This window comes from Cervus elaphus, chromosome 1 (genome assembly GCF_910594005.1).
Source record: "Cervus elaphus chromosome 1, mCerEla1.1, whole genome shotgun sequence".
NCBI lineage: Eukaryota > Metazoa > Chordata > Mammalia > Artiodactyla > Cervidae > Cervus > Cervus elaphus.
Window position 1 is genome coordinate 92,006,504 of NC_057815.1, and position 72,089 is coordinate 92,078,592.

A 72,089-nucleotide genomic window follows, 5' to 3' on the forward strand; every position below is an offset into this window, starting at 1 on the left:
TTAAACTTTTATGAATTAGTGGTGGCTGGGTTGGTCTGCAGAAATGCTGGTGGAGCAGGTTGCCATCAGTGAGCTTTGGAACATGGTCATCTATGGTAAAATATGGTTCAGGTTTCAACATGGGATCTTCAAGGACCATGGGCCCTTCACTTCTAAAAGTATTCTGGCATTCAAGTTCCAGCCATGCCCTGATCCTTTGGTTTCCTGGGGGTTGTGGTGGGACCTTTGGTTCTAGGCGTTATTTGAGGTCAATGATTCTCTCTTCTGCACTCACCTTGGCTGCCTGGCTTGCATTTGGTTCTCTTGTCTTTGAAAAAGTGTCAGAGACTTGTTAGAAACAGAACCAGTTAGGGGTGGTTCTGTGGTTCCAGGATTGCAGGTAAGTGGCAACTAACCAGGTGAGGAGTGAGGGCAGGGCTGGTGACAGAGCAGTTCAGACACTGGATTCAGAAGCTGAGACCCTTCAGCAGAAGAGTGTGTGAGCCTGGAGGGAAACCACCTGGGCTGAAGAAGAGGCAAGTAGTATAAGGTGGGGCAGGGCCCATGGGGGAGGACCGATATGTATAGTCTGTTGGCAGTCACCAGGTTTTCATCTTCATTTCAAGAGCCATGGGAGTCTGTTGAAGAACTGCAGGTAGGGCTGTAACATAACTTTCATGAACCACTTGGTATACAGGCATGTCAACACAAGTTCCTGTACCTGATGCCTAGTGAGGCCAAGGAAACTCAAATGGAGTTTGGAGCAGAGAAAAGTTCATTGCACGGCTGTGCCAGGAGAGGAGGTAGCTCAGGCCCTGAAAAGTCTAGACTTCCCAGAAGGATTTTGGCAAAGCAGCTTGTAAGGGCATGTGAGGGGGAGGTCCTGGGATTTGGGATCAGCCTGTGTACAGTTCTCTGACTGGTTGATGGTGAGGCACAGAGGTTCCCATCCTCAGTTCTTGGTCAAAAAGTAGTTCCTCCTTTTGGGGGGGAGGGGGGATAGGTTCCTATATGCAAAACAATTCAGGAAATTTGCAACTATTTTCTGGCCCCTCAGAGAGGAGCTAAAGCAGAGGATGTGCCATGATCACCTTTTGAGGGGAGCTGTTCCCAGGAGGCCCCATAGGGTCCTGCTTGGTTATGGAGACAGAAAGAAGTCTGGCCAATCAAACCATCTTTATTCCTGTGGCCAAAGAGCAGAGGGTGGAAATGATCTGCAGGATGGATAATCTGAATTCTAACCCAGTGCTCAGTGATCTGGGGAGTCATGAAATTTGCAGGCCTTGGGTCTCCTCCTCTGGGGAGATTATTGAACAAGCTGTTAGAAAACAAAAATTCAACTGAGTAAATTTGATGACTTAATTGGCTTTATTCAGTGACATGAATAAAGTTAATCAAATGGGGCTTTGAGAGGCTGGGCAAATGGAAGGCTTTTATTGGAAGAAGGGAGGGGCAAGGAAGCTCTCAGCAAAGCATATTTAGGGCAGACACCTTTTTTGGTGGTGGGGAGAGGATGACAAGGGTTTTATCCTCTTCTTCTTCTGGGCTGGGGGCAAGGATGGAGAAGGGACAAAACACAACAGATTACCTCCTAGATAGCTGATCAAAAAAAAAAATTACAGATGGTTGATCAGAAAATTACAGACAGTTGATTAAAATTACACTTTGGGGAAGGTTGAAACTGCAAGTAAGTCAGGCGTTATAGAGGTTTGGTATCATGACCTTTAGCACAAGTGACACTTTGGGGCCTGAGGCTTCCTCTTTAACACAGACTCACGCACATCCACATCATGTTTCTGGATGCTTGTAGTAAGCATCCATCCAGAGGGCTGCGGACTTCTTTAGGGCCCTGCGAGAGGAGCAGACAAAATTGTGAGTAGGTGAGACTCAGGTCAAAGGGGCTACTTCATGGAACATTTGCTTTTTTACTTAATTTAGGGCAACATCGTCATTTTCAGCTGTATCTGAAAAATGTCTTTTTATTTTGCCAGTAGAGTGAGTCAAATACACTGACTTATGTATTAGAATGTGAGTCCACCTTTTCTGGCTTCCCAGGTGGCTCATTGGTAAGAATCTGCCTGCCAATTCAGGAGATAAAAGATATGCAGTTTCTATCCCTAGGTTGGGAAGATCCCCTGGACAAGGAAATGTCAGCCCATTCCAATATTCTTGCCTAGGAAATCCCTTGGACAGAGGAGCCTGGCAGTCTACAGTCCATCACCATTTCTATATGGAAGAGATTGAATTTTTCTTTCAATTATTTTTCTTCTGTACTCCAAAACATCACTTATCCTTTTCTCCATATTAAAAGAAAAATCTCTACTGAGTCTCTACAAGATAAACCATATATGTATACCAACCTATCCTGTATCCACCTACCTCTCCTACTTTATAAAGTTAAAGACTTTTCTAGGCTCTGGTGATACAGCTGTGAGTAGGAGTGGTGAGAGTCTTTCCACCTGGAGCTCTGGTCTACATTGAGAGATACATATTACATAATTTATTACCCAATATGTTATTAAATCATGATTGTAACAAGGATCAGAAATGAAAAGAAACAGGGGCTGTAAGAGCATGTGACAGGTTTAGTCTTGGGGGCAAGGGAGAACCAAGATGGAGAAAAGACCTTTTAGGTGAGCTTTGGAGGGTGAATGGAATTTGAGAAGATGACAGGAGGCAGGTGGCAAGTTGGGGAATTATTCTAGGTAGGAGAAAAGATGACCAAGGATGTGTCATGGCCAGGGGCAGGGAGTTATGTAGCAGCTGAAGGGAGGTCAGGTATTGGGAGGGCAGGAAAGGAGGAGGGCAGTGGTAGAAAGTGAAGATGGGTCACTGTTCAGGGATCAGATCTGACCAGGTCTAGCCTTGCTGGCTTACTTATTCATTTTAAAAAGATACTCTTGCTTTTCTTTTTCCTAATTTTAGGATAAATTATACAACCAAAGTTTTGGCTGTTAATTTGACGAGCACAGGATTCTCTAGGGAACTATGAATGCTTCAGGATGAGTATGGATTCTCAGTTCCTATAGGAAGAGTCACCCCTGCCTGTCCCACTGAAAGGTTGTTGTTGAACGATAAGATGCCGGGATTCTTGGCCTCCGGAGGAGACTAATTCAATCTGGGGCCAGAGATGAGGCTGGATCACTCAGAGCTTTTGTGTAATAAAGTTTTATTAAAGTATAAAGGAGAGAGAGAAAGCTTCTGACATAGGCATCAGAATGGGGCAGAGAGCACTCCCTGCTAGTCTTCAGCTGGATGTTATATAGTCACTAGCAGTCTGTTAATGAAAAGAAAGGAATGTCTTAAAACTCAAAATGGCACCAGATAATTCATCCCAGGCCATAAAACGATTGACTTGAATCTTGTAGAAGGGCAGATTACCATACAAATAGTTTCATTTACATAGATTAGGGGAACAATATCTGACTATAACATACTGGTCTGTCAAGTAGGTTGAGCCACTTGGCAAACCAACTTGAAGACAGAGTCTGGGGTACATTAACAGAGCTTAAGACAAACGTTTCCATAAGAAAAATGTATTGGTTAACTCAAGGTTTGAGAATAGTTAGCTTCAGGTGAAACCAGGTGTCATGGCAACACAGCATTTTAAGAGAAACCTCCTTTTAAATTTGTAGAGAAGGAAAAAAATATCGATAGTTTGTTTCCTCCTGCCACTTAAGACAGATAAAAATGTCTGGCACTTGCAGCCTATTTCCTCCATTTGGAGACCCCTGGCCTTCCTGCCTGTTACCTTCTCACCACCAGACCCTGCAAGCATCTTAGTCTGCAACCCTGGACCAGATAATTTGAGAGTCCCTCCCATTGGTTAAGTTCTAAAGCATATCAAGGCTCTGTGGGTGATACAAAGGCAAATAATACAGAACCCTGATTTATAAGAAGCTTGAAATTCAGTAGGCCATCAAGGCATTTTCACTAAGAAGTACCCAGAAGGCAGCAGGTAAATGGTAGGAATTACTGTTATCATTTCTGTGTTAGTGTTGCTCCTTATAGAGCCTCATGTCCATGCTGGGCACATGGATGTTCCTTAATAAATAGCCATTGGCTGAATGATTCATAAAGCAGTGAAGAGTCTGGGGACAAGCAGTGAAGGGAAATGAGAGCTGTGGGTTGGAGGGACTGTTATTACCTGGCAATATCTCCAAATGCCTTCAACATGGGCTTATTCACATATGGCAGTCCATGCTTGGCACACAGTGACTTCACCAGAGGTGCCACCTTGTGATAATTATGGCGTGGCATTGTGGGAAACAGACTAGGGAAACACAGAAAGGAGATATAAAACTTCTCAGACCTAAGGAGAAAACCAAAGTTTGCATTCCCCCTTTACAAAATAAAATGATATCAGCCACGCAGACCCAACCTTGACCTTGCACAATACTTTTGTCCTGGAAAGTTAAAAAACTTGCTGGCAGACTCATCTTATCTTTTAACCCACTACAAGCCTTTTGGGTGGCAGATGTTTAAGAAGAACTAAGAGAATACATTTTAGCTCCTTCAGCTGTTTATTTTTGGCCTGATCAAATGAAAGTATACCATTTAGAACTTTCTACCATTTAGAACTACCCAGAGAACTGGAGATACTGAACTGCCCACCCCTCCCCTACTGATCTCTGTCTTAGTCTCTGTCTTTCTAACTTCCTTAGCAAGAATAGATGAATGCATATTAAGTCATGGTAAATAGCTAAAAGTCCTAGCAAAGGAATAGAAGTGAGGAGAGGTAGATTTTTAATTCCAAGTTTTCATTAGTCAACCAGATGACCATCTTGGATGTAAACTTCTCCTTTAATAAAACTGTGAGTAATAATCTTTTTTGTTTTTGTTTTGCTGAAATTTTCAAGCCCTAATATGAGAAATAGAATGAAAAAAATTCCTTGAACAAATAAAAGTCTTGTTCCTTCTTTGACTATCATAGACTCACATGGTTTAGACAAAGAGAATGTGGAAAGCCTCGTCCCTGATACTCTGGAGAAATTGCCTCTTAATGTTTTAACTTGCATCAAGGCGTGAACTATCCGTTTCCTCTCTGTAACTGACCCATTGGTAAAGTATTTACGGATACCATTTAGAAATTGCAGCAGGGACTCCACTTCATTTATTTTGTAAACTTGGCTCTAAAGACACAGATAAGTAAATATTTGAAGTATAGCATAGTTAAGTTTGAACACAAGTTGGTTACCCAAGTGTCCTGATTTTTCTTAGGTTTTGCCAACAAAGCAAATGCAAAGAAATCACCAATTCCTAAGCCCATAGGAATCTGGAAACTGAGTCACTGATACTTTTCCAAGATTTCACTCCATTTACTCACAATTGTGACACTTCCTTCATTTCTTTCTTCCTTTCTTTATCATTGTTGTTAATCCTTTAGAGAGCCCTGGTTCATTTTTTTCCCTTAAGATGGTGAGTCTACTGCTCCTCCCTGGACTATATGGAGGGCAGTTATTAGTGACAGCCCTTGCCCTTTATCGTGAACTATTTCTCGTACTCACTGGTGCTCAATTTGGAAGTTCAAGTGCCCAGTGAACCAGTCATTGAAAAAGGACTGTTCAACATTACAGGTGGCCAAGACCTGCAAAGAAAAAGCTTACGTTAGATGTAAATGAACTCATGTCAAACAAGAGATTTAGTTACTCTTTTAGTTATTCATCATTCAACAAGTGCTGATTGAGTATGCATTTTGTGTAACAAACCATGATGAATAGAAATTAGTCCCAGGTCTCAGGGACCTTATAATTATAAGGGAAATAAGGCATTTTGCTAAGAAGTATAGATAAGGCAATAGATATGAAGAAGTAAATAGGATCTGAGAGGACTAAGTCACTATTTGCCCTCAAATTCAGAAGACTAAGGTATCACGAGTAAGGACTTTGGCAGATGGAAGTGGGATTGTAGGACTCTGGTAGAAATTATAGGAGTTTGAATATAATTACCACAGGATAGACTTAAAGGACTTCTAAATGGGGAATAAAGCATACAAGGGCTTTAATCAAGGGTTTTGTGCATATAAATGCATTTATTAATATATACAAGTAGCTTCCTTTTTAATCTAATGTATTTTATTTTATACAAAGACAGACTGAGAAGAAGTTCATGGGATTCTCCAGACTACTTGGAACACTTATGAATGTGACTTTTATTCAGTGCCTTTCTAAGATTTAATTCTTGTTTGGGTTGTTGCCATTTTGAATGTTATTTTTGCAGATGCTCTATGTCAGGGTTCCTCGAAGTGTACGTTAGAGCACCTTGGGATTCCCTAGAACACTTTCAGGGGATCTTCAAGGTCAAAATGATCCCCATAATACTTCTGAGACAGTATTTGCCTTTTTCATTCTCATTCATGCATGCTTATAGCATGGGTTTTACCAGAGGCTATTAAACATAGGATGATGTCATCACTCTGATGTTAACCTTTATTGGCTTTAAATTAATTAATAGATACTTTAAAACTCTGTTTCAATTTCAAATACAGTAAGTATCAGTGGATATATCCTCCACAAATGAAAGCTCTTTGATGTTCTCAGTAACTTTTAAGAGTGGTTTCTTGACCAAAATGATTGAGAACCACTGCTGTGTGGAGTGTCCACTGAATCTGGAAATGGGCATGAAGAAGGAAGCAGTATGATGCCTGGATTCTCCAGTTTACACAACACAGCCAGTGTCAGGCTTAGGGGGCAGTGGTATTCTGCATGGGTCACAAGTCTTTTAATTGTTAACAGCATGCTTGCAGAGAATGCAGAGGCTGTTCTCTGGGCCCCACTATCTATACAATGAAATGAGGAGGATTCCAGGGTTCTCCCTTCTGTTATTCTAGGAGTGTGAGATTTGTTGAAAGGCTGTATCATGTTGAGGCAGGTTTAGTAAACCTTGCCTGTAAAGTGCCACACAGTAAACGTTTTAATTCTGCATCACAGCTACACAGTTCTGCTGTTTTAGAATGAAAGCTATCATAGAGAATATGTAATGTATGAGTGTGGCTGTGTTCCAATAAAACTACAAAAACACAGACTGGACTAGATTGGCCCTGTGACTGTAGGTTATTAAGCCTTGGTTAAGAGCAAAGTTTCTGAAATCAAACTGCTGAAGTTTAAAACCTGCTTCTAGGGAACTCCCACTGGTCCACTGGTTAAGACTGTGTGCTTAACACAAGTTTGATCCCTGGTAGGATAACTAAGACCTTGCATGCCACACAGTGTGGCCAAATAAATACATAAAACCTGCTTCTAGAAAAAAAAAAAAAAAAACCTGCTTCTACCACTTATCAGCTGTATGATCTTACACAAGTTATGCAACTTCTTCATGCCTCAATTTTCTCATTTGTAAAGTGGGAATACTCTGAGCATGTAGCTACATGTAGCTACATCTAATGTAACTACATGCAAAACAGTTGACGTGCCTGGCAAGCCTCCAATAAATATTATATGAGGTAAGCAGGTGGTAATCAGGATGCTTTGGTGGATACTTTCCCAAGAACAGCATTATTACCTGAGTGCTGAACCAGTCCTTGTTCTCCTCTTTGCTCATTTTCATTCATATGTGGCTCATCTGGGTAACATATGCAATCCAGGGACTCTCAAGAAAGCTTTAAGAGAATAAAAGGAAATTTAGATCATTCCTTGTGGAGTTTCAGTTCCGGTCACTGGGCTTGCATACCCACTGGCAGATCTGGCCAAGCATTAGAGGGAATGGTAGTGACTCAAAGGTTCCAATAAAGTGGTGGTTATTTGATTTTCATCTTTGCAGACCTTTTATATCTGAATATTACACACTAGGTATCAGTCACACTCCCTGTCTTGCAGCCTACTGTACCAGAGCAGCGTCCCCAGTATTTTCTGTAGGCATTGGTGCAAGGCTCAGAAGATCCTAGATAACTGAAGGTCAGGCTTCCCTGGTGGCTCAGTGGTCAAGATTCCATCTGCCAGTGCAGGAGATCTGGGTTTGATTCCTGGGTCAGGAAGATCCCCTGGACAAAGAAATGGCAACCGACTCCAGTATTCTTGCCTGTGAAACCCCCAGAGCAGAGGAGCCTGGCAGGCTACAGTCCATAGGGTCGCAAAAGAGTCAGACATGACTTAGCGACTAAAGCAACAACAACTTAAGGATATATGCAATGTGATTAAGAGCTTGGCTGTTGTCATCAGATAGAACTGGGTATTGTTCTATTTGTTCTATAATTGTGATTTGGCACTGCCACTGGCCCTTATTTGCTCTTGAATAAGTGATTTAATTTCTCTGAACTTTAGTTCTCTTACCAGAAAAATGAAATTGATACTATCTACATTGCCTGGTTATGTATTTTTGATTACATCAAATAAGATAATGCATGTAAAGCCTTTAGCAAATTGCCTGATGCATAGTAGCTACTGTTATAGTTATGAATAGTAATGCAAATGAATGAGGAAGGAATATATTGGGAAGTTGAAGAGGGTTATTAAGTTTAAAGTCATTCTGATTTGGGGAAAATCTCTAGTCATAAAATAACTTTTTAAAAGACTGGCCTCCTATTATCTTTGGTAAGTATTATGATGTCCAGCTGGATTACAGTTTGAAGGATTTGGTGATCAGGCAGAATGCAATTGTCCTTTGAGAAACATGTAGGTCCACTTAAATGTGGATATTTTTAAGTAAACACATATGCTACTACAAGATTAGTGGTTGCCTGAATTCACAGTTGTGGAACCACATATATGGATAGATGACTATGGAGCTTGAATATCTTTGGATTTCGGTAATTTAGGTGGGTCCAGGGATTAATCTTCTTCAGATGCTGAGGGATTACTATACTGCAATTGGGAATTGATCACGTGGGAAAAAAGGCAAGATTGGGCAAATTCAGTTTCCAAGAAACTCATTCAACTATTTCATCTGTTTTATCCTACATTTTCTTGGAAATGTCTCAGCTACAAGAAGGAGGTCTGGTGTCATAATCTGCTAATCATTGCTAATCATAAATATCAGAAAAAGGTGAGAGGACCATCCGGGTAATAAGAGTAGGATAATATTATTGTTTTCTTACTTGATTAAGTATATGAGCCCCATGGTTCCGAAGATTCCATAGAAAGGACCAAATGTGATGAAATAGCGGATATAAAAGCTGCTGACCCAGGCAATGTCCTGCGGAAAGAAGTGCTTGAAAGTTAAGCTAGTGGAAATAAAACTGGCTAAATCTTATATCCTGGTACTCAAGGAAGCTACATCTGGAAAGGACCAAGCATTTACATTTTTCCCTTTTCTACCAGCCTGATCTAGCTTTAGAGAAGGAATCGAGTTACTCACCTTCCAGTCCCTTCCGTGGTACATCTCTAGAATGGATTTCAGGTTGAGATATACTGGTATGAGAAGGGGGGCCCCAACTGAAAACAAAAACAAAAACAAAACAAGAAGATGGTGAACAAATGAGCAGATATGATTCTTATGCAAGCTAGTGGGAGTTGATCTCCTTAACATGCTACCCCTGGAATATTGCCCCTGAGAAGGGATGCAAGGTGGAGATCCATAACCACACTCTGGATGCTGCTGGGCTTTTAGAGTCTCTGAGGCTCAACCAGGACTTTGGTTCAAGCTCCCTTAAGGAGACTAGGGAAGCTTTGAAGATCCGAGTCATTCTTGATGAAGGTATCCTGGAAGGGATTCTGCTCTGAGCCTTTAAGTTTTCTCAGGGTCCCTGGAATCCTTCAATCCTTCACGATCCTTCATGTTGGACCCTGTCACAACATGTCAAGGTGGCAGATACAGAGCGGGCATACTGTGTCTGGCCAAATAGTTATTTGCCTGCATCTCTCCCAGGACCAGTGAAGTTGCTTGGAGCACATAGGAGTCATATGGACAACCTTCAGATTTTGACAACTCTCTCCTTGAGCAAACTTGAGTTGGATGCTCTGGACCCCCTTCCTGACTAAGCTTCACATTTGACCTGTAAACTTTCAAAGCCTGTGAACTGTCAGCACAGATGATTTTGTCCACCCTACACACTAAGAGACTTGCACAAATGTTAGAAATTGTTTCTAAGAACAGTTCAGGGCCATGCTCCTGGGATGACTCCAGCCCCCTTAAAATTCTTGAGAAAGTTCAAGACTGTCCAAAGAACTTACTACTTGTTCAGTATGCTTCTGACCTTCTTTTTATTCAATCATTTGTTAGAAAACTTACAATTATAAAATTCATACTGTGTCCCTCTGGAATGGATTGTCCCTAATCCAGAAATGTCTTTCTCAAGGACATGGGAGTCATCTCTTTGAAGTACAATCTTGGAGGATCGGGCTGTGTCCTGAGGCCTTTGGGAGGGTAAGGAGTTTGACTTTGATAAGCACCAGTGAGAAGACACACATGGCTTAACCACATGACCAGCTTTCCCTCCCTTTATCCTCTTTCCCTAATTTCCTTTAGCATGTCCCAGTGTTTTAAAAGTCTCCCCCCTTTCATTTCTGAGAGTTGAGCTCAGCTTATACTGAAGTACCTTTCCCTACTACAGGAATCTGCATGAAAGCTGTCTCGCCACCTTTAGGAAATGTCAAGCTTCATCTCTCTTTGACAGGTTGAGTAGGACTCATTTGTACCTGTCATACTAAGTTAAAGACATTTGAAAGAAAATGACAAAATGAAACAGCTCCTGAGGATGATGTGGTTTGTAAGCTGGGCATGCTGCAGTGAAGCTACAATATTCATCCATTCCTCGTAAGCTAAGGCTGTATTGTTTTACTACACACAGGAGGAGAGTTCAGACAAGAGACCCCAACAGTTTTTTCTTATGTGAATACACATCTGTCTGGGCTGGAATAGTTACCTTTCAAACTGGGGCACCAATGTCCTCCATATCCTTTTTGATCATGAAAGAGAATAACCGCATTAGGATAAGTCCTCAGAATTCTAGCACTGGAAGAGGCTGCAGTGGTGGTTGAGCCTCGTGTCTCAGAAAATGGACTCACAGGCCACCCCGGTCAGGCAGGAGACAGATGACCACTGGTGGCCAGTGTTTGGGCGAGCCAGACCATCTGCAACCGCTTCTCAATCTTAACACTGCTGGCATCTTAGGGTCAGATAATTCTTTATTGTTCAGAGCTGTTCTGTGTCCTGTAAGGCATTTCACAACATCCCTGGCTTCTGCCCCATGGATGTCAGTACGATTCCCCCCACCTTTGTTGCAATAATTAAAAAAGTATCTATACGGTGTCAAATGTCCCAATGGGGGCAACTATGTTCTTAGGTGAGGACCACTGATCTACAGGAAATGTTTGGAATCTTCCCTAATTTGGGTTTCTTTTACAAATGAGTAAGCATGTTTTAGATGAGCATATTTTGGGGTCCTAAACTTTTCTTTGTGAGCTATCATGAGTTTGACTTGGTTAAGAGCAGAACAGTTTTGCTTCTAATATTTTCATTGGTATTAGCATTATTCAGCTACCCTATTTTCTCTCAAGCCTAGAATATATCCAGATCTATCTTATATATGTGTGTGTGTGCATGTGTGTGTGTGTGTATCTGTCCACTAAAATACCTTCTCCAGCTGTATGTAAGCTGTGGGAACAGTCAACTTTCTTCCACACAGAAGCTCTGCAGGTGATTTTTATTCATGAGACTCTACCTATAGTCAGTGCTTGAGCATTCTTTTCCTACTTTTCCTCCCTATCCATATACCACTATCCTTTTCTTCTTCATAAGTATTGTATTTATCCAGGACGAGAATCACAGATACCAGACCCCTTGATTGGCATCCTGCCTCCCATCCTTCTTGGAACATCTCCTTCCCTGTACAGTAGCCAGAGTGATGAGATGCCCATTAAGAATGCCTAATCACTCTTCTATTTTCCTTTTCATATTTCACCCAGGTAAGTCTGAAATAAAGCATGCTGCTTTTTTGAGGCACAACTAGACATGGGATCATCTCTCTGTGGGAGATTTCAGTCATGCCTTCTGGTTTGACAACAGTTTGCTTCAAGGAAATGGGAAGATAAGGATTGTGGCCCCATGTGTGACTCACCCATGTAGAAGTACAGGTGCTGCTTCTCGTAGTTGATGTATTTGATTTTACTGTTGCCATACTGAATGGAGAGAAAATAAAACTAAAGTAAGAACAATATAGACTTCTGTTATTATACTCAAGGTCGTGTGTGTGTGTGCGCCCATGCGTGTGTGTGTGTGTGTAGAATACCTATAGAAAGAGCCATCTGGTCAGAGTTCATTTACTGTCAAACTGAAGCCACTGAAGAACCAGAATTGAAGGGGAAGGAAATACTGTGGTGCCTTTTTCTTTATTTAAATGTGGGCAATTCTTGCAGGGGTGGCTTATTCCATTTGACTTCAGGGATTGTAATCGTTTATTATTATATCCATGGGAGCCATTTTGAAATTTTTGTCCTGGTGTGGAATGGAACAGTGATGGAGGAGAAATATTTCTGATAAGTTTTCAAGGTCTTTTTCAACCTATGTGCTTAGAATTCTGCTTGAAGCTCAGGCTACTTGTATCCATTCATCCATTTAACAGATATTTGTTGAATGGTTGTGTTATAAAACACATAGTCATAACCTCTAGTATCTACTTCATCTTTCCTCCTTTAAGTCCATTGTGGATCTCATCCTGTGATTTACTCATTTTTAAGGCATGATAATATATAATCTTACCACTGGAAATTTGAGTCATTTTCCAGGGGTCTTCTTAGTTAACTTAGTCTGTACCCAAATGCACAAGGGCAACAAATATCTTGAGAGGAGGCATAGAAGTAATGGTTTATCTCTATTACCTAAGAGACACTTAATAAACGTCTAGCTGAAGTAATTAATGAATGAATGATAATTCAAATCTCTATAATTTTACCATATGTTTAGTCAGTTAAAACACTGTGAGCCAAAAACAACAACAACAACAACAACAACACTGTGAGCCATGTTTGATTTTTGCCTTTCCTCTTCTTTTAATGCTTTCCCTTCTACATATTTCTTCTGTTATTTGGATATTAGACTTGACCTTTCTTTCTCTTACTATCATGAATAAAAATAAATGTCATGGTGATAAAATAATGATAGTTATTTACAGTTACTCCCATCTGGATTTAAGTGGTAGGAAACTACAAACAAAGCTAGTTGAGGTGATGGAATTCCAGTTGAGCTATTTCAAATCCTAAAAGATGATGCTGTGAAAGTTCTGCACTCAATATGTCAGCAAATTTGGAAAACTCAGCAGTGGTCACAGGACTGGAAAAGGTCAGTTTTCATTCCAATCCCAAAGAAAGGAAATCCCAAAGAATGCTCAAACTACCACACAATTGCACTCATCTCACACACTAGTAAAGTGATGCTCAAATTCTCCAAGCCAGGCTTCAGCAATACGTGAAATGTGAACTTCCAGATGTTCAAGTTGGTTTTAGAAAAGGCAGAGGAACCAGAGATCAAATTGCCAATATCTGCTGGATCATCAAAAAAGCAAGAGAATTCCAGAAAATCATCTATTTCTGCTTTATTGACTATGCCAAAGCCCTTGACTATGTGGATCACAATAAACTGTGGAAAATTCTGAAAGAGATGGGAATACCAGACTACCTGACCTGCCTCTTGAAAAACCTGTATGCAGCAGGTCAGGAAGCAACAGTTAGAACTGGACATGGAAAGACAGACTGGTTCCAAATAGGAAAAGGAGTACGTTAAGGCTGTATATTGTCACCCTGCTTATTTAATTTGTATGCAGAGTACATCATGAGAAATGCTGGGCTGGAGGGAGCACAAGCTGGAATCAAGATTGCCAGGAGAAATATCAATAACCTCAGATATGCAGATGACACCACCCTTATGGCAGAAAGTGAAGAGGAACTAAAGGGCCTCTTGATGAAAGTGAAAGAGGAGAGTGAAAAAGTTGGCTTAAAGCTCTACATTCAGAAAACTAAGATCATGGCATCCTGTCCCATCCCTCCATGGCAAATAGATTGGGGAACAGTAGAAACAGTGGCTGACTTTATTTTTTTGGGCTCCAAAATCACTGCAGATGGTGATTGCAGTTATGAAATTAAAAGACGCTTACTCCTTGTAAGGAAAGTTATGACCAACCTAGACAGTATATTAAAAAGCAGAGACATCAATTTGTCAACAAAGCTTCATCTAGTCAAGGCTATGGTTTTTCCAGTGGTTATGTATGGATGTGAGAGTTGGACTATACAGAAAGCTGAGCACCAAAGAACTGATGCTTTTGAACTGTGGTGTTGGAGAAGACTCTTGAGAGTCCCTTGAACTGCAAGGAGATCCAACCAGTCCATCCTCAAGGAAACCAGTGCTGGGTGTTCATTGGAAGGACTGATGTTGAAGCTGAAACTCCAATACTTTGGCTATCTCATGCGAAGAGCTGACTCATTTGGAAAGACCCTGTTGCTGGGAAAGATTGAGGGAAGGAGAAGGGGACGACAGAGGATGAGATGGTTGGATGGGATCACCGACTCAATGGACATGGATTTGGGTGGACTCTGGGAGTTGGTGATGGACAGTGATGCCTGGCATGCTGCGGTTCACGTGGTCACAAAGAGTCGGCTGCTACTGAGCAACTGAACTGAACTGAAACTTGAAAGAGGGAGTTGGTGGGAAATTTTGGAGGGTTGGCTAATATAGGTGAAGGGTTGATTTTTGAGTATTGTTCCAAAGGAGAAGTCTAACTTTTCCAGAGTATGAACACAGGACCTGGCCCCTACAGGATTTAATTAATACTTGTTGAAGGAATGAATATTTGAAGAACGTGGTACAAACTGACAGTAAAATGGGAAGAACAGAAATGTTTAGGGCTTATCCTTATTAGTTTTGTTGTGAAACAATTGGATTTTAGAGATTAAATGATTTTAAGTAATGTGTTGTGCAGTTGCTTTGAAGTTAAAGTATACAGAAACCTAAGGCTTGAGGAATATGTCTCTAGAATGGTGGAGAAGTGATGATGTCTCCATCCTCTGTGAAGAGGCAGCATGTGATCTGGATACAGTTCTATGAAAGACACTTCTGGGGGGAGTCAGGCTGCCTCATGAACTCCAGTGAGACAAATCTCCATTGCTTTGAGGGAATGAGGAGAGAAGTCAAAATGTCATAAGTTTAGTGATCAGCCGAGGAGTTCACAGGGATTCCCTGGTGGCTCAGACTGTAGAGCGTCTGCCTGCAATGTGAGAGACCCTGGTCTGATCCCTGGAGAAGGAAATGACAACCCACTCCAGTATGATTGCCTGGAAAATCCCATGGGTGGAGGAGCCTGGTGGGCTACAGTCCATAGGGCCTCAAAGAGTCAGACATGACTGAGCGACTTCACTGCAGGAGTTCGCAAACTTTAGAGAGCTCTGACTTGTTTGTGGAGTCATGGTGAAGAACAACTGAGTGAAGACTACAAGGTTTCTTTCTTTCTTTATATCTCGGCAGGAGACTTTTTCTCCTAATTGAAAGAAGGTTGTCTTCCCAAACTGGGAAAACCTATTTTCAGAAAGTTGCACAATTCTGGTTACCACAAAGTCCACACAGCAACTGACCAAGCTACACTTCTTTGTTGTTAGAAAGCACCTAAATTCTTCCAGAAGGAGATAGAGCCTCTGCCTAAGCACTTAATTCTCAGGATTTATCATTTCCTCTCAAGGAAGGATAACTTTCTGGGTTATCCTTATACCTTCTATGTTGAAAGCAGACTCTAAAAATCTTGGTAATAATCCTTACATGCTGGTTTTTAAGCTGAGGTTTAAGAAAGTCAACAGCTGAGACATTCTGGAGTTTGTCTTCCTTTTTCTGTTGCTTAAGAGGTCTGAATTAGAGGTGAGGTCCTAAGTGTATTATGAGGCATTTGAGCTGAGTTTCATGTGTAAATGAACCAAAATGAACATAGAAATAAAAATAACAACTTAGTTTCTTCCAACAGCTATAATTAGTTGACATATGTAGACGTTTTGTGATTTAGCACTTGTTGAGTGTTCTGCCATGCCTTCTATGAGTGATTTAGCCTGAAAGACTTTTAAGATCATTTAGTCATTGATTCCACATTTTATTCTTTCTTTCAAAACCAGATTCACTTATTTAAAATCTATATCCTGGACTTAAAAGAAGAAGAGATGCTCTGAAATCATGCTTGAAGTCAGAATCTCCAGCCTGATCTCCTCAAGACAAAGGTGTAGACCTTTTCAAGAACGACTTCCTGAAACATTTCTCTAGTGCTTAGGATTTCTAAACATACCTTGACAGGTTGTAAATCTCCAATAACAAAAAGTGGGCCTACATCAATATCTGGGTCTTTGGGGTAGATGTTTGTTTTGACATGATGTTGGAAGTGCCGGTTATTCCACCATTTTGCAGATAGGCCCTGAGGAGAAGAGAACATTCATTAGCTGCAAGATTTCTCTCCTGAAATATCTTTCATTATCAGAGTTTTCCAAAACTAAAGAAAACCAACCCTGAATATTCATTGGAAAGACTGATGCTGAAGCTGAAGCTCCAAAATACTGGCCACCTGATGTGAAGAGCCAACTCAATGGAAAAGTCCCTGATGCTGGGAAAGATTGAAGGCAGGAGGAAAAGGGGATGACAGAACATGAGATAGTTGGATGGCATCACTGACTCAATGGACATGAGTCTGAGCAAACTTTATGAACTGATGAAGGACAGGGAAGCCTGGTGTGCTGCATTCATGGGGTCAGAATGAGTTGGACATGACTAGCGCATGAATAGTAATAATCAGAGTTTTCTGCCTACATCTCCAAAGTTTAATTAAGATATGGATTCCTGGAACATGCTGTCCCTCATGCCTGGGTCACAGCATGATTCTCTGGCTAGAGGTTTTAAAAGCCTACCAGCAAATAATTATCTTATCCAGGAACACACATTCCAGCGTAAAACAACTCCTGATAATGAAGAAGAATAAAAACCATTGAAATGTCTTTCCATCTTTCTTTTTATTGTCCTCCTTTTAAAAAGAAATATGAAATAGGTAGAGCAGAGAGTACACTTCTTATTTTATAAATAAAGAATCTTCAGCCCTAAAACTAATTAGTTCTGGGAAGGAAATGGCCCCAGGGTTCCTACTTCAATGAATATTTTAAAGAGTCATGGATCTGAAGTCATCTCCTATGGGGGCTTGCCTCTGATCATCACATGTTCAAGCTTCAATGATCTCATTAAATATAAGTGACAATAAAAGCATTTTAGTTGATGCTGAGCTCATATCACCTCTGATTAAGTTGTTTGGGATTTTCTATCTTTCAGTGAATATCTGAACGTTTTAACAGAGAAAAGGATTTGGAAGCACATCAACTTAGTTGCATCCACTGGGTGTATAAATGCTTCTGTGTGGTTTGGGAAAATTATCTACCCTTTGATGTTCAACTTCATCTTCAGTAAATATAGTATAATATAATGACATTTACCTGTATGGGTTGTGTGAGGAAACATGAGATGCTGTAAGTAGAATGCTGGCATATTGAGATATTCAATTTCTCTTCTCTTCCTCTATTATGTTAATCATTTATAGAAAAATACGCAATAGTCATAGTTTTTATTGCATATTTGACATCTCTCAAAAATTGATTAACACGTATTTTAGATCTGCAGTGCTCAGTAGAGTAGCCATTATCTATGTGTGGCCACTGAGCATCTGACCACTCAAATTGAGGCAGGCCGTGTAAGTATATAATACGTACTAGATCCAAAGCCTCAGAATGAAAAAAGAAATGTAAAATATATTAATAATTTTTATATTTCTTTCATGTTAAAGTGAAAATATTTGGAATATATACAGGAGTAATAATGTTGGAAGAGGGTGTTTGCTGTGACAGGCCAGTGTGTTCTCTTGGCAAAATTCTTTTGGCCTTTGCCCTGCTTCATTCTGTACTCCAAGGCCAAAGTTGCCTGTTATCCCAGGTGTCTCTTGATATCCTACTTTTGCATTCCAGTCTGCTATAATGAAAAGGGCATCTTTTTTGGGTGTTAGTTCTAGAAGGTCTTATAGGTCTTCATAGAACCATTCAACTTCAGCTTCTTTGGCATTAGTGTTTGGGGCATAGACTTCGATTACTGTGATATTGAATGGTTTGCCTTGGAAATGAAAGAGATCATTCTTTCATTTTTGAGATTGCATCCAAGTACTGCATTTTGGACTCTTTTCTTGACTATGATGGCTACTTCATTTCTTCTAAGGGATTTTTGCCCACAGTAGTAGATACAGTGGTCATCTGAATTAAATTCACCCATTCCAGTCCATTTTAGTTCACTGATTCCTAAAATGTCGATGCTAACTCTTGCCATCTTCTGTTTGACCACTTCCAATTCTCCTTGATTCATGGACCTAACATTCCAGGTTCCTATGCAACATCGCTCTTTACAGCATTGGACTTTACTTCCACCACCAGTCACATCCATGGCTTGGCGTTGTTTTCACTTTGGCTACATCTCTCCATTCTTGCTGGAGTTATTACTCCACTCTTCTCCAGTAGCACATTGGATACCTAATGACCTGGGAGTTCATCTTTCACTGTCATATCTTTTTGCCATTTCATACTATTCATGGGGTTATCAAGGCAAGAATACCGAAATGGAGTACAAAATGAAGCAGGGCAAAGGCGAGCAGAGTTAGCTAGACTTGGATTACTGTGATACTGAATGGTTTGCCTTGGAAATGAACAGAGACCATTCTGTCATTTGGTTCTTCACCAAATCCTAGAACATCAGAGAAAAGCTGAGATCCAGTTGAAGTCCTAATTTTAGAGATGAGAACTCTAAGAGCCAGAGATGAAATCTGACTTGTTCGGGGTTGCACAGTGAGCATTATCAGAGCCAGGGCTGAAACCGACGGTCATCAATCCTTGTACTGTTATCAGGTTTCCACCCATCATTCCATTCCTGCATCCATCCCTTCATGCATTCCACACATGCTTATGGAAGGCCTACTGCATGTTAGGCACTCTGCTAGGCGCTGCATTTCAGGGGTGCATAGGGCAGTGTGCCTATCCTCCTGGAGCATATGTGAGGAAGATAAGACCAACTGCCCCTGCTTTTTCCAGCAGTCTGGGTTTTGCAACCCTCAACTCTTAAACAGAGCCATCTAACTTTCCTTTGGTTTCTCTCTTTTGTTAAACTTTTCTCTATTCTGCATCTTTTGTTTTATTTATACATAGTCCTCCCATGGCTAAAATGGTTGGCTGGATTCCCCTAGCCCCCCAGAGGTACATGTCCAGATCCCTTCTAAGAATATCCCTACTCATGACTTTATAGGGTATATCTCCTGAGAGGTGTTTCTTTAGTGGTGTACCAGGGATTGGGCCAAATAGTTTATTGGCTAAGAAAAAAACAGAACTTCTTAATAAAAATAAACCTTTCCTCCTAGACAGTTAAAATTCTAATTTTAGCATATATGTTATAATGTTATGTTATATATATATATATATATATATATATATATATATATATATATATATATTCACTACATTATTTGTATATTTACATTTACTTTTGGGATGTGTGCTAAAAATTTTTGCTGATAAGCATATGTAGAAACCACTGCTTAGGGAAATGACTTTCAGAATCCCATCATAGTCCTAGAACATTTACCTGGATATGACTCATCACAAATTTTTGCATCAGGCGGTTCCACTTGGACTTCTTAAATATGGATAGGTGTCCCATGTCATGCTGCAGAAATGAACCCTGAGCCTGGAAGAGACAGGGTTGCAGTCAGAGAAGTTGACAAGGAAAGAAGAAAGCAGTAAGTGGGCCCGCTGGTGGGTTCGGGACCCCATGAGAACAGTGGAGGTCTCTGTATCTGTCACACTTGCTGAGTGCTTTCCCGTCCCTGTACCTTTGCACAGGTGGCTCTCTAAGCCTAGAATCTTCTCTCTACTGTCAGAATCGTCCAGTGTGGAATGGAAGGAGGATGCCTTTGGAGTCAGGCTGACTAGGGCTCTGAACTGTCCTTCACCACTTTACAAGTTATACAACTCTTGGCAAGCTAGTCGGTGGCTCTGAGCTCAGTTCTTTGTCTGAGAAGCAGGGATTATAACATTATACCTTGCTCATTCAGCTGTCTTGCAGGCAAAATACATGTAAAATTCCTGATAATCCTAAGCAGTCAAACAAGTATTTGTTTCCTTTCTTGATTCCAAAAGTTGCTTCTCAAAGAATAAAGCAGGTTGACTTTTCAAGAAAAAAATTAGCATATAAAATTTTGTAATTAACATTGATGTTAATTCTCCATGAAACCATCCCCAATTGCCTCAATTAGAATTAGATGCCTCTTTCTGCTCCAACAGCTCATGCTTGTTTCTTTCCCTTCTGCCTTGTATTGTGTCTAGATATTTAAATGACCATCTCCTCCACTGGATGACTGCTGCCCAAGTGCAGGGTCAGGTGTGTTTCCCTTTGTGTCCACAATACAGTGTTGTGGGCATAGAAGGCCCTCTTCAGAGATCTGTGCTTCATTCAAAGGATCTATCAATTGCCCTGATACATGCCAGTTGCTGATTGCCATTTCTGCAGAATCCATGATCCTATTATCATGTAATAATAAGTAGACTCTCTTCATAGACTGATGTATTGATAAGTATTGGTGAAGTGAGGCTTTTGGCTAGGGTCTCAGGGAATTTTTTTTAAAAATACATATTATATATATAACATTTTAAGTAGAATCTTTTATTATTAAACAGCATGTATAAATAGTGAATACACACACACACACACACATATATAGATACATACATATAGGTATGAATTAATGCCGGGAGAAATATCAATAACCTCAGATATGCAGATGACACCACCCTTATGGCAGAAAGTGAAGAAGAACTAAAGGGCCTCTTGATGAAAGTGAAAGAGGAGAGTGAAAAAGTTGGCTTAAAGCTCAACATTCAGAAAACTAAGATCATGGCATCTGGTCCCATCACTTCATGGCAAATAGATGGGGAGACAGTGGAAACAATGTCAGACTATTTTTTTGGGCTCCAAAATCACTGCAGATGGTGACTGCAGCCATGAAATTAAAAGACGCTTACTCCTTGAAAGGAGAGTGATGACCAACCTAGATAGCATATTAAAAAGCAGAGACATTACTTTGTCAACAAAGGTCCATCTGGTCAAGGCTATGGTTTTTCCAGTGGTCATGTATGCATGAGTTGGGCTGTGAGGAAAGCTGAGCACTGAAAAATTGATGCTTTTGAACTGTGGTGTTGGAGAAGACTCTTGAGAGTCCCTTGGATTGCAAGGAGATCCAACCAGTCCATCCTAAAGGAGATCAGTCCTGGGTGTTCATTGGAAGGACTGATGTTGAAGCTGAAACTCCAATACCTTGGCCACCTCATGCAAAGAGTTGACTCATTGGAAAAGACCCTGATGCTGGGAGGGATTTGGGGGCAGGAGGAGAAGGGGACGACAGAGGATGAGATGGCTGGATGGCATCACCGACTTGATGGGCAAGAGTTTGAGTAAATTCCGGGAGTTGGTGATGGACAGGGAGCCCTGGCATGTTGCGATTCATGGGGTCGCAAAGAGTCAGACACGACTGAGCGACTGAACTGAACTGAACTGTATGTGGGGCTTCCTTTTTCATGGTGGCTAAGACGGTAAAGAATCTGCCTGTAATGTGGGAGACTCGGATTTGATCCCTGGGTCAGGAAGATTCTCTGGTAAAGGGAATGGCGTCCTATTCCAGTATTCTTGCCTGAAGAAATCCATGGACAGAGGAGCCTGGTGGGTTACAGTCCACGGGGTCTAAAAAAGTTGGAAACAACTGAGCGATTAAAAAGAAAAAAAAAAAAATAAGTTCACGTATGTGCATATAGTCTTAATAAAATCATTGAACAACCATTAAAAATGTTGGTTTTTTTAATGAATGAAAGATAAAGGCAAAGGTTACATGGTCTAGAACAGAACTTCAGTTACTGACATTGTGTGGATAATATCGGGCAAAGGGTAGCAACTGTCAAGGATATTTACCACATGCCAGTCTCTGTGCTAGGTACTCTACAGAGTAACTTGTTTAGTTCTCCTGAGAATATTTTCATAAAAAAATCATTACCCTGTGTTACAGATGAGAGAACTGGGGCCCAGTGGGTTTTGATAACTTGCTGGTGTCAGACACTGATGAGTAGCTTGCCAGGAAGTGCTGGGCAGCCACTGACACCAGTGTAAAGAGGGAAGAAAAAATTCTGAGGCTTCCCATAGATCCGCTGCCTGGGCTTAGGACACCTACTTACTTGAGCAACCGTGAGAAGAAGAGAAATGAGCATTGTGATAAGCCAGCCATTGCCAAAATGCCACACTATTACCCAAGCCAGGGCTTCCAAGATCAAGACCTGGGCGAAGTGAAGGAAGAAGAACCCCAGGTTGGCAGTGAACATATTCATGGTCTCTAATGTCCTCCGCAGTTCTTGGAAATCTTCCACCAACTGGGACTGTGAGATAAATATTCAAGAAAGGAATTAGTTCCTTCAGTGGAGAGGGAGTACAGATGAACATAATTATTAATCTATTTTAATAATTAAATCTATGATGCTTTAATTTTATGAATATACATTTATTCATTTAATAAGTATAATTATGCATAATTTAAACAAAAAAAATTTTTTAAAATTAACAGAAGCAAAATGCTTAAAATAAGTTACGAAATTTTTTTTTTCTGGAGAAGAGGCAGATGAGTAGTCATTTGTAAAGTGTCCTCAAATTGTTATGGGACTTATACTTCTTTTTTTTGGGGGGGGGGTGGGGGGTTTCAATGAAGAGATACATATCTCTAACAATTCTCTTTTTAAAACTGATTAATTAAAAAATTTTTGATGCAGATCATTTCTTTGGAAGTCTTTATTGAATTTGTGACAATATTGATTTTATTTTATGGTTTTTTTTTTTTTTTTTGGCTGTGAGGCATGTGAGATCTTGGTTCCCTGATGAGGGATCAAACCTGCACCCACTGCATTGAAAGGAGAAGTCTTAATGACTGGGCTGCCAGGGAAACCCCCCAAAAGTAGTTTTCTACTTTTCAGAACAAAGAGTTTTATTGACATGTAGGTGATGAACAATGTTGCATTGGTCTCAGGTATATAGCAAGTGATATATATGTGTGTTTATATACACATATTGTTTCTTCAGAGTCTATTCCATTCTAGACCATTATGAGATACTGAATATAGATCCCTGCCAAACAGTAGGTTTTTGTTGTTTGTCTGTTTTATATGTAGAAGTGTGTATCTATTAATAATAGTTGCCTTTTTAAATCAATGTGTTGTTTGATCTCTGATTATACTTTGGGGAACTTTGCTATCTACATGGATCTGTGTTACTTTCTAAGTTATCAGCTGATAACATAGATAAGTGGCTGGCTTATCACAATATTCATTTCTTTTCTTCTCACGGTTGCTCAGGTAAGTAGGTATCCTAAGCCCAGGCAGTGGCTTTATGACTGGCATATCAATATGCCAGTCTTTAGCATGTGCAAAAGACTTCTCTATGAATGACAGAGTTCACTTAGATTAGCTCAAAGGATGAATGTCCTGTGAGATGCTCAGAAGCTCTACAGGAGTAAGACAGGGTTTCCTGTGGTATTAGTGTGTGTGTCCGTTGGTTGGAGGAGTCCTGATTCTGTGTAGATGCACTGTGCTTATGTATGTAGGTCAAGTGCTAGCACTGATTTACAAACTTGCACATCATACTCGAGAGTCAGTGAAAGGCCTGGGAAGAAATATCTTCTTACCTTAATGACTATAATGGGTTTGAAACTCAGACTGTTGAGAAAGTGACCAGGATATAACAATGAAAACTGGATTGTTCAGATGTAAAAGAGAAGAGAACTTTGAAATAATAATAAAAAAAGAGCTATGAATATAATCCTAGAAGCAAGAAAATTCATTTAAAAATTCACTGATAAAACTTTTAAATGATCCAATCCCTGAGAAAAGTCTGGATGGTCTCATCTCTAGAGGCCCCATGAACATCAGAATTCTGGTGGCCATAGATAACTTTAATAGATCACACAAGTGTGCTAGTCAACAAAAGAGTCTGAAATACAGTACTTGGGTGCAAAATAAAAAATTAAAGATGATTTCTGTTCATTCCCAAGGGAAACCATTCAATATCAGAGTAATCCAAGTCTGTGCCCTGACCACTAATGCTGAAGAAGTTGAAGTTGGATGGTTCTCTGAAGACCTACAAGACCTTCTAGAATTAATAGCAAAAAAGATGTCCTTTTCATCATCAGTTCAGTTCAATCAGTTGTGTCCAACTCTGCGACCCAATGGACTGCTACATGCTAGGCTTTCCTGTCCATCACCAACTCCTGGAGCTTAATCAAACTCATGTCCATTTATTCAGTGATGCCATCCAACCATCTCATCCTCTCTTGTCCCCTTCTCCTCCGCCTTCAATCTATCCCAGCATCAGGGTCTTTTCAAATAAGTCAGTTCTTTGCATCAGGTGGCCAAAGGATCGTACTTTCAGCTTCAGCATCAGTCCTTCCAATGAATATTCAGGACTGATCTCCTTTAGGATGGACTGGTTGGATCTCCTTGCAGTCCAAGAGACTCTCAAGTGTCTTCTCCAACACCACAGTTCAAACGCATCAATTCTTCAGTGCTTAGCTTTCTTTCATCATAGGGGATTGGAATGCAAAAGTAGGAAGTCAAAAGATACCTGGAGTAACAGGTATGCCTGTTACAAAGTAACAAGCTTTGCCTTGGAGTACAAAAGGAAGCTGGGCAAAGGCTAACAGAGTTTTGCCAAGAGAACTAACTAGTCATGACAAACACCCTCTTCCAACAACATAATAGATGACTCTACACATGGACATCACCAGATGGTCAATACAGAAATCACATTGATTATATTTTTTGCAGCCAAAGATGGAGAAGCTCTATATAATCAGCAAAAACATGACTGGGAGCTGATTGTGGTTCAGATCATGAATTCCTTATTTCAAAATTCAGACTTAAATTGAACAAAGTAGGGACAACCACTAGGCCATTCAGGTATGACTTGAGGGAAATCCCTTGCACTTATACAGTGGAAGTGAGAAATAGATTCAAGGTATAAGATCTGACAGACAGTGCCTGAAGAACTATAGACAGAGGTTCATAACATTGTACTGGAGGTAGTGATTAAAATCATCCCCCTGGAAAATAAATGCAAAATGGCAAAGTGGTATCTGAGGAGGCCTTACAAATAGCTGAGAAAAGAAGAGAAGTGAAAGGCAAAGGGGAAAAAGAAAGATATATACATCTGAATGCAGAGTTCCAGAGAATAGCAAGTAGAGATAAGAAAGCCTTCCTCAGTGATCAGTGCAACGAAATAGAAGAAAAAAATAGAATAGGAAAGACTGGAGATCTCTTCACAAAAATTAGAGATACCAAGGGAAAATTTCATACAAAGATGGGCACAATAAAGGACAGAAACCATATGGACCTAACAGAAGCAGAAGATATCAGGAAGAGGTGGCAAGAATACACAGTAGAACTATACAAAAAAGATCTTAATGACCCAGATAACCATGATGGTGTTGTGATCACTCACCAAGAGCCAGACATGCTGGAGTGTGAAGTCAAGTGGGCCTTAGGAAGCATCACTAACAACAAAGCTAGTGGAGGTGATGGAATTCCAGCTGAGTTATTTCAAATCCTAAAAGATGATGCTGTGAAAGTGCTGCACTCAATATGCCAGCAAATTTGGGAAACTCAGCAGTGGCCACAGGACTTGAAAAATCAATTTTCTTTCCAATCCAAAAGAAAGGCAATGCCAAAGGATGTTCAGACTTCTGCACAATTGCACTCATTTCACACAATAGGAATTAATGCTTAAAATTCTCCAAGCTAGGCTTCAACAGTATGTGAACTGAGAACTTCCAGATGTACAAGCTCGATTTAGAAAAGGCAGAGGAACCAGCAATCAAATTACTAACATCTGTTGTATCACAGAGAAAGCAAGAGAATTCCAAAAGACATCTACTTCTGCTTCATTGACTATGCTAAAGCCTTTGACCATGTGGATCACAACAAACTGAGGAAAATTCTTCAATAGATGGGAATACCAGAATGCCTTATCTGCCTCCTGAGCAACCTGTATGCAGGTCAAGAAGCAACAGTTAGAACTGGACATGGGACAATGGAGTGATTCTAAATTCAGAAAGGAGTACATCAAGGCTGTATGTAATAACCCTGCTTATTTAACTTCTATGCAGAGTATATAATGCAAAATGTCAGGCTGGATGAAGCAGAAGCTGGAGCCAAGATTGCTGGGAGAAATATCAATAACCTCAGATATGCAGATGACACCACCCTTATGGCAGAAAGTGAAGAGGATCTGAAGAGCCTCTTGTTGAAGGTGAAAGAGAAGAGTGAAAAAGCTGGTGTAAAATTCTACATTCAAAAAATGAAGATCATGGCATCCGGTCCCATGATTTCATGACAAATCACAGTAACATTATACTGGAGGTGTTGATCAAAATCATCTCCAAGGAAAAGAAATGCAAAAAGGCAAAATGGTGTCTGAGGAGACCTTACAAATAGCTGAGAAAAGAAGAGAAGTGAAAGGCAAAGGAGAAACAGAAAGGTATACCCAACTGAATGCAGATTTCCAGAGAATAGCAAGTAGAGATAAGAAAGCATTCTTATGCGAACAAAGCAAGAAGTAGAGGAAAATGATAGATTGGAAAAAGCTAGAGTTCTCTTCAACAAAATTGGAAATGTCAAGGGAACAATTCTTTCTAAGATGGGCATTGTAAAGACCTAACACAAAAGAAAATATTAAGAAGATGTGGCAAGAATAAACAGAATTATACAAAAAAAACTCTAATGACCCAGATAACCAGGATAGTATGGTCATTCACCTAGAGCCAGACATTTTGGAGTGTGAAGTCAAGTGGGCCTTAGAAAGCATTGATATGAACAATGCTAATGGAGGTGATTATAGCTAATGGAGGTGATGGAATTCCAGCTGAGCTATATCAAATCCCAAAAAGATAATGCTACTATAGTGCTACACTTGGTATGCAAATTTGGGAAACTCAGCAGTGGCCACAGGACTTGAAAAATCAATTTTCATTCTAATCCCAAAGAAAGGCAATGCCAAAGAACATTCAAAGTACCACATAATTGTTCTCATTTCACATTCTAGCAAGGTAATGCTCAAAATCCTTCAAACTAGAGCTCAATAGTACATGAACTGAGAACTTCCAGATATACAAGTTGGATTTAGAAAAGGCAGAGGAACCAAAAATCAAATTGCCAACATCTGTTGGATTATAGAATAAGCAAGAGAATTCCAGAAAAACAAAACAAAACAAAAAACCTGCTTCACTGACTACTCTAATATTCCTCTGGGTTTAGTGTTTCTTCTGACCCTTTGTGGATCACAACATGCTGTGGAAAATTCTTAACGAGATGGAAGAGGTAGACCTGCCTCCTGAGAAACCTGTATGCAGGTCAAGCAGCAACAGTTCGAACCAGACTTGGAACAATGCGCTGGTTTAAAATTGGGAAAGGAGTATGTCAAGGCTGTATATTGTCACCTGCTTATTTAATTTATATGCAGAGTACATCATGTGAAATGCTGAGCTGGATGACACAGAAGCTGGAATCAAGATTGCTGGGAGAAATATCAACAACTTCAGATAAGAAGATCATACCACTCTGATGGCAGAAAGTGAAGAGGAACTAAAGAGTCTGTTGATGAAGGTGAAAGAGGAGGGTAAAAAAGCTGGCTTCAAACTCAACATTCAAAAAATGAAGATCATGACATTCAGTTCAATCACTTCATGGCAAATAGATGGGGAAAAATAGAAACAGTGACAGACTTTATTTTCTTGGGCTCAAAAATCACTGCAGCTGGTGACTGCAGCTATCAAATTAAAAAATGCTTGCTCCTTGGAAGAAAAGCAGTGACAAACCTAGACAGCAAATTAAAAAGCAGAGACGTTACTTTGCCAACAAAGGTCCATATAGTCAAAGCTGTGGGTTTTCCAGTAGTCATGTGTAGATGTGAGAGTTGGACCAGAAAGAAGGCTGAGCACCAAAGAATTGTTGCTTTTGAACTTTGGTGTTGGAGAAAACTCTTGAGAGTCCCTTGAACAGCATGGGAATCAAACCTGTCAGTCCAATAGGAAATCAACCCTGGGTATTCATTGAAATGACTGATGATTAAGCTGAAGCTCCAATACATTGGCCACCTGATGGAAGAACAGACTCATTGGAAAAGACCCTGGTGCCTGGAAAGGTTGAGGGCAGGAAGAGCAGGGGGCGACAGAGGATGAGATGTTTGGATGGCATCATGGACTCAATGGACATGAGTTCGAGCAAACTCTGGGAGATAGTGAAGGAACATGGAGGCCTGGCGTGCTGCAGTTTATGGGGTCGCAGAGTCAGACGTGACTTACTGACCGAACAACAGCATCTCGGCTCCTACACCTTGTCACAGGAACCGGGCTCTGTGTCCAGGCTGTCTGCCTGAGGGCGCACTCATCCCAATACAGTGCATTGCTTCCTGACACACAGCCTTGAGGGATGCACATGGGCCTAAGGAGTCAGCCTAAGTATTCCTCTTCATCCTGCACGTAACCAGTCCTGTCTCCTCAGATTCCTCTTATCCCCTTGTGAGTTTGTTTCTTCATTTTTTAAAATGGAAACATAATTCTTATTCTTTCTGCCTCACAGTGATATCTGGATCACCACTTTGTACAAAGTATTTCAATAGAATGGTACAATCGTAAGCTGTTTTAAAACATGAAGTGCAAAAAAAAAAAAAAAAAAAAAAGGAAGTGCTTAATATTAGCTAAAATCCCTTTAAGCTTTATGTGCAACCATTCTAGTGAATTCTAGTTTTATGGAGGCCCTGCCCTCTGAAGACAGTTTTTCAGTCAACCAAAGTCTTGGCGAAAGAAAAGTGGTGCTTTTCATGGGGAATACCCAAAGGTTTGGAGCCAGAAAGAGGTGAACTGGAGTTCCTGTCCTTTGCTTTTCAGAAGATAGTTTATTCTCCTGGAACTGTAATTTCTCCAATTGTAAAAAGAACTATAGTTAGGATATAGTCACATCATTGATTCAACAGCTATTTATGGAATTCCTACGACAAGTCCAATCCTGTGCCGGTAGGCACTGAGGACTCAGGGATGAGCAAACCTGACGCAGTCTCTGCTCTCATGGAAACTGGTTCAGCAGGGAGCATCGAGCAGTTATAAGCAGACATGGAACAAGAAAGTTATGTGTAAGCTGCGGGGCAAGAAGTAGGTAGTTAGACACATGGAATTACTGTTTGGCACAGGGCCAAGCATTCCATTCCTTTGTTTCTCAGAGGTTTAAGAATTCTGAGGATCTCAGGAGGATGACATTGCTTTGAAGTACTTGGAATCTACTCATTTATGCTATTGAAGGTCCTCCCAGGCAGGATGGCTAGTTTCCCACAGAAAATGATAAGTTGGCCCTGAAATATACCTCGTCCCCATCCCTCTGCATACTCTTGAGTCCCAGGACCTCACTCACGTTTTTGTTTCTCTCCTGATTGGGCTCTTCTGGAGCAAGCTCTCCGATGAGCAGTGGTTTAAGGTACAACCGCACAATGTCAGGGTCCGGATGCATGGCTCTGAAGACGTCCTGTGAATCAGAAAGAACTGTTAGAGGCTTAAAAATTACACGCTTACACACAGATATCTCCGCTTCCTTACTTTGTTCTGTATTGAGCTTAGGAATTAGAACAAACCATGTTATAGAGCATTTACTTCTAACTCTAGGTTGACACTTCAAGTTCATTGATGAGAATTACCCTTGGAATTCCTCTATGAAAGCCTCACACTGGAGATCCACGCATTGAGTGCATGGCTTACTAGGCAAGTCCTGGGTAGAAAGTTGATCCCCAAGCATTGGAAGAGATCATTGTTTATTTTATTGAGCACCAGAAGTAGTTGGCTTTGAGATTATGGGCCATGGTGAATCTTTAGAGTCAAATCTCAGGCTTGGTGTGGAAGTTGCCCACATTATTTGGGGCATGCAGCAACCAAGACTGCCTATTGAAATCACATCTATCAGAGTTTCCCTTTTAGTTCTTGGTCAAGGACCAGTGGACAGAGGCTCTTGAATTAAGTTATTTCCAAGGAAAGACAAGTTAAAGTTGATGATGATAACAAAAGTCTAAGAGAGCATGGGAGCAAAGCCCTCGAACCCTTAGTTGTCTAAAGTGGCACTTTCTTGGCTAAGTTTATCACTGAAGAAGCCTTAGCACTCTTTCTAAAACAAAACAAAACAAACAAAAAAACACCATAGCATTCTCTGTAGGGGCTTGAGACAGGCACAAAATAGAGCTGACCCACTATATTTTTCCAAATCCATTCCCATTTTAAGTAGTAACTCCAGGTGGCTATGAGAAGCAGTGTTGGTTCCCATGTCCTGCTTAAGTTTGGAAATAAGAGACAGTCTTTTTTTTTTTTTTTTTCCTGCGGGGATTTAAACTGCTCTGGGGGGGAAGGAGGCTTCTCCAAGAGAAAGATAATGGACTTCTTGCTATTATGACTTTGAGAATAGGAAGGATTAAGTATGAAGAGAAATAACCAAGGTTTTAATTTGAATGTGTGGAATCCATACACAATACTTTGGAGTGGTGGTGTTGCTTAGTGCTGATTAAGAAACCAGATCCCTGAGCAGCCTTCCTACACCCAAGTTCGATACTTGCTGTGTAATTGTGGACAAGTCTCTTGACCAGTCCATGCTCCTGTTTTCTCTTCCCTAACATGGGAGTGACAGTAATAGCTACTCCATTTATAAAGTTATTATAGAAATTAAGTGAATTGATTAGAATCTGAGTGGCTTATAGTAAATTCTCAGACATATCAGTTCCCTTTCCTATGTGTATACCTCTGGGCTTCCTTGGTGGCTCAGATGGTAAAGAATCTGCCTGCAATGCAGGAGAGCCCTGTTAGATCCCTGGGTTGGGAAGGTCCCCTGGAGAAGGGAAAGGCTACCCATTCCAGTATTCTTGCCTGCAGAATTCCATGGACAGATGAGCTGGTGGGCTACAGTCCACGGGGTTGCAAAGAGTTGTACACAACTAAGCGACTAAGACAGAGGGATAAGAGCTACCTTCCTTCCTTGTCTTCAATAAAGTAAAACAGTTCAGAGATTTTCTTTCCATACTCCAATGTCTAATGTGGAGTAAGCTCGGTATTATTTTAGTGAATATAATGAACCCTCCATCTTCAAAATCTAAAGCAACTTTAGGTATATCTAGAACTACATACAAGCCTACACATAAAACACTTTCATATGTGTAGGTTGTATGTGTGTGTATATATATATATATATATATATATATATATATATATATATATATAATCAATGAGGTTATTCAGAGGGGTGCAATATCAACTCTTTAGACTCACTTTTCTAGATTCACTGATGTAAGAAGGGATTTGAATCTGCTAGAACCAGTCCAGGATCTACTGTTCATTCTGCCTTTGTACACTTTCTCTGACCCCCTCGGGAAATGCTGCTTTCAAAGATGTGTTTTTGTGTCACATTCAATGACTCTAAAGTTAGTTTACCTAACAGGATGAGAGTCATTCGATGATTACCAATGTGACTAAACGTTTCAGGGTGGCCCATACTGAAAAATCATGTTCTGCCTGTTGTTAAGGAACAGATGAGGGTGAGAAACACTCTGAGGGATCAAGATCAGAGTGTAGAGAAGGCGTGAGGCCCTGGATGTGCATCTCACTCTGAGCAGTCATCCGGAGCCCTGAAACAGTGTGCTGACGCTAATGTTCCTCTGGGTTCACTGTTTCTTCTGATCTTCAGCAAGATTCACAGGTCAGTACTGTGACAACAGAGACTGAAGACCCACAGAGTTTTCCAGAATAGTAAGAACTGCCCTGCTGTGTGGAACTCTTTTCATTGTATTAATGGGCAGCACAAAAGTGGCTTAGGTGGTCTTAGAATATTCAGTTTGAAGGAATTCCCTATTAGAGTCTGGATACTGAGTAAGTTGTATAATCTCCTTCTCAAAAGACCTTCAAAACTGAATTAATTTTTAAAAAATTAACATTATTTGACAAGTATGCTCCTCCTGAAGAAAGTCTGGGCTAAATGAAGGGGAGAGGGAGTAACACCTTTTTTTTAGTGTTTCCTGTGTACAAGGTGCTCTATGGGCCAACTCAGCATCATCAACTCATTTCTGTGAGGTTCCATCATTTTTGTTATACATATAAAGACCCCAAATCTCAGGACATTTCCACAGTAAGTGGGAGAGCCAGGATTTGAACTCAAGGCTTCAGTTCGGTTCAGTTCAGCCTCTCAGTCATGTCCGACTCTGCGACCCCATGAATCGCAGCATGCCAGGCCTGCCTGTCCATCACCAACTCCTGGAGTTTACTCAAACTCATATCCATCGAGGCGGTGATGCCATCCAACCATCTCAGCCTTTGTCGTCCCCTTCTCCTCCTGCCCCCAATCCCTCCCTTGGGGAGGCCCCCAAGACCTCCCAATCAGGGTCTTTTCCAATGAGCCAACTCTTCGCATGAGGTGGCCAAAGTACAGCATCAGTCCTTCCAATGAATACCCAGGACTGATCTCCTTTAGTATGGACTGGTTGGATCGCCTTCCACTCCAAGGGACTCTCAAGAGTCTCCTCCAACACCATAGTTCAAAAGCATCAATTTTTCAGTGCTCAGCTTTCTTCACAGTCCAACTCTCACATCCATACATGACCACTGGAAAAACCATAGCCTGAACTCAAGGCTATGTGGCTTTAAAGCCAGGAAGCCATAAGGTCCATTCCAGCCTTAACATGTACAGTTCTTTTCTTGAAAGAAGGGGGACACAAGGTTGTTTTGGGAGGATATTAAGACCAGCACATGCATGCTAGGCAGTTAGTAAAGGTGTTTCCCACCTTAGGTTTTAATCACGTGCATCACTTTGTCTGTGGCCCCAACCTACTTCTCCAGGTTTACCTCTCACCATACCCTTCAGGCCTCATCCTGTCCAGTGTAAGTCTCCCTGTTCTATAAACATTCCATGACCCTGTGTAGTTCTGAAGCTTCATGATACATACTGCTCCCCTTGTCTTGACTGCTTTCCTCCATTTATTTTCTACTTAAACTTCCTTCTCATTCTTCACCAACCAAATGAAATATGCCTTCCTAACACAGTCAGGAAAGTTATTTATGATCTCTTCTGGGCTCCCATGACACTGTGTTCCTAAAGCTTTTCAAATGATGTTGCAGTGAACCTGTGTATTCACAAAGGCCTTCTTAGTGGCTTTTGACTTTTTTGAAGACTGGGACCATGCATTATTGATTAAATTATACCTGATGTTTCTTGCTGTGCCTGGAATATGACATGTGATCAAGAGATGTCTCATGAATAAGGGAAAGAGTGAATGAATAGAGCAGTATATGATTTCTCTAACAAGGAGAAAGTTGAGAAGTATTGAGTTCAAAGGATATGGGTCTTAAGCACTGCTGTCTCTTCCCCACTCTCAGCATCTCTATTTTCTGACCTTTTAATTACTTTATCATCTCTCATTTTCGTCTGTTATCTTTTGATTCACTTCTCAACCATCATCACTATTTCCTAACCTATTCATAAATTTACACTGTACCTTCTCTTAAGACTGATTATTTCCCAAACAGTATCAACACAGAGGAAAGATGTGATTGTCTTTGCTTTCACAAGTGAGTTTGGAAATCCTGCTGATTTTTTGCTGTTATTTAGTGGGGGATGGAAAGGTGTCCTTTATTGGAAGAGCAGTATGATCCCTAGTGGGAGAGACAAGTATGTAAAGTGAGAAGGCCTGAGAAGGATCATGTCCTTACAATTTACCTACTGTATACAGGCTGTGCCCTGCATCAAGGCACTTGGCCTAGAGGGCACATGTGGGTTGAAATCCAGGAGCACTCCCTTTGCCAAATCTTGTTCTGCAATCAACCAAAGTGTGTGCCTATTAAGTTTACACTAAAATACAGCATAGGGAGCAGTGCAGTGTGTTGTTTATATTGGGGAAAGGCTTAATCTCTGAAGCTTCAATTTGTTTTCTAACTGTGGATATTACTTATTCTCCCACATGGGCTCATTTATTCTTTCATTCCTTTATTCAGTCATTACAAAACCTTGCTGAAGACTTAGCCTAGCAACAAAAAGCTTAAGCTTTGGAATCACATGCCATTAAATGATGATATTTTTATATAATTATTATTTGGTTCATCTGAAGTGGGTTGAAATTTCCCCAAATTCAGAAAAAAAACCTACCCATGGTGAATATATGTATATAGTTACAAAACAATGTAACTAGAACATAGATTTTGATTTACTTAGTTCAAAAAGCTCACTCAGGGACTTCCCTGTCAGTCTGGTGGTTAAGACTCCATGCTTCCAATGGAGGATGTGGGTTCAATCCCTGTTGGGCAACTAAGGTCCCACATGCCTTGCAGGACAACCCCCTCCCCCCCAAAAAAAAAACCAAAACAAAACTCCCCAGAATATTCAATACCCAACCACGAACACCGAGTCCTACACCTTGCGTAGTTCCTCTTGTTTCTTCTCAGATCTGACCTGTTTCAAGGCAAATGCTAAATCAAGGCCCCTCGTATTTCTGGAAGATCACAAGTTTTGAGTAGGCTGATTTATGGGGAGAATATTGTCTTTGCCTTTGTTGTGGAAAAGAGCCACTTTGGAGTGGAGAATGTTTACATGAAGTCACCAAGATTCCCCTCCACCCACAGGGATAAACAGAGGGTTATTATTATTATTATTATTTTTGCCATAACTCACTCTATTATTTGAGAACTTTCATCATTTGAGACTTTTTCCTGTGATATACTTAACTGAGCTCCAGGCCAGACTCTCTCTCTCCACTGTCCCCACCAAACCTGTTCATCATCCTGGCTTCATTACTTCGTAATGGCAACTGCCACCCACTTACCTACATAGACATCCACCAGGCAGTTTAGACTCCTTACTCCTGCTTACTTACCCAGCCACTTATCCCCTGTTATAAATTATGTCTCCTGGTTATCCATCCCCTCGCCCTCATTCCTGTTGTCAGTGCCTTGTTCAGGACTTCAGCATGTTCCCTGGACTCCTTCCTTCATTCTGACTCTTTTTATTTTATTTCACATGGGACCATAGCCTATTAACAATGTTGTGATAGCTTCAGGCAGACAGCAAAGGGACTCAGCCATTCGGATACCTGTACCCATTCTGCCTTGACTTACTCTTCTTGATCTTCAACCTTTACTTAACCTCCAGGCTGGCGTTTGAAAAAGAGTCCCTCTTCATGGCCATTGTCACCCATTAGCACTTTAACTGCACTTGTCTCTTTACTCTCATACCTATTTTTCAACCTGAACCATCATTCAAATGAGAATCAAATTAAATTTTAATTTTAAAGTAAAAAAAAAAAATGTTGACAGCCCACAAAAGATGCAGTTATTACTGATGACAACTTTCCTTTTATAAACAGCTGGAATCCTGGTTGGTTTCCTTGTAGGACTGCATGTAGGGAGGGATGCTGTGCTGGAGAAGTGTCATTACCTGCAGCAGGAGGAGAGGAAGACCTACAGTGATGGTAAAATCCAGGGCCCTTCGCTCAGAACTCAGGACCCTGTCTCCCCCTCCTCCTTCTCTTGTCTCTTTCTTTACCTCCCACACCCTTCATCCTCTCTTCCTCCTTCTCTTCTCATCCTCAAGCCATCATGTTGACCAGGACTGTGCTAAGCAAAGGATGTGGCCAAGCCGGGACACCTATTCTGCTGGTGCTTACTCACGATGTGAACCTGATCTGTATCCCACCTCTGTACGCATCCTCTCTTGCCCCGCCCCAGCCTTGCCTCTGTGATTCCACATGACTCTTTTGGACTTTCACACAACTCGTTCCTCTTCCACCTTGCATTCTTCCAAGCAGACGAAATAAATTTTGCTATATTTCCTCTAGGCTTTTGTCATCTCTTTCCTGTCATATTGGATTTTTACTCTGATGAAGAATTTGAGTTCCTCAGTGTCCCTCTCAGAGCATCATGTTCAGACACAAGGAGGTGGCTGATCATGCACATTGGGTGATAACCCTGACTTCTTTGTTCTGAACATGCTGCTCTTGTGCACACCTCACAAGATTGTGTTTACTTCTTTTGTGGAGCCCAGAAATATTGTTGACTTACTGATATAAAATTTGGGGCTTCCCAGGTGGTGCTAGTGGTAAAGAACCCTCCCCCCAATGCAGGAGACATAAGAGATGTCGGTTTGATCCCTGGGTGGGGAAGGTCCCCTGGAGGAGGGCAGGACAATCGACTCCAGTGTTGTTGCCTGGAGAATCGCCAAGGACAGAGGAGCCTTGGGCTATAGTCCACAGGGTTGCCCAGAGTCAGACAGGACTGAAGCAACTCAGCACAACTTAGCATGCAGCATGCTTCATATGGACATGTTGTAATCCATATAATCAATTCCTCTTGTTGGACTTATAGGCTGTTTCTGGCTTTTCCTAGGTAAGCTTTTCTAGGTGAGAGGATCTGAGCCTCGACTTTAGTTATGAGCATTGTGCATTAGTTTTAAATCATATAATTTGAAAAAATCAGATTAATATGTGCAATAACAGGAATTGATGCGCCTGTGTTTTGTATAATAGACTTATTTTTCTTAATACTATTCCTTGGACAAAATGACAACTTATCTCAGAATAACTAAGTAATAATAAACACCATTTTTTGAGTGTTTGATCTGTGCCAATATAAGAAGAAAACCTTTATCTCTGCCAACTTTGACAACCATAGTAAGATAAAAGTATCATTATCCCACTTTCTAGACAAAGGAGCTGAGGTTCCAAGAGCTTCAGCAAGCTCCTCAGGACATACCTAGTAAGTGGTGGAGCCCACATGCAAACCACACCTCTTTCATTCCCAAATTTGTACTCTTAATCATTAGAGTGGACACCTAAAAAAGTTTTAGAATGACTGACCATATGAATGAATGAATGAATGAATGAGTGACCCTATTGAACGAACTACCTTGATATCATTATATACTTTTCATGAGAAGGATGGAGGCTTGGGGAAGAGTTTCTATGTAAATAATGAAAGACACCCCCCTCTGGGCAGGTGCAGCTATGGTCCAGGGCTTGTGCACAGAGATCATATTTGGTGCACATTTGCCTTTCAGGGCACAGCCTGCAAACACTTTTTAGGCTGTAGAGAGAGAGCATTTGACCTCAGGTTCTCTGACTTAATGTCCTCCTCTCCTTCCCTAGAGAACATGCCGTTTCTCCACCAAGTATTCCTCTGTTACCAGTTGGCAACAAACAATCAGGATTTCTAAGCAGGTGGTAAACAGGAAATGTGAATCACATCTCTGAGGCTATGGATGCTGTGATGTGAATAATAATAGCTATGATTTAATGAAAAGTGTGTCTGGCATTATGCTAAACACTTTACAAGCTTTAGTCTCATTTTCTAATTAGATGAGTAAGGTCGTCCCCATTATGCAGGTGATGAAGCTGAGTTCCAGAGCATTCCAGTGACTTGCCCATGCTTATATAACCAGTATACTGCACCTCAGGCTCCACGTACTCTTGAGTGGCCATGGAATACCGTGGTTGTCAGAGTTCTCCTGGCACCCTTCCATTCTTCTCTAGCCATCATCCCCTGGAGACTTTTCTCTGAACATTCTGGATCTGCCTTCTAAAAGTGTGGGGCACATGACTGACCATGCTCAGGGTGTTCATCCTCAAGACACAAATCCTAAGGTGTCATGCGTATTTTCCCATAAGGTTCTGGTTGTTTCTATTTTATTAATCAATTCTACCTTCTTGACTAGAATTGGATGCAGAATCGTGGTCTTTCTCTAACTTCTGGGAGATAAAAACTCACCAGCAAATGACAAATTCATCAGCTGAGCTGCTTGCTGCAAGCTACGTCTACCAGTTATATTTAAGGTGGTTGAAGGTACATATTTTTCTAACACATCCTCTGAGCTGATTCTGTGACTTGTGTTAGAAAAGCATTGTCCATATTTTCTTTGTGTTGTGGAGATGAGATCAGTGGTATTTTCTTCCTCTTTTTTGCCACTTTAGTTTTTTAAGTGAAGTATAATTTCTTTACAGAATTTTGTGGTTTTCTGTCATACATCAACAAGCATTTTTTCCCTTTATTTTTGTTAATCTTTCCCCTGATTCTTGCACAAATGCCTGTCACTTGGCTGCTTCTATCCTCAGCTCTCTGGCTTCCTAGGGTCTTCCTGACACATGTGAGACTCCCATTATGGGCCACAGGCTCATGTACACTTTCCCAGGAAAAGGTTGAGCTTTGTCTTAAAAATATCAGATCAGACCGGAGTGGTGGGCATGTGGAAGGGTCTGCTCAGAGAGGCATTCCTCTGGCTGCAGAATCAAGATGAGAAGATGGTAGAAGACCCCGATTAGACAGAGAAGTTGAGAAATTGGGGAAAATGAGAATTGGGGAAAGATGTTGCTAGTGTCAAAAAACAAAATCTTTCTTACTTTGCAAACTTGCCGCATGCTTGTGTATTCTGTTTTCATCAGTCAGGTAACACTCACAGAGCAGAGCTTCATGAATCAATATTTTTAATCGTATGCTTTGACAACAGTTGGAAAAATTATATACTAACATGAAAACAACAAGGGTAATGTAAAAAATCTGTTTAAATTTCTACTCTATAATATGCTAATTTTCTGATCTTGAATTAGTTTATTTAACACCTTTTATTCTCCTTTTCTTCATGTGTATAATATGGAGGAAAAGTTCCTGATTGGGCTAAAACCAACTTTCTTACAGAATATTTTAGAAGGGATTCCTAAATGCTTCTAAGGATTGAAAAACCTCCCTCTTAAATATTAAATGGAAATTTTATTTTTAATATCAGCTATAAAGGGCTTTATGGTATAAAACCTATCTGATTTAAAAATTTGTCACTGTTATTTGTGGACTGTGAGATACATTATTTTCATGTTTTAGCATTAGTCTTTTTTTTTTTTCTTTAATATGGGAATACTATTCACTTTCATTATGGTGAGGTTTAAGTGAGGTCATGCATTTGAATGTGTCTATAGTGTCTTCGGGCTTCCCACGTGGTGCTGATGGTAAGAACACTCCTGCCAATGCTGGTGAGGTAAGAGATACAGGTTCGATCCCTGGGTCAGGGAGATCCCCTGGAAAAGAGCATGGCAATCCACTCCAGTATTCACATCTGGAGAATCCCAAGGACAGAGGTGCCTGGTGGGATGTGGTCCATAGGGTTGCAAAGAGTTGAATGTGGCTGAAGTGACTTAACATACATGATGTGTGGTATTTTAGGAATCCATTGAAAGTCTATTTTTTTTCAGCTATTTTGGTGAAGGAAAGTGGTTAAGACTGAAAGTTAAGAAAGATAAGTGTTTTGAATCTGAGATCTGCTGGCTGGGTGAACTTGGGTCAGTCACTTGACCACCCTGATTTCAGTTACTTCTTCCAGAAAAGTGGGTTGTATTACCTGTATCACACTGAATGAACCACACAACAAAAAAGAACTCTACAAAGTCTAAAATCCTGTGTCACTGTACGCTTTAAACATTGTTCAACGTTTTGATGCTCGCCAGATGAATTGCTGTCTATTTCACGCAATCCAGTTGCAGGAGTCTGAGAAGTTTCTACTTGGGTGAAGTTGTTTTTTCCAGATTTTACTCACCTATTTGTAATGTTCTTCTTATAAGACAATGACTCCATTTCAAAACAAAACAAATAAAACAAAACAAAATCATAATGCCAAGAACAAAAACCCAAACCTGAATTACACATAGTATCTACTGTCAGCATCTGGGCCCATCCCAAATCTAGTGTAAATAATAGTTAGACCTTGAGGCTTAATTAACTTTCAAGTTTTTCTGGATGGGAATCCTGAAAAATTGCTTTGGAGGGAGATGAGTGATCATGGAACTTGAACATGTACTTGAAATGCTTTTGGAAAGACAGCCAAGCTCCCAGCCACCCAGCAGCTGGAAGAGAGAGAGAGAGGGCAGACTTTGAGTTCCTTACCGTGGCGTCTTCCCCAGCGTAGTAGTTGAGGACCTTGCGCCCACCGGGATGCCTGTCCGCCCAGCCAGTAACATCGTACACCTTGCGATTGATCACCAGCCACTGGTCAGTCTCCTGACTGTGTCTCTGGATCTCCTGCCAGCTGTACCTGTTGAGGCTTTTTCTGGGCAAGTCGCACTTGTCATTTGCCTCCTGCCTTGCAGAGAGCCTGGCTTTCCCACTTGCTCCTGGTTTCCCGTTTGCCTGATGCCTCGCACCTAGGTACAGCTGGTTCTCATCTACAAGGCTCCCATTGCCCTCAGGCTTTTCTTCAAATGTCATTGTCTGTGTACTTTTAGAATCTCTGGCTTGACACCTGGAATTTCTAATTCTCATGTGATTGAACTACAGAATGACCTTTTCCCTCTCCTTTTATTCCATGAAGTAAGAACCTACACAGAAAACTTTTTAGCCAACTTGACTCTTGGCAAACCTGATGCTGAGCTCCTTCTCAGCCTCTCACTTCTCTGTCCTGAGTCTTTTTTGTCCTGATGAAGACTGGACTACCTTTCCCCGCACCCCAGAACATTAGTCTACCTTTCTCTCTTCTCTCTCCCTGCTGGCTGACCTTTTAGCAGCGTACTTATTCATCATTAAATGTCCCTTAGTCAAGAGCTGGAGCCAATCACAGCCCAGAGGATGTGTGGCCTGACCCCTGGAGCGAGAGGCTGGGCTCCCTCTCTGCTGACCGCCTACACTGGCATCATGCTGGGTCAGGTGCAGTAGCTCTCCCCCATGTCTCTGAAAGGAACAGTTGTTTTCATTCTACACATGAGCAGAAGATTTCACAACATTTAGGAGGATACGAACGCCTCCTGGAATTGGGAAATGTTCTTTCTTTGTTGTTGTTAAGATCGGAAATTTACCTTTTGTTCTGGTTTTCTCAGATTACTTAAAAATTTTTTTTTTTCCTCAAACTGAAGGATAATTGCTTTACAGAATTTTGTGGCTTTCTGTCATACATCAACAAGAATCAGCTGCAGGTACGACCATATCCCTTGTATCTCCCTCCCCCTCCCACCCTTCTGATTGTCATAGAACCCTGTTTGAATTCCCTGAGTCACATAGCAAAGTGTTCTTTTGACAGCTGTTCTTTCTCCCGAATGGTTTTAAATTTCTGAAAAAAGCATTTTTGACTTTCACATGTTTGTAACACCCTATTGAGGTTGCATTGGTTTATAACATTATATAAACTTCAGGTGTGGAAAATGATAATTCAACTTCTGAAACACTACAGCAGGCTCACCACCAAAAGTTTTATTTTCCATCAGTCACCATACAGTTGACTTTCTTTACCCATTTTATCATCCTCCCAACTCTTCCACTAGAGTAGCCACTTCACTGTTCTCTATGTTTGGTTTTAACATTTCAAGTTTATATTCCAGAAAGGAGTGAAATCATATGGTAGCTGTCTTTCTCTGCTTGATTTTTTTCACTTAGTATAATATTCTCAAGAAAGTGAAGTTGCTCAGTCATGTCCAAGTCCATGCAACCCCATGGACTGTAGCCTACCAGGGTCTTCTGTCCATGGGATTTTCCAGGCAAGAATACTGGAGTGGGTTGCTGTCTCCTTCTCCAGAGGATCTTCCCAATCCAGGGGTTGAACCCAGGTCTCCCCCACATTGTGGGCAGATGCTTTGCCATCTGAGCCACCAGGGAAGTCCAAATTCTCAAGGGCCATCGCTATTTCCAAAAGTGTTAAGATTTTATCTTTCAATCATTTTAATTATCTTTTAATGATTTCTGATCACTTTTATCTGTTTTGTTTTCTTTGCTTTATTCTTCGGTTAGCACTCTGCTTTGGTTTTGTTTTATTTATTTATTTTAGCTTTTAAAAAATTGTTTGATTTCCTTTTTATCTTCTTTAGTTTGTCTGGTTGTTCTCTTGTGTTTTGTTTTGGTTTTCATTCTGTTTTTGTTTCTTTTGTGTGTATGTATTACTTTGTTCTTGTTTCTATTTACAATTTGGGGCTCTGTCTTTTCTTTCTTTTTTCCTTTTCTTTAATCCTCATTAAAGGATTTTGATTTGCATATCCCTGATGACTAACAGGAGAAGGCAATGGCACCCCACTCCGGTACTCTTGCCTGGAAAATCTCATGGACGAAGGAGCCCGGTAGACTGCAGTCCATGGGGTCACTAAGAGTCGGGCACAACTGAGCGACTTCACTTTCATTTTTCACATTCATGCATTGGAGAAGGACATGGCAACCCACTCCAGTGTTCTTGCCTGGAGAATCCCAGGGACGGGGGAGCCTGGTGGGCTGCTGTCTGTGGGGCCGCACAGAGTCGGACACAATTGAAGCGACTTGGCGGTGGCGGATGACTAACAATGTTGAGCATCTTTTCGTACATCTGTTGGCCATCTGCATATCTTCTTTGGAAAAATGTCTATTCATTTCTTCTGTCCATATTTTAACTGGGTTTTCTGTTTTTTGGAGGTTGAGTTGTATGAGCTGTTCATGTTGTTTGGACCCCTTTTTGCTCATATTATTTGCAAATATTTTCTTCCATTCAGTAAGTTGTCTTTTTTGTTCTGTTGGTGGTTTCCTTTCTGGTGGAAAGCTTTTAAGTAGGTCCCATTTGCTTATTTTTATTTATTTATTTATTTTATTTTTCGCTGTGCTTGGGCTTCATTGCTGAGCGTGAGCTTTCTCTAGTTGCAGTGAGCAAGGGATACTCTTTGTTGAAGTGGCCTTCTTGCTGTGGAGTATGGACTCTAGGCTCGTTGCTGAGCACGGGCTTTCTCGACTTGCAGTGAGCAAGGGGTGCTCTTTGTTGAAGTGGCCTCCTTGCTGTGCAGTGTGGACTCCAGGCTCACAGGATTCAGCAGGTGTCTTGTTGGCCCTAGAGTGTGGGCTCAGTAGTTGTGTGTAGTTGTGGCTTAGTTATTCCATGGCACGTGGGATCCTCCTGGACAAGGGATTGAATTTGTGTCCCCTGCATCGGCAGGCAAACCCTTAACTGCTAGACCACCAGGGAAGTCTCCTGTGTGTTTACTTTTGCTTTTATTTCTTTTATTTTATGCTGTTCAGTCACTCAGTCATGTCCAACTCTTTGTGACCCCATGGACTGCAGCACACCAGGCTTCCCTGTCCTTCGACATCTCCCAGAGCTTGCTCAAACTCCTGTCCATTGTACATGTGTGAACATGTATGTTCACCCAAGTTCATGCCCAAGTTCAAGAAGAATGAAAGTGGAGAAGCCAGTTAAGAAGCTCTTGCAGTACTCCAAGGGAGAGGTGATGATGGATTACACATGAGGAGTGGCAATAAAAGTGGAGAGATTGTGCAAATGAATTTATTCTTTAAGATTCTTCTCTGATATATTGCTTTTCTAACAAGGAAAAAAAAAGTTGAATTTAAAAAGCCAGGTCTTTATTCCATGTAGGTATTTTCCCATGCTCCAACAATACCCAGTGATTAATCCCATCAGAACCCTCATTAGTTGGAATCACATATAATCGCTGCTTTTTAAATGTCAAGCCAAATTAATTAGTGTCTTATGGCTCAGTGTAGGAAACAAAATTCACATGAGCATACTCATGTTGAGCGTCTATTTGCCAGCATTGTGCTGAATCCTACAACCTTGTATGTGTTCATTTTAATCATCTGACTTTCACCCAGGGGTACTTAATAAGGACCATGACCTTTATATCTGCATTTCTAACCACCTATACAGTGACTGGCAAATTTTAACAGAAAGAGCCCTATTTGTACAGAAGAAGCAAGTTTGGGGTCCTTGGCAAAGCTAGAAATAAAAGAATCAACAAAGATAGTGGTTTGGGGATGGATTTTTCTGGTTCCAAATGATATTGTCCTCATGCTTGGTAATTGACTGAAGAGATAAAGGATTGGCAGGAATAGAAACAATTCTCTAACTCCTACTAAAACCTAAGGGAACTTTGGTCTCATCCCTTGAGCCAAAGTCCTGAGAATATGCAGAAACTAATTCTAAAGTTGGAATTTAGCTGTCTCTGTGGTGTGGTGTGGTGTTTTTGAGATTGGTTCATGCTTTGGAACATTATTCTGAAATAATGAAGTTAGATCCTGGTTTATAGATTCCATGGTGGGGACTGGGCTGAATGACAGGTATAGTCAGTAAAAATCTTTCATGGAACCAAGTAGAATTGGTAATTCATGGTAGGAGTATATGATTATGTAAAAACAGCATGTGTTTTTTTGAAGAATGGAATTTCCTCTGCTAAGTCTATGGCATCTACCATGACCTTGTCAGCAACCTAATGTTCGTGATCTTTGAACTTACTCCTTTGCACCTGGGCCACATCCAAATCACAATATTTGTGGTATGATGGTAAATAAAATGGGCTCTCCTCTCACAAGTAAGAGAAACACTCCCAGGAACATTACATTTCTTTGAAATGATGGTGATCATGATTTGACAATGGTAACAATAATAAATCATTTATTAAGCCCCAAAGATGTGCTAACTGTATTCTAAACCCTTCACATGCATTAGAAAAGTTAATCCTCACAACAATCCTCTGAGACAAGCACTAAAACTTGAGTAACTTGCTGTTAATTTACATAACGCACAGTGGCAGGACTGGCAAATCACTTACACAATGACTAATCTTCTAGCCATTGTTACACTTCTCAACCATGAAACTGCCTTCTGCTGCACAAAAGCTTTGTTTCGACAGTATGATTTGTTTGGAAACCTTCTCTCTTTACCTGGCCAGGAAAAGGTCTATATATCCATTAAGACTCATTTAAGGACACATGAAGATTTCTTTAAGTTTCTTTTGTTTTCTTGGTACTTAGAATATTTCGCTACAGACTAATGTTCATATGGGCCTGTTTGCCTTCACTGCTAATCTCTAACAAATTCTTGCTTCTCTTTATCCTTGGGACCAGGTCAATGCATAATAAATGTTTTATCAGTGAATAATGAAAGAATGACAATAAGAGCTTAATTATTTGAGCAGAGCCAAAATTCAGACAGTAAGCAGCCCAAATGAATTGTCCTCAGAGAAGTGCAGTTGAAATGTATTTAATTGTCTATCCATCATCTCTTTCTAATAGAATTGCCCCGGCCTCTGATGATGTAGTTCAACTGGAGCAACTATGTCTCTGTAAGGTGACCCTTCACCTCTAAGCCACAGAGGCTGATTCAGGAGAGCTACTCAGCTCCAGCTGAGCCAGAGAACTTCTTTTGGAATTAGCTATTATCTTGAATGGAGGATATGTAGACTTAAGTTATTGACCACAGTTGCTCTCCACCACTTGGGCCAGGAAGCCCAAAGGCTTGTCTGTAACAAGTGCAAAAAGTGAGACAAAAAAAAAAAAAAAAAAAAAAAAAACTCAAGATATAAATTCAGGAAAATTTCCTGGCTAGATCTCTTGTAGTATTCCAGTGACTGAGAGCAATAAGCTCCATGGGAAAATAATCATTTTTGTTGTGTCCACTATCATATTCTCAAGTCTAGCAGACTAGGTCATTAATAATTATTTGTTTAATCAATAAATAGGCAGGGTCCTAAAAAGAAGAAATACCTGGAGGAAGGAAAGGGACAGCAGGTCTAGTCCTTATATCTCGTGTAGGATTATAATTGATTACCACAGTTGATGCCATCATTTGAACTTAGAATCTTCTGTTCTGAAAAATGTTGCAAGAATTTACTTGGGTGGATTAGATAATTATGAGTTACCTGGAAAGCTTTTGTAAATGTTGAATTCTGGGTATCAGCCTGTGGAAATTCTGATTCAGTTAGTTCAAGGTGGTGTTTCCAGATTCTGCATTTTCTGAAAGTTCCCCAGATGATTCTATTGAGCAAATAGGTTTTTAGAGTTTCTTAAATTCCCACACCCTATGGTTCATTCATCTCCCAGTTCTAGTACTAGATTTTTTATTCCATTAAGTGTGCTTTAGATAACATCAAATTGCCATTCATCAGGGACTACTGATGAAGTGATGAAATGTATGTAAAGAATAGCACAAACTGATTGCTCTGCTTTTAAAATTCCCTGGTGAAAATTCAGTTACCACCATCCTTCAATGAAGAAAACAACAATTCTTACTTTTGGCTCTGAAGTCTCAAGGTACCATCTAATCAGAATGTAAGACAAACCCCTGTTTTACATGTGAAGGCACAAATCAGTAATATGACAAGGGCAGAGAATGTGGGATTTGTAAAAGCCCTCTGTTTATCATTGTAAGTTGGCCCCATTTATCCTGACTGTTTCTGTTTGCTTTCCACAGACTTAGTTTTAATTCAAGATAAACTGGAAGCTGAAACTCTGACCATAAACATAAATTGCTCCATTGTGAATTGTGAATGGGTCTTTACTTAGAGATCCTGAGAGTCATGGTGCTGGTGGCTGCCTTTTCAAACAGGTGGTGCCTAAACTGTGATAAAGCAAATATTACTCAAGGCATCTGGGTTCTAACCCTCATTATTGATTGTTGTTGTTGTTCACTCGGTCGTGTCCAACTATTTGTGACCCCACTGACTGCAACACCCCAGGCTTCCTGTCCTTCATCATCTCCTGGAGTTTGCTCCAACTCATGTCCATTGGGTTAGTGATGCTATCCAACCATCTCATCCTCTGTCATCCCCTTCTCCTTCTGCCTTCCATCTCTCCCAGCATCAGGATCTTTTCTAATGAGTCAGCTCTTCACATCAGGTGGCCCAACTATTGGAGCTTCAACTTCAGCATCAGTCTTTCCAATGCATATTCAGGGTTGATTTCCTTTAGGATTGACTGGTTTGATCTCCTTGCTGTACAAGGGACTCTCAAGAGGCTTCTCTAAAACCACAGTTCAAAAGCATTAATTCTTTGGTGCTCAGCCTTCTTTATGGTCCAACTCTCACATCCATACATGACTACTGGGAAAACCATACTTTGACTATATGGACCTTAGTTGGCAAAGTGATGTCTCTGCTTTTTAAGACACTGTCTAGGTTTGTCATAGCTATTCTTCCAAGGAACAAGTATCTTAATTTTGTGGCTGCAGTCATCATTTGCAGTGATTTTGGAGCCCAAGGAAATAAAATCTGTCACTGTTTCTAATTTTCCTCCTCTATTTACCATGAAGTGATGAAACTGTATGCCATGATCTTTATTTTTTGAATGTGGAGTTTTAAGCCAGCTTTTTCACTTTCTTCTTTCACCTTCATCAAGAGGGTCTTTAGTTCCTCTTCACTTTCTGCCATTAGAGTGATATCATCCGCATACATGAGGTTGTTATTTCTCCTGGCAATCTTGCTTCTAGCTTGTCATTCATCCAGCCTGGCATTTTACATGATGTACTCCGCATAGAAGTTAAATAAGCAGGGTGAAAATATACAGCCTTGATGTACTCATTTCCCTATTTTGAACCAGTTCATTTTCCCATCCCGTTCTATTATTTCTAGTCCTACATACAGGAGGCAGGTAAAACAATCTAGTATTCTGATCTCTTTAAGAATTACCCACAGTTATGATCCACACATCAAAGACTTTAGTGTAGTCAATGAAGCAGAAGTAGATGTTTTTCTGGAATTCCCTTGCTTTATCTATGATCCAACAAATTTTGATAATTTGATCTCTAGTTCCTCTGCCTTTTCTAATTCCAGCTTATACATTTGGAATTTCTTGGTTCACGTACTGCTGAAGACTTGCTTGAAGGATTTTGTGCATTACCTTGCTATCATGTGAAATGAGTGCAATTGCACGGTCGTTTGAACATTACTGATTAGCTGGATGCATTGCACAACCATTTTTCTTTTTGGGGTCTCCGTGTCCTCATCTTGCATTGAGTGATGCATTAATGTTGTTCTCAAGGACTCAGTGATCCCAAAGGATACTGAATTAGAAATCAAAAGCAATTTTTTGGCTGATCATTGAACACTGCATTGGATAATATCTGAGATTCCTTCCAGCTCTTAGATAAAAAGAAGCCCTGTTTTCCTTGCTCTGGTAAAGTTAGGTCTTCATTGTTCTCGCTTAACCATAGACAAAGTATACCTCTGATTCTGCTCTATTGTTTATGTGATTAAATCTTCAGATAATATGACATTTCATAATAAATATTTAAATCCTGTGAACATATGTGCCAAACAGCCTGCTAGGCGTTCTCAGGTGACACACAGGAAAGGCCACGTGTGTGACCTCTGCTCACAGTGGTTTCCTGTCCCCACCTGCTCACACCTTCTGCACTCCTGTTAAGGTCTATGTGTGACGTCACAAAGTCACCATGCCTATGTCAGTCCACACCACACTGCCTTTCTAGGGTACTCCTGCTCATTCTTCAGAATTCAGTTTAAGCAAACACTTGTATTGTTTCATGCTCAATCTTGATAGAGAGAAACTCCTTTGTGTTCTCACGATTCCTTCGGCACGGTGAGATTATTGCTTTGGGCACGTCTTGTTTGGGTTTCTGTCGCCACTGTTGTCTCTTTCCTCCTCTAGATCATCAATTGTTTGGAGGCAGGGAGCATTCCTTTTCCACTTCTGCATTTTTTAAACCAGGCACTAACTCATGTTCAGTATTTGCTTACAGAGTGAATGACTGGTACAGTGGATGGCTAAGGCCCAGAGTTGTGCACACTCCACTCTGTCATATATGCTTTCTGTGATGGAGGTGAGGGGGTGAGTGCAAGCCCCACTTAAACCCCCAGCTCCTGTCTCACTTTAGCAGTACCAAGCCTTGTGACTGATTTCAGTGAGATCCCTGCCTGCTCTTTCTCACCTGGTCAGAGTGTCCTTAGGTCTTTAATTCTCAGTGCACTCATTTATCTTTGGATGTGCTGTTTGCATTCTTGTATCATTTACATAATCTTTAAGTCTGAAGATAGTTGAAAAGTCTGCTAAGCAAATTTTCATGAAGGGCAAAAGGTGATTTCTGAAGGCCTAACAGTCTTCAGGTGACAAACTAAAGACCCAAACTGTGGTTTTCTAAGGAGCATTTGCTTTTGCAAGTGGCAGATTCATGCCTTTGCATTCAGTACTGCAGTTGCTCTTCTGATTCTCATAGTTGTTTTTACCTTTTATTGCACAACTGCTGTGTTCCAAAACGTTAATTGCAATTTCTCAATCAGTCTTAACAGTTGATCCTTAGCCCCATTTTGCAGATGAGTTTCAGAATAGATATGAACTCCTCAAAGTCACATAGCTGGAAAGTGACTCAATTAGGATTTGAACTTGGTTGTGGTTGGCTTCATAGCTGAAGCTCTTTCTGTTTTACACAGTGTTATTCCACTATGACAAATTTTATTACATATCAGTTTATTGTCAAACTTCATCCTTATGACCCTCCTACTTTCCCCATGACTTTGAGCAGAGCCACTGGATATGTCAAGTAGGAATCTTCAATTTCTGACATCTACAGGGAAAAAAAAATAGTAAAAGTAGAACTACTACATTAACCATCAGTTTCACTCCTAGGTATATATCCAAGGAAAACAAAAACACTAATTCAGAAATGATATATGCACTGGAATTTATAATTGCCAAGCTATGGAAGCAACCTATGTGCCCATCCATACACAGATGAATAGATAAAGATGTAGCAAATAGGGGGAGTTTTATAATCACAATTTCAATTTTAATAATGGTGATTAGTCTGTTTACATTTTCTGTTTCTTCATGCTTCAGTCTTGGGATATTCTTCATTTCCAAGAATTTGTCCAGTTATTCCAGGTTGTCTGTTTTGTTGACACGTTGTTTGTAGTTGCTTGTAATAGTCTCTTATGATGTTTTTATTTCTAGGGTGTCTGTTGTGATTTCTTTTTCATTTATCTCTTTATCAACTTGAGTCCTCTTCCTTTTTTTTCTTGATGATTCTAAGTAGAGGTTTATCAATTTTGTTTATCTTCTAAAAGAACCACTTTTAGTTTCATTGATTTTTTTCTATCATTTTCTTCATTTCTATTTCATTTATCTTTGTCCTGATCTTTTTGATTTCTTCCCTTCTGCTAACCTTGAGTTTTCTTTCTTATTTCTCTATTCGCTTTAAGTATAACATCAGGTTGTCTTAAGCTGTTTGTGATTTTTCTTCCTGCCTGAGGTAAGACTATATCACTATAAAATTTCTTCTTAGAACTGCTTTTGCTGCATCCTATAGGATTTGGATGATTGTGCTTTCATTTGTCTCCAAGTGGTTTTGTTGTTGTTGTTATTGTTTTGTTTTGTTTTTTATTAGTTGGAGGCTAATTACTTTACAATATTGTAGTGGGTTTTGTCATACATTGACATGAATCAGCCATGGATTTACATGTATTCCCCATCCTGATCCCCCCTCCCACCTCCCTGGGAAGACTCCAAGTGGCTTTTGATTTTCTGTTTTATTTCTTCTGTGATCCACTGGTTGTTTAGTAGCATATTATTTAGCCTCCACCTATTTTACAGTTCTTTTTTTTTTTTTTTTCCTTGTAGTTGATTTCAAATCTCATAGTGCTGTGGTTGGGGACAATGCTTGATGTGATTTTGATTTTCTCAAATTCATTGAGGTTTGCTTTGTGGCCCAGCATGTGATGAATCTTGGAGAATGTTCCCTTGTGCACATGAGAAAAATGTGTATTCTGCTGCTTTTGAATGAAATGCTCTATAAATATCAATTAAGTCTTTCTGGTGTAACATGTTATTTAAGATCCGTGTTTCCTTATTTGTTTTCTGGATGATCTGTCCATTAATGTATTACTGTCATTTTCCCTTCTCCTTTTTTTGGCTGTATTTCACTTATGTATTGAGATGCTCTTATGGTGGGTGAGTATAAGTTTCAGTTCAGTTCAGTCACTCAGTCGTGTCCAACTCTGCGGCCCCATGCATCGCAGCACACCAGGCCTCCCTGTCCATCACCAACTCCAGCAGTTTACTCAAAACTCATGCCCATCAAGTCGGTGATGATTGATATCCAGCCATCTCATCCTCTGTCGTCCCTTTCTCCTCCTGCCCCCAATCCCTCCCAGCATCAGGGTCTTTTCCAATTAGTCAACTCTTCGCATGAGGTGGACAAAGTATTGGAGTTTCAGCTTCAGCATCAGTCCTTCCAATGAACACCCAGGACTGATCTCCTTTAGGATGGACTGGTTGGATCTCCTTGCAATCCAAGGGACTATCAAGAGTCTTCTCCAACACCACAGTTCAAATGCATCAATTTTTCAGTGCTCAGCTTTCCTCACAGTCCAACTCTCACATCCATACATGACTACTGGAAAAACCATAGCCTTGACCAGATGGACCTTTGTTGGCAAAGTAATGTCTCTGCTTTTTAATATGCTATCTAGGTTGGCCATAACTTTCCTTTCAAGGAGTAAGCGTCTTTTAATTTCATGGCTGCAATCACCATCTGTTGTGATTTTGGAGCTGAGAAAAATAAAGTCAGCCACTGTTTCCACTGTTTCCCTATCTATTTGCCATGAAGTGATGGGACCAGATGCCATGATCTTAGTTTTCTGAATGTTGAACTTTAAGCCAACTTTTTCACCCTCCTCTTTCACTTTCATCAAGAGGCTTTTTAGTTCCTCTTCACTTTCTGCCATAGGGGTGGTGTCATCTGCATATCTGAGGTTATTGATATTTCTGCTGGCAGTCTTGATTCCAGCTTGTGCTTCTTCCAGCGTATATGTTTACAATTATTACATCTTCTTCCTGGGTTGATCACTTGATCATTATATAGTGTCCTTCTTGTCTTTTATACTGGTCTTTATTCTAAAGTCTATTTTGTATCACGTGAGTATTGCTACTGCAACTTTCCTTTGATTTACATTTGCATGGGATCCCCTTTTCCATCCACAGAAACTTTCAGTCTGTATTTGTCCCTAGATCTGAACTGGATCTCTTAAAGACAACCTATATACAGGCCTCATGTTTTTAATCCATTCAGCTAGTCTGTGTCTTTTGGTTGGAGCATTCAATCCATTTATGTTTAAAGTAATTATTGATATGCATGTTCTTATTGCCATTTTTGGTAACTGTTACAGATTATTTTCTGTAAGCCTTTTTTCTTCCTTTCCACTTTTGTCCTCTTCTCTTGTGATTTGATGGCTAAGTTTAGTGTTGTGTCCGAGTTCCTTTTTCTTTATCTGTGTGTGTCTGTTGTATTGGGTTGGCCAGAGTGTTCATTTGGGTTTGTCTGAAGACCTGAATGAACTCTTTGGCCAACTCAACAGATTTTTGGTTTCATGTTATCATGAGGTTTTGATAGAGCAGTCTCTATGTAAAAAAGATTGCTTTAAATTGTTGGTCTTTTAATTCTAAATGCATTTCAATATACTGCACTTGCGCTCTTTATCACAGTTGCTGCTTTTGATATTATATTTGTGTGCAAATGATGTCCCACCTTTCCGGTAGTCATGTATGAATGCGGAGTTGGACCATAATAGTGGTTGAGCGCCGAAGAATTGGTGTTTTCAAACTGTGATGTTGGAGAAGATTCCTGAGAGTCCCTTGGACATCAAGGAGATCAAACCAGTCAATCCTAAAGGAAATCAACTCATTTAGGGGAATTGAGAGGAAATTCTAAAAGAAATCTCTCATTGGAGGGACTGATGCTGAAGCCTAAGCTCCAATACTTTGGCCACCTGATGTAAAGAGCCAAGTGGTTGGAAAAGACCCTGGTGCTGAGAAAGATAGAGGGCAGGAGAAGAAGGGAAAATAAAGGATAAGATGGTTGGATGGCATCATTGACTGGATGGACAGGAGTTTGAGCAAACTCTGACAGATAGTGAAGGACAGGGAAGCCTGGCCTTCTGCAGTCCATGAGGTCACAAAGAATTAGGCCCAACTTGGCAACTCAAAAATGGCAGCAACTCTATGTTTGCCTTTACTGGTGAGCGTTTCCATTTGTAATTTTTTTGTTTCTGGTTGTGGTCCTTTTTTTTTTTTTTTTTTTTCCTGCTTAGAGAAGTTCCTTTAACATTTGTTTGCAAAGCTGTTCTGGTGGTGCTGAATTGCCTTAGCTCTTGCTTGTCTGTAAATCTTTTGGTTTCTCCATCAAATTTGAGAGGGAGCCTTGCTGGTTAGAGTATTCTTTCTTCTAGGGCCTTCCATTTCATTATTTTAATATGTCATGCCACTCCCTTTTGGCCTATAGAGTTTCTGCTGATAAATCAGCTGATAATCCTATGGCGTTCCCCTTGTATATTATTTGTTGCTTTTCCCTGGTTGCTTTTAATAGCTTTTCTTTGCCTTTAATTTTGGTCAATTTGCTTGCTATGTGTCTCAGTGTGTTCCTATTTGGGTTTATTCTGCCGGGGACTCTGCTGCCAACACTTAGGCGAATGTTTCCTTTCTCATGTTAGGGAAGTTTCCGGCTATTATCTCTTCACATACTTTTCTCAGGTCCTTTCTCAGGTTATTTGTTTAAGCTTAACAGCATGACTTACCTCACATAGGAAGCATTTGGAGTTGTTGTTCAGTCATATTTGGAGTAAGAATTAAGTAAAATTTTAAGACTTTTTCAAAGAAAGGCCACTTTCCTGCTCCCTAGATTGACCTTCTACATTTAATAAGACTTTCAGTGTTTCCCCAGTTGCATTACAATCTCACTCTGGTTTTGTTCCACAACGGACAGAAACCAAAGAACCTTGTCCTCTCTAAGGTGCAAGCTCAGGGGGAAAGCAGCTCTGCAGCTGCTTGCACCTTGGTGTCAGATAATCACTCATAATTCATCTGCATATCTTATCAGAAAAGAGTCTAATTGTCTTCTCCCCCTACAAATTCTCTGGAGAGAAACTTCCCCCTCCCTAAGAAAAGTAATATATTTGAGCTTAATTTAACTTGGGGAAGCAGAAGAGAGAGAGAGAGAGAATGTAATTTTTCTTTATTCATGTAAATAGCTTTTTTTTTAAACCCTGGTTTTCTGATTTTATAGAGAAATATTTAAAGTACTTAGACCCTAAAAACAATGTGCTATCAGGGAAGCTGACTATGTGTGCAGTGGTGTAAATTAAATTCTAATTCACATATTTCTTCCCTTGAACTAAATTTTTCCCCATCTAAGCTGACTGGGGCCAGGGGGACACTTAAATTAAGTTGTATATTATGATGTCATATTAGATAACATTTCAAGTGTGGGTTTGTGTGTGTGTGTATAGCTTTAGCATAATGAGGTGGAGAGAAGAGTTTTTCCCAATCACTTTGCCTAATGTCACCAGCTTAGATGAGTAATTCAGGCCTCTCAGTGGCAAATTTTCAAGTGTTCATTATCTGGTTGATTGCTTCAGCTTCCCACTGCACAGATGTAGTCTAAATTAATGAGGAGTACAAGCTGGGAGATTTATATACAATATTACTGACATTGCACAGTGAAGTCTTTAAAGATTCTGCTTTGTACCTAAGAGCTTACCAGAAATGTCCAAGATGTGAGTTTGGAGAGATATTTGCTTTCTGTGACATCCATTTCCATCCCCATGCATGTGTTATATTTCTCATCTATCTGGTGTTTGAGGAAATAAGGTTTTGTGCAGGTGCTGCTTTCATGGGTCAGGTTATTGGAGATGATCAAATGATTCATTTCAAGGTAAGAGACTGAAATCAAACCCTCAGATTGTCCTCAATTGGAATCTTTTTTCCCCCCAGAATGAAGAAAACTGATTTCTGATAAGCCAGAGCAGTAAGCAGAGAGTAAATCAGGTGAACCTGGAGCACTATTGTATTAGATTGTTAAAAGTACAAGGCAGGCGATGTGCTTTATTCAAATCTGTACCTTGCAGTACCATATATATAGTGGGCAATCAACTGATGGTATTTTTCAGTATGCATATAGCAATGGCTTTGTCTTAAAAAGCACTTTGAAATGCACCAGTGTCTTTAATGTTTATTACTTAATACAAATGCTTGTAGATCAAAGCTTGGTAGATGATCCTTATTTTGTAAATAAGGAAACAGACTCTGGTAATTTAAGAAATTGCTCCAAGTCACAGATCAGTGCAGTTCAGTTGCTCAGTTGTGTCCAACTATTTGCAACCTGAAGGACTGCAGCATGCTAGGCTTCCCTGTCCATCACCAACTCCTAGAGCTTGCTCAAATTCATGTCCATCAAGTCAGTAATGCAATCCAACCATCTCATCCTCTGTTGTCCCCTTCTCTTCTTACCTTCAAACTTTCCCAGCATCAGGGTCTTTTCCAATGAGTCTGTTCTTCACATCAGGTGGCCAAAGTATAGGAGTTTCAGCTTCAACGTCAGTCATTCCAATGAATATTCAGGACTGATTTTCTTTAGGATTTACTAGTTGGATCTCCTTGCAGTCCAAGGGACTCTCAAGAGTCTTCTCCACCACCACAGTTCAAAATCATCAATTCTTCATGACTACTGGAAAAACCAGAGTATGACTATAAGGGACTTTGTTGGCAAAGTAATGTCTCTGGTTTTTAATATGCTCCCTAGGTTGGTCATTGCTTTTCTTTCAAGTAGCAAGCATCTTTTAATTTCATGGCTGCAGACACCATCTCCAGTGATTTTGGAGCCCAAAAAAGTAAAGTCTCTCAGTTTCCATTATTTCCCCATCTATTTGCCATGAAGATATAGGACCGGATGCCATCACCTTAGTTTTTTGAATGTTGAGTTTTAAGCCAACTTTTTCACTCTTCTCTTTCACTTTCATCAAGAGGCTCTTTAGCTCTTCTTTGCTTTCTACCATAAGGGTGGTGTGCTCTGCATTTCTGAGGTTATTGATATTTCTTCCAGCAATCTTCATTCCAGCTTGTTCTTCCTCCAGTCTGGCATTTCACATGATGAACTCTGCATATAAGTTAAATGAGCATGGTGGCAATATACAAATAAGCAGTCTTGCTGTACTCCTATCCCAAATTGAAACCAGTCTGTTCCATATCCAGTTCTAACTTGTTTCTTGACCTGCATACAGATTTCCCAGGAGGCAGGTGAGGTGATCTTGTATTCACATCTCTTCAAGAATTTTCCAGTTTATTGTCATGCACACAGTAAAAGACTTTGGCATAGTCAATAAAGCAAAAGTAGTTGTTTTTCTGGAACTCTCTTGCTTTTTTGATGATGCAAAGGATAGTTGCAATTGGATCCTGGTTCTTCTCCCATTTCTAAATCCAGCTTGCACATCTGGATATTTACAGTTTACATACTGTTTAAGCCTCTCTTGGAAAATTTTTAGCATTACTTTGCTAGCCTGTGAGATCAGTGCAATTGTGCAGTAGTTTCAACATTCTTAGGCATTGCCTTTCTTTGGGATTGAAATGAAAACTGACCTTTTCCATTTCTGTGGCTACTGCTCAGTTTTCCAAGGCACAGAGCAGGTTAAGGTTAGGGTTATTAGTGCCTCTGAGGGCTGGCAACAGCTCTTCCATATTTCAATTTATTCCTTTTTTTCTGCTTCTGCTGCTTTCATTTTTTCCAATGTTTGAAAGAAACATGAGTGAATGAATGACTGATGGATAGGGTAATATGCCATGTCTCTAGATTGGAGAGATTACCCTGGAAACCTTATTTAAGTTCTGCTTAATTAATAACACCCTGCTTATCACTTCATGGAAAATAGATGGGGAAACAGTGTCAGATTTTATTCTTTTGGGCTCCAAAATCACTGCATATGGTGATTGCAGCCATGAAATTAAAAGACACCTACTCCTTGAAAGGAAAGTTGTGACCAACCGAGACAGCATATTAAAAAGCAGAGGTGTTACTTTGCCAATAAAGGTCCATCTAGTCAAGGCTATGGCTTTTCCAGTAGTCATGTATGGATGTGAGAGTTGGACTGTGAAGAAAGCTGAGCACCGAAAAATTGATGGTTTTGAACTGTAATGTTGGAGAAGACTCTTGAAAGTTTCTTGGACTGCAAGAAGATCTAACCAGTCCTTTCTAAATGAGATCAGGCCTGGGTGTTCATTGGAAGGACTGATGCTGAAGCTGAAATTACAATACTTTGGCCACCTCATGCGAAGGGGTGACTAATCGGAAAAGACCCTGATGCTGGGAGGGATTGGGGGCAGGAGGAGAAGGGGACGACAGAGGATGAGAAGGCTGGATGGCATCACCGACTCGACGGACATGAGTTTGAGTAAACTCCAGGAGTTGATGGACAGAGAGGCCTGGCGTGCTGCGATTTATGGGGTCTCAAAGAGTCGGACATGACTGAGTGGCTGATCTGAACTGAACTGAACTGAACTGCTCATCTAACTTCTATGCAGAGTACATCATGTGAAATCCTAGGCTGTACGTTTCACCCTCCTTATTTGACATCTATGCAGAGTACATTAAGTAACATGCCAGGCTGGATGACTCACAAGGTAAAATCAAGATTGCCAGGAGAAATATTTACAGCTTCAGATATGCAAATGATACTACTTATATGGCAGAAGCTGAAGAGGAACCAAAGAACCTCTGATGCAGGTGAAAGAGGAGAGTCAAAAAGCTTTCTTAAAACTCAGCATTCAAAAAATGAAGATCATGCCATCTGATCCTATCAGTTTCAGTTCAGTCGCTCAGTTGTGACTGACTCTTTGTGACCCCATGGGCTGTAGTATGCCAGGCCTCCCTGTCCATCACCAACTCCTGGAGTTTACTCAAACTCATTTCCATTGAGTCCGTGATGCCATCCAACCATCTCATCCTCTGTCATCCCCTTCTCCTCCTGCCCTCAATCTTTCCCAGCATCAGGGTCTTTTCAAATGAATCAGCTCTTCACATAAGGTGGCCAAAATATTTGAGTTTTAGCTTCAGCATCAGTCCTTCCAATGAACACCCAGGACTGATCTCCTTTAGGATGGACTGGTTGGATCTCCTTGTAGTTCCAGGGGCTCTCAAAATTCTTCCCCAACACCATATTTCAAAAGCATAATTTCTTCAGTGCTCAGAGCTCTTTATAGTACAACTCTCACATCCATACATGACTACTGGAAAACCATAGCCTTGACATGATGGACCCTAGTTGTCAAAGTAATGTCTGATTTTTAATATGCTGTCTAGGTTGGTCATAACTTTTCTTCCAAGGAGTAAGTGGCTTTTTATATCATGGCTGCAGTCAACATCTGCAGTCATTTTAGAGCCTGAAAAATAAAGTCTGTCACTGTTTCCACTGTTTCCACATCTATTTGCCATGAAGTGATAGGAACGGATGCCATGAAATATGTTTTCTGAATGTTGAGCTTTAAACTAACTTTTTCTCCTCTTTCACTTTCATCAAGAGGCTCTTTAGTTCTTCTTCACTTTCTGCCATAAGGGTGGTGTCATCTGTATACCTCTCCCAGCAATCTTAATTCTAGCTTGTGCTTATTCCAATCCAGCATTTCTCATGATGTACTCTGCATATAAGTTAAATGAGCAGGGTGACAATATACAGCCTGACGTACTCCTTTTCCTATTTGGAACCAGTCTGTTGTTCCATGTCCAGTTCTAACTGTTGCTTCCTGACCTGTATACAAATTTCTCAAGAGGCAGGTCAAGTGGTCTGGTATTCCCATCTCTTTCAGAATTTTCCAAAGTTTGTTGTGACCCACACAGTCAAAGGCTTTGGTTCATAAAACAGAAAAAGATGTTTTTCTACAACTCTCTTGCTTTTCCGATGATCCAGCAAATGTTGGAAATTGATCTCTGGTTCTTCTGCCTTTTCTAAAACCACCTTGAACATGTGAAAGTTCATGGTTCATGCAATGTTGAAGTCTGGCTTCGATAAATTTGAGCATTACTTTACTAGCATGTGAGATGAGTGCAATTGTGTGGTATTTTGAGCTTTCTTTGAGACTGGAATGGAAAGTGACCTTTTCCAGTCCCATGGCCACTGCTGAGTTTTCCATATTTGCTGGCATAGTGAGTGCACCACTTTCACAGCATCCTTTTTTAGGATTTGAAATAGTTCCACTGGAACTCCATCCCCTCCACTAGCTTTGTTCTTAGTGATGCTTCCAAAGGCCCTCTGAATTGACATTTCAAGATGTCTGGCTCTAGGTGAATGATCACACCATCATGATTATCTGTGTCATGATGATCTTTTTTGTACAGTTCTTCTGTGTATTCTTGCCATGTATACTTAGTACCATCTGTTACTTTTAGGTCCATAACATTTTTGTCCTTTATCGAGCTCATCTTTGTGTGAAATGTTCCCGTGGTATCTCTAACTTTCTTGAAGAGATTTCTAGTCTTTCCCATTCTACTGTTTTCCTCTATTTCTTTGCGGTGATCACTGAGGAAGGCTTTCTTATCTCTCCTGGCTATTCTTTGGAACTCTGCATTCAAATGGGAATGTCTTTCCTTTTCTCCTTTGCCTTTCACTTCCCATCTTTTCACAGCTATTTGTAAGGCCTGCTCAGACAGCCATTTTGCTTTTTTGCATTTCTTTTTCTTGGGGATGGTCTGGATTCCTGTCTCCTGTACAATGTTAGAAACCTCTGTCCATAGTTCATCAGACACTCTGTCAGATCTAATCCCTTAAATCTATTTCCCATTTTCACTGTATAATCATAAGATATTTGATTTAGGTCATACATGCATGATCTAGTGGTTTTACCTATTGTGTTCAACTTAAGTCTGAATTTTGCAATAAGGATTCATGATCTGAGTCATAGTCAGCTCCCAGTCTTTTTTCTGCTGACTGATAGAGCATCTCCAACTTTAGCTGCAAAGAACATAATCAATCTGATTTCAGTGTTGACCATCTGGTGATGTCCATGTGTAGTCTTCTCTTGTGTTGTTGGAAGAGGGTGCTTGCTATGACCAGTATGTTCTCTTTGTAAAACTCTATTATCATTTGCCCTGCTTCATTCTGTACCCCAAGGCCAATTTTCTGTTACTCCCGGTGTTTCTTGTCTTCCTAACTTTGCATTCCAGTCCCCTATAATGAAAAGGACATCTTTTTTTGGTGTTAATTCTAAGAGGTCTTGTAGGTCTTCATAGAACCATTCAACTTCAGCTACTTCAGTGTTATTGGTCAGGGCATAGTCTTGGATTACCGTGATACTGAATGGTTTGCCTTGGAAACGAACAGAGGTCATTCTATCGTTTTTGAGATTGCATCCAAGTACTGCATTTCGGACTCTTTTGTTTACTGTGATGGCTACTCCACTTCTTCTAAGGGATTCTTGCCCACAGTAGTGCATATAGTGGTCATCTGAGTTAAATTCACCCATTCCAGTACGTTTTAGCTCACTTATTTAAAATGTCGATGTTCACTCTTGCCATCTCCTGTTTGACCACTTTCAATTTGCCTTGATTCATGGACCTAACATTCCAGATTCCTATGCATTATTGTTCTTTACAGCATCGGACCTTGCTTCCATCAGCAGTCATATCGACAACTAGGTGTAGTTTTCGCTTTGGCTTCGTCTCTTCATTCTTTCTGGAGGTATTTCTCCACTGATCTCCAGCAGCATATTTGGTACCTACTGACCTGGGGAGCTCATCTTTCAGTGTCCTATCTTTGCCTTTTCACCCTGCCCATTGGGCTCTCAAGGAAAGCACACTGAAGTGGTGCTCCATCCCGTCCCCGTGGACCACACTTTGTCGGAACGCCCCAGTGTGACCCGTCCGTCTCGGTGGCCGCGCAGGCGTGGCTCGTCCTCTCACTGAGTGTGACAAGGCTGTGGTCCACGTGATCAGACTGGCTAGATTTCTGCGGTTGTGGTTCTCAGTCTGCCTGCCCTCTGATGGAGAGGAGTAATAGGCTTATGAAAGTCTCCTGATGGGAGAGACTGACTGCAGGGAAACTGGATCTTGTTCTGATGCTGGGGCCGTGCTCAGTAAACTTTTAATCCATTTTTCTCTTGATTGGTGTAGCTGTGCTCCCGTGCTGTCATTCCCTGCCTGGAAATCTGTATGCAGGTCAGGAAGCAACAGTTAGAACTGGACATGGAACAACAGACTGGTTCCAAATAGGAAAAGGAGTACGTCATGGCTGTATATTGTCACCCTGCTTATTTAACTTATATGCAGAGTACATCATGAGAAACGCTGGGCTGGAGGAAACACAAGCTGGAATCAAGATTGCCGGGAGAAATATCAATAACCTCAGATATGCAGATGACACCAACCCTTTGGCAGAAAGGGAAGAAGAACTAAAGAACCTCTTGATGAAAGTGAAAGAGGAGAGTGAAAAAATTGGCTTAAAGCTCAACATTCAGAAAACTAAGATCATGGAGCCCGGTCCCATCACTTCATGTCAAATAGATGGGGAAACAGTGGAAACAGTGGAAACAGACTATTTTTTTGGGCTCCAAAATCACTTTAGGTGTTGACTGCAGTCATGAAATTAAAAGATGCTTACTCCTTGAAAAGAAAGTTATGAGCAACCTAGACAGCATATTAAAAAACAGAGACATTACTTTGTCAACAAAGGTCCATCTACTGAAGGCTATGGTTTTTCCAGTTGTTATTTATGGATGTGAGAGTTGTACTATAAAGAAAGCTGAGAGCTGAAGAATTGATGGTTTTGAACTGTGGCAATGGAGAAGACACTTGAGAGCCCCTTGGTCTGCAGTGAGTTCCAAACACTCCATCCTAAAAGAGATCAGTCCTGAATATTCATTGGAAGGACTGATGCTCAAGCTGAAACTCCAGTACTTCAACCACCTGATGTGAGGAGCTGAATCATTTGAAAATATCCCGATGCTATGAAAGTTTGAGGGCAGGAGGAGAAGGGGACAGAGGGTGAGATAGTTGGGTGCCATCACCCACTCAATGGACATGAGTTTGGGTAAAGCTCAGTAGTTGGTGATGGACAGGGAGGCCTGGCGTGCTGCAGTCCATGGGGCTGCAAAGAGGCGGACATGACTGAGTGACTGAACTGAACTGAAATTATGGTGGAAGTAATGAAGATAATGGTGATCTCCTTCAAAAAATCCCATGCATGTACTGCTACACTCAGTGTCCCCTACTCTGTAGCAAGCCACCACCAACCCACACGTCTGCTGGAGACTGGACACTCACTGGCACATCTGGGTCAGTCTCTTTCGCGGGCACTGCTCCTTTCTTCTGAGTCCTGGTGCACAAGGTTCTGTTTGTGCCCTCCAAGAGTCTATTTCCCAATCCTGTGTAACTTCTGGCAGCTCTATGATGAGGCTAATGGCGACCTCCTCCAAGAGGGCTTATTCCATGCCCAAGTCTGCTGCACCCAGAGCCCCTGCCCCTGTGACAGTCCACTGCTGACTCGCACCTCCACAGGAGATGCTCAAACACAGTTCTGTCTCAGTCTCTGTGGGGTCCCTGATTCCTGGTGTGCACAAGGTTTGTCTGAGACCTCTGAATGTCTTTGGTTGGAATGGGGTCTTACTTGGGTTTCTCTGATCTTGGATGTGGTTGTCTTTCAGGTGAGATAGAAGTCACTGAGGTCTTGAGCAGGAGAGTGACTTGTTCTGATTTCTTTCTTTCTTTACTTTTTTTTAAAGAATAACCTGCCTGATCACAGTACTGAGATCCTACTCTACTACTATTCAGGGGAAGGTGGAATCAGAAAAACCACCTGGGAGGCTGTCATAATAATCTCAATGAGAAAGTTAGTAGTATCTTGAACCAGGGTAATGTCAAGGAAAAGAGTAAGAAATAATTGAATATGAATGTAGTATTTTGTATCAGAATCAACAATATTGTTGAATGGAATTTACGCGAGGTGGAAGAGAAGGAAGAAAATCAGGGTGACTTCAACATCTTTGGCTTGAGGAACTAGAAAAGTGAAAACATTGTTAATTAATATGTGGCTCCTCTCTGCATGGAATTCTCCAGGAATGAATATTGGAGTGGGTAAGCCATTCTCTTCTCCAGGGTATCTTTCTGACCCAGAGAATGAACCTGGCTCTCCTGCATTGCAGGCAGATTCTTCACCATCTGAACCACCAGGGAAGGCCAATATGTGGAAGGCTGTAGATGGGTCAGGTTAAGAGAGGATGATCAAGAATTTGATTTGGGATATGTTAATTTTGAGATGCCTATAAAATATCCAATAATATTTGCTGAATAGGTGTCTGGAGTGTGTGTTTAGGAAAACTTCTACTGGATACATGAATTTGAGAGTCAAACCCTCAATGAAATTGACAATGAAATTAGATGAGCTAATCAAGGGACTAAGTATAGACAGAAACAAAACTTAATAACACAACAGATACCTTTCTCAGCAATTCCAGACCCTTAAATCCAACTTTCTACTGGATGTCCTTTAAATATCCTGCAAACATCTCAAATTCAACATGTTGAAAACACAGTGCACGTTTTGACCCATCCTAAAGCTTCCTAAGTAATCACAGTGTTAATACATAGTTCAATTATTTTAGTAATGATATTCTTATTGTGTATCTGGAATAGTAAAGAATCTTCCTGCCGTGCAAGAGATCTGGTTTTGATCCTTGGGTGAGGAAGATCCTCTGGAGAGGGACTGGTTACCCACTCCAGTATTCTTGCCTGGAAAATGCCATGGACAGAGAAGTCTGGTAGACAGCCCAAGGGGTTGGACAACATTGTGTGACTAACACTTTCACATACATTATTTTCACCCTCAAAATGCCATTTGGAGAATATTACTATTTTCTTTCTATTGAAAATAAAGATAAGTGAGGTTCAGTTCAGTTCAGTTAAGTCACTCTGTCGTGTCTGACTCTGCGACCCCATGAATTGCAGCACGCCAGGCCTTCCTGTCCATCACCAACTCCTGGAGTTTATTCAAACTCATGTCCATCGAGTCAGTGATGCCATCCAACCATCTTATCCCCTTCTTCTCCTGCCCGCAATCCCTCTCAGCATCAGGGTCTTTTCCAGTGAGTCAACTCTTTGCATGAGGTGGACAAAGTATTGGATTTTCAGCTTTAACGTCAGTCCTTCCAATGAATATTCAGGACTAATTTCCTTTAGGACTGACTGATTTGATATTCTAGTATTCCAAGAGACTCTCAAGAGTCTTCTTCAACACCACAGTTCAAAGGCATCAGTTCTTTGGCACTCAGCCTTCCTTATGGCCTAACTCTCACATCCATACCTGACTACTGGAAAAACCATGGCTTGGGCTAGATGAACCTTTGTCTGCAAAGTAATGTCTTTGCTTCCTAGTATGCTGTCTATGTTTGTCATGGCTTTTCTACCAAGAAGCGAGCATCTTTTAATTTCATGGTTGTAGTCACCATCTTCAGTGATGTTGGAGCCTATGTAAAGAAAGTCTGTCACTGTTTCCATTGTTACCCACCTATTTGCCATGAAGTGATGGAACCGTATGCCATGATCTTAGTTTTTTGAATGTTGAGTTTTCAGCCAGCGTTTTCACTTTCCTCTTTCACTTTCATCAAGAGGCTCTTTAGTTCCTCTTGACTTTCTACCACAAGTGTGGTGTCTTCCGTGTATCTGAGGTTATTGATATTTCTCCTTGACATACTCTTTTCCAAATCTTGAACCAGTCAGTTGTTACATATCCAATTCTAACCGTTCCTGAAAATGTTCCTACATCTCTCCTACCCTGTCCCTACTAAATAAAACTAGTTTCCAGTCATCTGCATAGCAAGAGCATGTCTTCACAAAACTGCTATAACACATCACATCCTATTATATCCCTTTTTCTCCTGTTAGACTAAAATTTGGTAAGACAGCAATTCTTTTTATTCATTTGCATGACCCTACCTACTTTTAGCAAGTCTCTTATAGAAGTATGTACTCATTAAATACATGATCAAAAAAACGAATGAATTAACAAATAGCTCTTTAGAGAGAAAAGAATTCCTTCACTTTGAAGAATTACTGAGTGTTTACTGACTGGTAAGAATTTCCCAGGTGTATTTGCATTCCAAATGTAGTAGGCGAATAAAACCTTAAGCTAAAGTCATGCTACTTAAATTATGCCATATCAGATATTGCCAGTGTGTAGGTGAGTCAACTGAGCAAGTGTTTGCATATTTTCTTAAGCTGGGGCACCAAGAACATTCACAGGGAGGTCAAATCATGCCCTGTGGATGACTGTGAATACACTTTGGAACCTGGAAAGATCAGTGAATGTTAATCTGACTTATGTTGGAGTCATTTCTACCCTTGATAAAATCTCAGTCTTATTTCTCTTGAGGTCATTTATCACAGAGCTAATTTGCCCTTTGTCAGCCTTCAGCTTTGCCACAAAATGGTTACAAGACCACATGTCATATGACTTTTGTGAGACCTTCACTTGCTTATTTGTAAAATAAAGTTTTCTATAATCTCTGGAGTGCACTTTAGCTAAATATTTTATCTGCCCATGGCTAAATGAATTACCCATATTCACTTGACTAGAAAGGCAAGTATTTCATGTGATATCAGTGAGATAATAATCTTTCACTGTCTTGACAAATGAAAGAAAGTAGCTGTGTTAGAGGATTAATGAAACACATGACCTCATTCATTCAGGCCCCCTGAAGAACATCTATGTTTGTGTGTGGGGGGCATATGCTAGCTTTGAGCTTGCTTGGTGGATATGGAAATGGGAAAGGGAGGGATGGCTAAAATTTGAATATTTAGTGGCATCTGGTTAAGCTGCCTTAAGAATAATAATACATAGTTCCTTACTCCATATAACACATTTGAATAGGAACTTTCACCTATAGCCTGATTTTAGAGGTGTTTGTGTGTGTGCACGTGCATGTGTGTGTGTGTGTGTGTGGGTGTGTATGTGTGGTTGTATTACTGGTCAACTCCTCTTCTAATTAATGTACTCTCTCTTTAGATAAAACAATAATTTAATCCTATTTCTGTCCTATGTAACAGGTTATATTTTTCAAAAGTGACAGGATATTTTCTTGTCCTCAATTATTTTCCACTCATGTTTTTACTATCAGAATGGGCAAACCTAATTTCCTTCTATTGCAAACACATTAATTTTAGGAGGAGAGGATTTCTGGAGGTACAAATGTGGAGCCTTAATGATATCTCTAGGGGCTTTCCAGGTGGTGGAATGGTAACATAGTCCATCTGCCATTGCAAGAGATGCAAGAGATGGGAGTTCAATCTGTGGGTGGGGAAGTACCCTGGTGTAGGAAATGCAATCCATTCAGTATTCTTACCGGAAAATTCTGTTGACTAAAAAATATAGTTACAACCTGAAAGTAAACAGTTATTTGGTGGGAATGTATAGGACTCTGGGCCTGGGAGACAGCACCTCAGCAACTCTGAGAAAACTGCTCCAAGGAGGCAGGAGGGGAAGTCAGGGTATACAGAAGTTTGCAACAAAGGGAGCAGGCAGACTGAACATCAAAGATCACGTATCAAGTTAAAAAAAAAAAAATTCGCATGCTGTGTATGGGAAGTTGCAAGCTTTCTGGACTCACTGAATTCATTCCTTTCATAGGCACCTCAAAATTCTCCAAGTCAGGCTTCAACAGTATGTGAACTGTGAACTTCCAGATGTTCAAGCTGAATTTAGAAAACTCAGGAACAGGAGATCAATTTGCCAACATCCATTGGATAATAGAAAAAGCAAGACAGTTACAGGAAAACATCTACTTTTGCTTTATTGAGTATTCCAAAGCCTTTGAATGTGTGGATCACAACAAATCGTGTAAAATTCTTCAACAAATGGAAATACCAGACCACCTTACCTGCCTCCTAAGAAATCTGTATGCAGGTCAAGAAGCAAAAGTTAGAACTGGACGTGGAACAACAGACTCATTCCGAATGGGAAAAGGAATATGTCAAGGCTGTGGGATCAATGTTCTTTTCTCCTGGGTCCTGGCACACACAAGGTTTTGTTTGTGCCCTCCAAGAGTCTGTTTCTCTAGTCCTGTGTAAGTTCTGTAAGCAAGTCCCACATTCCTCCAAAGTCAAATTTGGAACAATATGAAAAGGCAAAAAGATATGACACTGAAAGATAAACTCCCCAGGTCGGTAGGTGCCCAATATCCTACTGGAGGCGAGTGGAGAAATATCTCCAGAAAGAATTAAGAGATGCAGACAAAACAAAACAAAACAAAAAAACCACCCAGTTGTGTATGTGACTAGTGATGGAAGTAAAGCCCAATGTTGTAAGAACAATAATGCATAGGAGCCCAGAATATTAGGTCTATGAATCAAGGTAAATGGAAAGTGGTCTAACAGGAGATGGCAAGAGTGAACATTGACATTTTAGGAATTAGTAAACTAAAATGGACTGAAATGGCCGAACTTCATTCATATGACCATTACACCTACTACTATAGGCAAGAATCCCTTAGAAGAAATGGAGTAGCCCTCATAGTTAACAAGAGAGTCTGAAATGCACTACTCGGGTGCAATCTCAAAATCAACATGATGATCTCTGTCCATTTCCAAGGTAAACCATTCAATATCACAGTAATCTAAGTCTATACCCCAACGACTAATGGCAAAGAAGCTGAAAGGTTCTGTAAGAGTTAAAAGACCTACTAGACTTAACACCAAAGAAAAAGATGTCCTTTACATCATAGGGGACAAGAATGCAAAAGGAAGAAGTCAAGAGATACATGCTGTAACAGGCAAACTTGGCCTTGGAATACAAAATAGCAGGTGAAGGCCAATAAGTTTTACCAAGAGAACACACTGGTGATAGCAAGCACCTTTTTCCAACCACACAAGAGAAGACTCTACATGTGGACATCACCAGATGGTCAACACCAAAATCAGATTTATTATATTCTTTGCAGACAAAAATGAGGACGCCCTATACAGTCAGCAAAAACAAGACTGGGAGCTGACTGTGGCTCTGATCATGAACACCTTATTGCAAAATTCAGATTTAAATTGAAGACAGTAGGGAAAACCACTAGACCATTCAGGTATGACCTAAATCAAACCCTTTATGATTACACAGTGGAGATGGGAAGTAAACTTAAGGGACTAGATCTGATAGACAGAGTGCCTTGTGAACCATGGATGGAGCTTCCTGACATTGTACAGGAGACAGGGAGCAAGACTATCCCCAAGAAAAAGAAATGCAAAAAAGCAAGATGGCTCTCTGGGGAGGCCTTACAAAAAGCTGTGAAAAGAGAAGCAAAAAGCAAAGGAGAAAAGGAAAGATATACCCATTTGAATGCAGAGTTCTAAAGAATAGCTAGGAGAGATAAGAAAGCCTTCCTTAGTGATCAATGCAAAGAAATAGAGGGAAAAAAGAATGGGAAAGACTAGAAATCTCTTCATGAAAATTAGAGATATCAAGGGAACATTTCAGGCAAAGATGGGCTCAATAAAGGACAGAAATGGTAGGGACCTAAGAGAAGCAGATGATATTGAGAAGAGGTGGCAAGAATACACAGAAGAACTGTACACAAAAGATCTTCATGACCCAGATAATCACGATGGTGTGATCACTCACCTAGAGCAATACATTCTGGAATGTGAAGTCAACTGGGCCTTAGGAAGCATCACCATGGACAAAGTTAGTGGAAGTGATGGAATTCCAGCTGAGCTATTTCAAATCCTAAAAGATGACGTTGTGAAAGTGGAGCAATCAATATGTCAGCATTTGAAAAACTCAGCAGTGGTCACAGGACTGGAAAAGGTAAGTTTCATTCCAATCTCAGAGAAAGGCAATGCTAAAGAATGCTCAAACTACCACACAATTGCACACATCTCACACACTAACAAAGTAATGTTCAAAATTCTCCAAGCCAGGATTCAGCAATATGTGAACTGTGAACTTCCAGTTGTTCAAGCTGGATATAGAAAGGGCAGAGGAACCAGAGGTCAAGTTGCCAACATCCGCTGGATCATCAAAAAAGTAAGAAAGTTCCAGAAAACAACATTTATTTCTGCTTTATTGACTATGCCAAAGCCTTTGACTGTGTGGATCACAATAAACTGTGGAAAATTCTGAAAGAGATGGGAATACCAGACCACCTGACCTGCCTCTTGAGAAATCTGTATGCAGGTCAGGAAGCAACAGTTAGAACTGGACATGGAACAAAAGACTGGTTCCAAATAGGAAAAGGAGTGTGTCAAGGCTGTATATTGTCATGCTGCTTATTTAACTTCTATGCAGGGTACATCATGAGAAACACTGGGCTAGATGAAGCACAAGCTGGAATCAAGATTGCCAGGAGAAATATCAATAACCTCAGATATGCAGTTGATACCAACTTGTGGCAGAAAGTGAAGAAGAACTAAAGAGCTTCTTGATGAAAGTGAAAAAGGAGAGTGAAAAAGTTGACTTAAAGCTCAACATTCAGAAAACGAAGATCATGGCATATGGGCCCATCACTTCATGGCAAATAGATGGAGAAACAGTGGAAACAGTGACAGACATTATTTTTCTGGGCTCCAAAATCACTGCAGATGGTGACTCCAGCCAAAAAATTAAATGACTCTTACTCCTTGGGAGAAAAGTTATGACCACACTAGACAGCATATTAAAAAACAGACGTTACTTTGCCAACAAATGTCCATCTAGTCAAGCCTATGATTTTTCCAGTAGTCATGTATGGATGTGAGAGTTGGATTATAAACAAAGCTGAACACTGAGGAATTGATGATTTTGAATTATGGTGTTAGAGAAGACTCTTGAGAGTCCCTTGGACTGCAAGGAGATCCAAACAGTCAATCCTACAGGAGATTAGTCCTGGGTGTTCCTTGGAAGGACTGATTTTGAAGCTGAAACTCCAATACATTGGTCACCTGATGGGAAGAGCTGAATCATTTGAAAAGACCCTGAGGCTGGGAAAGTTTGAAGGCAGGAGGAGAAGGGGACAACAGCAGATGAGATGGTCGGATGGCATCACCTCCTCAGTGAGTAAACTTCTGGAGTTGGTGTGGACAGTGAAGCCTGGCATGCTGCAGTTCATGGGGTTGCAAAGAGTTGGACATGACTGAGTGGCTGAATTGAACTGAACTAATATATATTTTCTTTTTCTGCTGACTCCTTGGAATTAGCCTTTTTAAATGCCGTTATTTGCACAAGATTTTTCACTCACATTTAGCTCCCATCAGTAGGAATCGGTACAGTAAATGATGTGGGGTTTTATGTTCAACCTGAAAAATGAAATGAAATCCCTGGCTGTACCCACCAGTTTTGGGAAAGGCCTTGACACAAGGAGCTATGTGTATCTCAGGAACTAAATATCTATTTGTGTTCAACTCTGACAAATGGAGTGGTCCACAGAGCTTGTTTATAGTAACACAGTCCCTTGGGCTTATCTTTAACGTATTTCAAGCTTGAAAGACTTTCTGATGGAATGCAGTAAAATCATATATCTATATCTATATCAATAGATAGATAGATAGAGAGAGAGAGAGATAGATAGATAGCCTAGAAAATCCCAAGTACGGAGGAGCCTGGTTGCCTCAGTTCATGGGGTCGCTAAGAGTCAGACACGACTGAGGTGACTTAGCAGCGGCAGCACAATATATATGTCAGTGCAGTTCAGTTCAGTCGCTGAGTCGTGTCTGACTCTTTGCAACCCCATGAGGGAGGCCAGGCCTCCCTGTCCATCACCAAATCCCAGAGTTTACCCAAACCTGTGTCCACTGAGTCGGTGATGCCATCCAACCATCTCATTCTCTGCCGTCCCCTTCTCCTCCTGCCCTCAATCCCAGCACCAGGGTCTTTTCAAATGAGTCAGATCTTCCCATCGGGTGGCCAACATATTGGAGTTTCAGCTTCAACATCAGTCCTCCCAAGGAACACCCAGGACTGATCTCCTGTAGGACGAACTGGTTGAAACTCGTTGCAGTCCAAGGGACTCTCAAGAGTCTTCTCCAATACCACAGTTCAAAACCATCAATTCTTAAGAACTCAGCTTTCTTTAGAGTCCAATTCTCACATCCATATATGGCTAATGACAAAACCATAACCTTGACTGGAGGGAGTTTGTTGGCAAAGTAATGTCTCTGCTTTTTAATATGCTGTCTAGGTTGGTCATAACTTTCCTTCCAAACAGTGAGCAGCTTTTAATTTCATGGCTGCAATCACTATCTGCAGTGATCTTGGAGCCCCTCCCCCCCCCCACCCTGCCCCACCAAAAAAATAAATTCTGTCACTGTTTCCACTGTTTCCCCATCTATTCAACATGAAGTGATGGGACCAGATACCATGGTCATAGTTTTCTGAATATTGAGCTTTAAGCCAACTTTTTCACTCTCCTCTTTCACTTTCATCAAGAGTCTCTTTAGTTCTTCTTCACTTTCTGCCATAAGGGTGGTATCATCTGCATATCTGAGGTTATTGATATTTCTCCTAGTAATCGTGAATCCAGTATGCTTCTTCCAGTCCGGCGTTTCTTATGATGTTCTCTGCATATAAGTTAAATAAGCAGGGTGACAAAATGCAGCCTTGACATACTCATTTTCCTATTTGGAATCAGTCTGTTGTTCCATGTCCAGTTCTAACTGTTGCTTCCTGACCAGCATACATGTTTCTCAAGAGGCAGGTTGGGGGTGTGGTATTCCCGTCTCTTTCAGAATTTTCCAGTTTATTGTGATCCACACAGTCAAAGGTTTTGGCATAGTCAATAAAGCAGAAATAGATGATTTTCGGGAACTCTCTCGCTTTTTCAATGATCCAACAGATGTTGGCAATTTGATCTCTGGTTCCTCTGCCTTTTCTAAAATCCAGCTTGAGCATCTGGAAGTTGACTGTTCATGTACTGTTGAAGCCTGGCTTGGAGAATTTTGAGCATTACTTTACTAGCGTATGAGATGCGTGTAATTTTTCGGGAGTTTGAGCATTCTTTGGCATTGCCTTTCTTAGGAATTGGAATGAAAACTGACTTTTTCCAGTCCTGTGGTCACTGGTTAGTTTTCCAAATTTTCTGGCATATTGAGTGTAGCTCTTTCACAGCATCCTCTTTTAGGATTTGAAATAGCTCAACTAGAATTCCATCACCTCCACTTGCTTTGTTTCTAAGTATGCTTCCCAAGGCCCACTTGACTTCACATTCCAGGATGTCTGGCTCTAGGTGAGTGATCACATCATCGTGATTATCTGGGCTGTGAAGATCTTTTTTTGTAGAGTTCTTCTATATATGCTTGCCACCTCTTAATATCTTCTGCTTCTGTTAGGTCCATACCATTGTTGTTCTTTATTGAGCCCATCTTTGCATGAGATGTTCCCTTGTATCTCTAGTTTTCTTGAAGAGATATCTTGTCTTTCCCATTCTATTGTTTTCCTCGATTTCATGGCATTGATTACTGAGGAAAGCTTTCTAATTTCTCCTTGCTATTCTTTGGAACTCTTAATTCAGATGCTTATATATTTCTGTTTCTTCTTTGTTTTTTGATTCCCTTCTTTTCTCAGCTGTTTGTAAGGCCTCTTCC

The 72,089-nt window shown here is 40.6% G+C and overlaps 1 protein-coding gene across 1 annotated transcript; it reads right to left on the reverse strand.

The window, feature by feature from the left end:
- Positions 1 to 4,125: 4,125 nt before the first annotated feature.
- On the reverse strand, positions 4,126 to 40,494 carry LOC122699827 (fatty acid desaturase 2-like protein FADS2B). Its single transcript, XM_043912226.1, has 11 exons — positions 39,950 to 40,494; positions 29,430 to 29,540; positions 22,167 to 22,364; positions 19,531 to 19,632; positions 16,166 to 16,291; positions 11,972 to 12,032; positions 9,271 to 9,347; positions 9,011 to 9,108; positions 7,480 to 7,576; positions 5,487 to 5,566; positions 4,126 to 4,252 (listed from the first exon to the last, which is right to left on the reverse strand). Exons 1-9 carry the CDS (start codon positions 40,322 to 40,324, stop codon positions 7,525 to 7,527), a joined length of 1,200 nt encoding a protein of 399 aa, XP_043768161.1. The 5' UTR covers positions 40,325 to 40,494; the 3' UTR covers positions 4,126 to 4,252; positions 5,487 to 5,566; positions 7,480 to 7,524.
- Positions 40,495 to 72,089: the final 31,595 nt, after the last annotated feature.

Bases quoted from the DNA above. Each gene is read 5' to 3' on its own strand.
- LOC122699827 (XM_043912226.1), bottom strand. From the start codon at position 40,324: ATGAGAATTAGAAATTCCAGGTGTCAAGCCAGAGATTCTAAAAGTACA. The intron at 12,033-16,165 runs GTATGTTTAGAA...CTCTCCATTCAG, and splicing joins GAGATTTACAACCTGTCAAG to TATGGCAACAGTAAAATCAA. The intron at 7,577-9,010 runs GTAAGAAAACAA...ATTCTCTTAAAG, and splicing joins GGGCTCATATACTTAATCAA to CTTTCTTGAGAGTCCCTGGA.